The sequence below is a fragment of the Cervus canadensis genome, chromosome 8 (genome assembly GCF_019320065.1).
Source record: "Cervus canadensis isolate Bull #8, Minnesota chromosome 8, ASM1932006v1, whole genome shotgun sequence".
In the NCBI taxonomy this organism is placed as follows: Eukaryota; Metazoa; Chordata; class Mammalia; order Artiodactyla; family Cervidae; genus Cervus; species Cervus canadensis.
Genome location: NC_057393.1, coordinates 37,517,809 through 37,588,755, shown reverse-complemented (window position 1 = coordinate 37,588,755; position 70,947 = coordinate 37,517,809). Strand labels below are relative to the sequence as shown.

The 70,947-nt window shown below is 42.2% G+C and overlaps 1 long non-coding RNA gene and 1 pseudogene across 2 annotated transcripts; one reads left to right on the top strand and one right to left on the bottom strand.

The window, feature by feature from the left end:
* The first annotated feature begins 29,092 nt into the window (after positions 1–29,092).
* On the top strand, positions 29,093–61,876 carry LOC122446283. 2 transcript variants are annotated; one of them, XR_006270837.1, is made up of 5 exons: positions 29,093–29,277; positions 35,580–35,705; positions 38,458–38,518; positions 56,127–56,326; positions 61,401–61,876. It is a non-coding gene; the product is annotated as an uncharacterized LOC122446283 (long non-coding RNA). The 2 variants fall into 2 exon arrangements; XR_006270838.1 differs by lacking the exon at positions 56,127–56,326.
* A 7,647-nt stretch (positions 61,877–69,523) lies between these two features.
* Positions 69,524–70,554, bottom strand: LOC122446781 (annotated as a pseudogene).
* Positions 70,555–70,947: the final 393 nt, after the last annotated feature.

The window sequence follows — 70,947 nt, the reverse complement described above, 5'->3', positions numbered from 1 at the left end:
TTATCTTCTACCTCACTTATCCTATCTTCTGCCTCCGTTATTCTACTCTTGGTTCCCTCCAAAGTGTTTTTGATCTCATTCATTGCATTGTTCATTTTTAATTGACTCTTTTTTTATTTCTTCTAGGTCTTTATTAAACATTTCTTGTATCTTTTCAATCTTTGTCTCCAGGCTATTTATCTGTAACTCCATTTTGTTTTCAAGATTTTGGATCATTTTTATTATCATTATTCTAAATTCTTTTTCAGGTAGATTCCCTATCTCCTCCTCTTTTGTTTGACTTGGTGGGCATTTTTCATGTTCCTTTACCTGTTGGGTGTTTCTCTGCCTTTTCATCTTGTTTAGATTGCTGTGTCTGGAGTGGGCTTTCTGTATTCTGGAGGTCTGTGGTTCCTTTTTATTGTGGAGGATTTACCCAGTGGGTGGGGTTAGACGATTGGCTTGTCAAGGTTTTCTGGTTAGGGAAGCTTGCGTCAGTGTTTTCTGGTGCGTGGAACGTTGAATTTTCCTTTCCTCTATGGAGGGCAAATGGAGTGCCCAGTAATGAGTTTTGGGATGGGTCTATGTGTTAGGTGTCACCTTGGGCAGCCTGTATGTTGACGTTTAGGGCTATGTTCCTGCGTTGCTGGAGAATTTGCTTGGTATGTCTTGCTCTAAAACTTATTGGCTCTTGGGTGGTGGTTGGTTTCAGTGTAGGTATGGAGGCTTTTGGACGGTCACTTATTACTTAAAGTTCCATGTAGTCAGGAGTTTTCTGGTGTTCTCAGGTTTTGGGCTTAAGTCTCCCGCCTCTGGATTTCAGTTTTATTCTTCCTGTAGTCTCAGGACTTCTCCAACTATACAGCACTGATAATAAAACTTCTAGGTTAATGGCGAAAAGATTCTCCCCCGTTAGGGACACCCAGAGAGGTTCACAGAGTTACATGAAGAAGAGGAGAGGGAGGAGGGAGATAGAGATGAGCAGGAGGAGAAAAAGGGGGACTCAAGAAGAGAGAGACAGATCTATGCAGCTGTCTGTTCCCAGAGTGTTCTCCGTAGCCAAGTCACCTACAAAGATTCACAGAATTGGATTGGGAAGAGAAGGGGAAAGGAGGAAATAGAGGTGTTCTGAGGTAGAAAACAGAGAGTCAAGATTGGGAGAGAATAATCTTCGGTTTAAAAATAGGGCTTCTCTTCTTTTTTTTTTGTAAGGTTATAGTGTATTGAAAATGAAAAGTAAGGAGTAGTAGAGGAGTACTAGAGGTCTTTAAAAGAAATAAGAGAAAAAGAAAAATAGAAAATAGAAGAGAAAAAGGAAAGGAAAAAAAAGAAGAAAAGAAAGAAAAAAAGAAAAAGAAAAAAAGAAAGAAAAAAAAATTTTTTTTTTCCCTAATTAAAAAAAATCGTAAAAATCTATGGAAATGAAAGTTAAGGAGTAATGGGGTAGTAATAGGGGATTTTAAAGGAAAATAAAAGAGAAAAAATAAAAAAAAATAATAAAAAAGAAAAAAAAAAAGAAAAAAGTAAAATTATATCTAGGAGTTTCTCTGGAGCTGTTGCGGTCAGTGTGGGTTCGGCTCAGTTTCAGATAGCTCCTCGTTCCAGCTTACACTTCTCGATATCTACAGGCCCCTCCGGTGTAGTCGGTGTTTTCTACAGGGATTTTAATCTGTTGCACCAGTCCCTTCTGAAGCGGTTCCCCTTGTTTATTTGGCTTCTGTTTGCCGGTCTCTTCAGAGCCTCATTTCCGCCCTGACACAGGCGGGCAGAGGTGGACTCTTATTCAGGTAGCTAGTTCCGTCGCTCTGCGGGGAGGGGCTGGCGCTGCAGGGAGGGGCTGGCGCTGCGGGGAGGGGCTGGTGCTGCGGGGAGGGGCTGGCGTTGTGGGGAGGGGCTGGCGCGGCAGGGAGGGGCTGACGCCGCTTTCTCCGTCTGCCGCTGCTCAGGCTCCCGGCTGTTCTATATGGAGCGCGCCCCGCGCTGCGCGAGGTTCCAGCCCTCCGGTGTTCCACAAAAGCGCAGAACGAAAAGCTGCGCCTGCTCTCTGTGCCTTCCCCGTCAGAGCGGTCCAGGCAGCCAGGGGCTTGATGGGCGCACTCTCCCCAGGTGTGGCGTGCCCACTCCCTTCCACGGACCCAGTCTCAGTTTCCACTGGCACCAGTTGGGTGCGTGCGCCTTCTGCCCTCTGCGTCCCCAGCCCCAGTCCCCACCCGCGCCGGTCGGGTGCCTGCGCCCTGTGTCTCGCCGCGACCTTCCCCTCCCCGCTGCCTCCTGCCTCCCGTGGGGCTGGGCCGGTCCGCAGCCTGTGAGCTCTTCTCTGGACTTTCTCGGTCTCTTTGTTCTGCGAACGGCCGGCAGTTACTCTCTCTCTTTTGGTCTCCCACAGTTCAAGTTGGCAACTCACAGAAGCTCCCTCCGTTTGTCCTCAGGGCACTCAGGCCTGGACCCTACCCCAAGCAACGCCGCCTAAGACTCCCTTCCCGGGAGGGATCTCCGTCCTTAGCTCTTTTGTCTCACTTTTTATCTTTTATATTTTGTCCTACCTCCTTTCGAAGACAATGGGCTGCTTTTCTGGGCGCCTGATGACCTCAGCTAGCGATCAGAAGTTGTTTTGCGAAGTTTGCTCTGCGTTCAGTTATTCTTTTGATGAATTTGTAGGAGAGAAAGTGGTCTCCGCGTCCTACTCCACCATCTTGGCTCCTCCCCGTGATTTACTTTTCAACTGTGAATTTCTCTTCCCCATTGATTTTTGCTACTCTTTTATGAAATCTTTTTTCATTCTTTCCTCTTGCAAGCAGGTGCTAAGAGATCAGGCCCATTCCCATCCTGACTCTGAAGCATAAGTCATAACCACACAGAGCTGGCTCAGTCCAAGTCCTGGCTCTCTGCACTTACCATGTGAGGTCATAAGTCCACTCAGAACCTCGGGGTAGCGGCTACCTCTTAGGGTTGTTGTGAGATGTAAATGAGATTATACCACCAAAGTGCACTGCCTGTGTCTGAAATATAGCGCAGCATGTGCTGTTATCATTTGAATTACCTTGATAAGTACTTTTCAGAAGTTACTTATTTATTTACTTTGTCTGTGCTGGGTCTTGTGGTGCCTTCTGGTTTCTTCAGTTAAGGTGCAAGGGTTTCTCTTCTTGTGGAGCATGGGGCTCTAGAGCATGAAGACTCAGTAGTTGCAGTGTGCAGGCTTAGTGGCCCTGTGGCATAGGGGATCTTAATTCCCCAACCAGTGATCGAACCCGTGTCCTCCATGTTGGAGGGTGGATTCTTAATTCCTGGACCACTAGGGAAGTCCCTACTTTGATAAGTGTTAATGTAATTACTCATCTAGACTTTCCAGTTCCCATGGGAATGAATAGCTGAGATGCTAATGTTCACTGAGATTCATGCTCAGCTGAACTGAAGCTAGTTGAAGGATCTTTTCATATTGCTCAGTCCTTCCACTTATAATTACGTACCAAGCATTGTTTAGAAGCAATCCTAATCCATATTTTCTCTGTATTGCTTTATATAAACAAAGTCTAGTTACCTAATTCCTTCTTATTACTTAACTGTTCAGGTAGGGTGCTTTGTTTTCTCAACTATTTTGTGAAAACACAGGAACCATGTCTTATTCATCAGTGAGTGCCTCCACAACACTTAGCGGAGTGTGTGGTATGAGGTGAGTGTTCAGTAAATATTTGATTGAACACGTTGTTTATATAAAATGTTGGCACTGCACATTTGTTGGCTTGCTTTGGTGCTGTAATTCTGTAATATTCTTTATTCTTGATTCCCAGAGACTAAGGGTTTTGGATAAAACAAAGTTCCTCCTTCCCTTCCCCCAACACACATGTATGTTATTAATGCAAAGGCCAGATAGATACATGGATATGTTCAGTTAATGAAAATGATATAAAGAATATAGTTTTATCACCAAAATGATAATAACGCACTAAGGATCCTCAGACCTTTTGAGTTTCTCTGTGCTGTCCATAGGGTTGCACAGTCGGACACGACTGAAGTGACTTAGCATGTACGCATGCATGTGCCTCTGTTAGAAACTCAGTACCCTCAAAGGGCACTTTGAAAGCTGACCCAGGATGTGTGCATGACTTGTGTGCCCAGGTGATCAGCACCTGCCCACCTTGAGACTGATCTGGTCGTAAAGTTCATATAGTGGAACTGGGGAGTAGGAAGCCTGAAGAAATTCTCGAGCCTTTGTACCAGCTGCATGGCTCTGGCTAGATGTAGAGAGTGTGCTTCCTGAACTTCGATTGTGGAGGGTGATGGATAGGGGGAGTCACAGATGGAGCCAGGTGTCTGGCGTGAACCATGGGGAGGACACAATCTACTGGGTTAGAAAACTCTGGCAGAGAAATAGGTTTTAGAGGGAAGAATATAGTCTAGCTTTGGAAACCTCAAAGCTCAAGATGCTTATAATTCATCTCAATGTAGATGTCAAGGAGGAAATTAAGGGGGAAAGGAGGAGTGAGGTGAATTGGGAGATTGGGATTGGCAAATATACACTATTGATACTATATTATATAAAATAGGTAACTAATGAGAACCAGTGTACAGCAAAGGGAATGCTGTCTGATAACCTCATGGGAAGGAAATGCAAACAATAGGGGACATATGAATATGTATGGCTGATTCACTTTGCTGTACAGTAAAAAACTAACACTGTAAAGAAACTATACTCCAATAAAAGTCACTTGAAAAGCAAAGAAAAGGAGGCAATTGGACATCAGAGACTAGAGACTTAAAGAGGAGGCTGAGCTTGATACATAAATCGGGGGGTCATAAACATATAGATGGAATATGAAAACAGAAAAGGAAAATTCACCCTGGAAACAAACTGAGAAACTCCTATTTAGAAAAAGCAGCACAAAGAGTGGAAGACTGAGAAGAAGCAGATAGGGACTGATGGAGAAGTGGGAGGAAGACCAAGAAGAAGCAGAATCACAGAAGCCAGAGGAGCAGCATTGGAAGAGGAAGATGTCTCAGACCAGTTTCCTCGGGAAACCGATTGTGAGATCCAGCTGCCCAGGACATGGGGGCCAACAAGGACACACTGGAATCCCTGAGGATGAATGGAACCTCTGAGGACAGATTGAAAACTGTAAGGACTAACTCAACCTTGATGACACGAGGGACCTGTGGGGAAAGTTGGCTCCTCCACTGTGGAGTTGCGCACACACCCAGGCCCAGGCTGCAGAAAAGCTGAAGGAGGAAGTGCGGTGGAGATGCAGGGACTAGGAGCCTGGGTGCGGCCCCAGGCTGACAAAGCGGCCAGCACACCAGTGTCAACATGAGGGAGATGCCGCCGTGCCTGGCGGAGGAACGTTAGCTGCTTCACTCATCTTCTGAATATCATGCACATTTCTCTTGTGGCCAGCCCTAATCCCAGATCATACAGAGAAGTCATTTCACTTCTCTCAGTGTACACAGTGAAAAGCCACCACAGAGCTCTGGAAAGCACAAGAGCTATCATTTCCTTGAGGAATTACTGTAAAGGCTGAGACATAATACAGGTAAATCATACAGAGTGGCAGGCACACAATGGGTCCCTATGAGACAGGAATAATGCTATTGATAATAATAATTTGTTAAAGTGTTAATTTATGGTTTCTCTTCTTTATACTTTCCTTTACATTTCAAGCAGATAGCTCTAATTTTATCCGATATATATTCTCTTCTTGCCATTAAAATTCCCTGCACTACTGTGTTTGGGCTTTCCAGGTGTCGAAGAACCTGGGTAAAGAACCTGCCTGCCAATGCAGGAGATGTAAGAGACACAGATTCAATCCCTGGGTTGGGAAGATCCCCTGGAGGAGGGCATGGCAACCCATTCTAGGATTCTTGCCTGGAAAATTGCATGAGCAGAGGAGCCTGGCGGGCTACAGTCCATAGCATAACAAAGAGTTGGAACAACTGAAGCAACCCAGTACCCTGCTCTGTCTTTCTCTTGCAGCCAGGTGCAGTCTTATGAATTAGTTCAGCCAGTGGTTTGGGAATGGAAGTGACAGGAGAACTTCTAGATCATCTCCTTAAAGTTACAGGTTCTGGGCTTCTACTCTTTCCTTTTTCTGCAGGCTGAGTCACTGACATAGAGGTGACCCAGCTTTGAGCATGTGGATGAGGACAACACCCTGGGGACCAGTGGAAGGCACCTCCATTCCAACCAGACTATGTGGAGGAGAAAAGCCCCAGCCCACCCTGCTACTCATCTCCAGGCTGCTGTCCGAGTCATCATACATTTGAGTCTCTTGTCACAGTAACTAAACCCACACCTTAACTAAAACACATGCTATTTCCTAGCATCCAGGTTTTTTTTTTTTCCTGAAGGCCTAAAAGCAGAAATAGGATTTTTAAAAATAAATACACATACACTTTTATTGAAGTACAGTTGATGTACATTATTATAGAAGTTACAGGTGTATAATGCAGTGATTCACAGTTTTTTTTAAAATTATTCTCCATTTATATTTACTATAGAATATTGGCTCTATTCCCTGTGTTACATATCCTTGTAGCTTATTTTACACATAATAATTTGTACATCTTAATCTCTTTCCCCAATCTTCCCCCCCCCCCGACTTCCCTCTCCCCGCTAGTAATGACTAGTTTGTCCTCTATATCTGTGAGTCGGTTTCTTTTTTGTTATATTTACTAGGTTGTTGCATCTAAAGCAGAAATAGTTTAAAGTGACTCCTAGTTTTAAGTACCTAATTCATTAAATAGATGTTCCTGGGATGGAGAGAAAGAATGAGGAATGATTTGAGGACAAGAGGAAAGAGAGCTTTCTTCCAGACAGAGCTTTCTTCAGGACCCATGAACAGTGGTGGACCCTTATTCTGCTCTCTGGCAGAGTCTCAAGAGGTGGCAAATATTAGGGGGAATGATTGCATGGTGCCCTAGGGATGCTGACCCCTATTACTCTGACTCCAATTCTCATCATAGATTATCATAGATGGCCACAAAGATGCCAGACATGGTGGATCATTTGAACTGGGACAAAGAAGCTCTTAGAAGTAACCAGTCAGTTAGCAGAGAGGCCATGCTGATGCTTTGCCATTGGAAGGCCCAACAACATTTTGTTGTTGCTGTTGTCACTAAGTCATGTCTGATTCTTTGCAGCCCCATGATGGACTGCAGCATGCCAGGCTCCCCTGTTCTTCATTATCTCCTGGAGTTTGCTCAAACTCATGTCCATTGAGTCAGTGATGCTATCTAACCATCTCATCCTCTCCTGCCCCCTTCTTCTCTTGCCTTCAATCTTTCCCAGCATCAAGGTCTTTTCCAATGAGTTGGCTCTTCCCATCAGGTAGCCAAAGTATTGGAGCTTCAGCTCCAGCATCAGTCCTTCCAATGAATATTCAGGTTTGATTTCTTCAGGATTGACTGAGTTGATCTCCTTGCTGTCCAAGGGACTCTCAAGAGTCTTCTCCAGCACCATAATTTGAAAGCATCAATTCTTTGGCACTCAGCCTTCTTTATGGTCCAAATTTCATATCTATACATGACTACTGGAAAAACCATAGCTTTGAATATATGGACCTTTGTCAGCAAAGTGATATCTCTGCTTTTTAATACACTGTCTAGGTTTGTCCAAAGGCAATTAGGATGGAAGTTCAGTAATAACTAAGATAGATTTCCCATTAGTTTGGTGAGATGAGGACTTTGAGTTAGATTTAATATCATTTTAAAGAAAATACAGAAATGTGATATTCTGGCACTCCTGAGTTTGTAGATGTGAATTCAAATGGATGCACCATCATTTTGAATTATTATGCAAGAGTCACACCAGATTGTGTATCTACACCAAGGTTATCCCCGACTTGACTCAGGGACTGGCTAAGGCTGATGAGCAAAGTAAAGATTATTAGTGTCCACAGTGAGAGGGCCCAGGGTTCACCAGGAAGCAGGCACTCTTGTGGTCTCAGAGGACTGTGGCTCTAGGGCTGAGTACGTTATTCCATAGTTCTTGTGCCTCTGACATCCACCAAGTTATCCTTTTCTCTCCTTAAAGTGCCGAGCTCAACAAAAACAAATAGGCATAGCTTGGGGACTGTGGTTACCCAGGGTCCTCCATCTTAAGCACCTCTTGTATTGGCCTCACCGGGCAGCTGGGCGTGGTGAGGGCCTTCCTTAGAATTATGAAAGAGCCACAGCCAGGAAGGACCCTAGAGACCCCATAACCCAACCTTCCCATCACCCAGATGACCAATGGGGCCAAGAGAGGAAACACTTGCCCACATCTACACAGTGAGCTGGAGGTAGACATGAGAGGGGAACAAAGCTCTTGATTTTCATACTAGTCCCTAGACTATTATAGACAAGAAGGACTTAGATTTTTTTTCTCTCATTTATTTTATTGGGAGCCACTTAAAGGGAGATTCAATGCTCATTTTCCTCTTCCATAATCCTACCAAGGTGCCATATGTAAATTTTTCAGTGTTCATTTCAACCCATGAAGCCTTTGGCCCATAAGCTCTTATGTTGACCTAAGCAGGAACAGAGGTCCATGTGAATGTGGAAGGGGATGTGGAGGCCAAAGATGCTGACAGGTGAGCTGCCAGAGGACACATAGGAAAGCTGTCTTCAAGCATCACTTTCTCTCCCTCTCCCTCCACACCCCTCCCTCCCTCCCTCTCTCCCTTTACCTCTAATATACATATATACCATCCCCATCTAGGGGAGGATACAAGAGCAGCTAGGGGTGACAGAATGAGAAGGTCAGCTCAGAGGGCAGAAATACCTCCCAAGGTAGAATGCCTAGTTTTCCTAGGGGCCAGTACCACCTAGAAACCTTCGAGCTGCTTTTTAAGCTATAAAGGGCTAACAGACTGTAGAGAGGCTCACCATACGGGCCTGAAATTTTATGGCCCCAAAGCAGGTGTAACAAACACCTGCAGAAGACAAACAAAGCTGCTTCTTGGCAGGCGGTGCACTTGTCCTGGGAAGTGGGGTGGCTAGGCCAGCTGTCTGTTCTCAAACCCTTCCTTCCTTCTTCCCTCTGTCCCTCCCTCCCTCCTCCGTCCTTCCCTTCCTCCCTTCATTTTATCATGCATTAGCTAATCCAAATGTATTTGAGTTCCTTCTGTGAGTCAGGAACCCTGCTTAGATACTATGGTTACAAAGAAAACCTTTAGTCTCTGCCCTAGAGGACATTGGCCCATTTTTGTAGATTATTTGCTCATTTATCCATTCATTCAAAACACATTTATGAGTTGCTGGGTTAGGAAAAATACAGACCCCCTTGAAACTGAAGCTTACACTTCTACATGCCCTCCCCAATTAGCAACTACCTTCTACCAAACATGCAGAGGAAATTCACGATTCTTCTACAGACTGGTGATGGAATCACCTATGATTCTCTTTCCCCATCCCCTCCTTAACTCCTAAATGTACTCTTCTATTCCTGTGTCCACTAATTTTTCTTCCCCTAAAGGGAAATAGTTTGTGCCTGAAATTTTAAACTCCCTGATTTCAGACAAGGCCTGGGAGAGTATAAATAAGCACATGAATATTTAGCAAAAATGACTGCTATGCAAAGCTCGAAGCGCTGTTGTCATAATGCAGAGCCCGCTTTAATCGCAGCCACAGGGAAAGCATTTGTCGCTGTCTTATCACAGAGGAATGATTTTCCCACTGGCAATGGCAGCCTGCCAGCTGGCTATGCAGCCAGCACCTTCCTGGTCCTTCGGGTCACAGTATCAGTTGGCATGCTCCACCACCACCGGGCACTGACATTTCTATTTTTGCAGGAGGCACCAGGTCAGGAATTACAGACTGATTCTTATTTATATCAAATGTGAATCTCATTTTGGCACAGAAGCCTGTGAATTTCCAACCCTTACAGTTCAATACATCAGGATGACTGGGAACTTTGCTGATCGAAGTCACCTGATAGTTTGGGATCTCATCATTCCCTTTAAATTCCCAAGGTAGAGAGTGTCTCTGTAAATCTACAGTACTTTGCCATTTCTAAATAAAGCAGCAGCTCAGCTGGGGCGCCCCTGTCGTCCAAGCCCAGCTCAGAATGGGCACAGCAGCGTGATGACTTATATGGGGAAATTGAGCCCTCCGGGAGAAGGAATCTTCATTAGTTTGGAATCTTTATTAGTTGTCTCCCCCAAAGAAGGCTGCCAAGGGCTCCTTCAGACCTTACCTGGGACAGTTCATAGCCATGCAGATGCCCTGATAGTTGAGTCTTGAAAATATTTTAAGATTAGATTGACACTTCTTTTATTTCTTATTTATTTATTTTGGCCATGCAGCATGAGGGATCTTAGTTCCCCAGCCAGAGATCAAACCTGCAACCCCTGCACTGGAAGCACTGAGTCTTAACCATGCTTAACTGGACCACCAGGAAAGTCCCTAAGTTGGCACTTTTGATTCTAGCTAAGATGGAGTAGCAGGGACCAGATTTACTCTCCCACATTAAACAAAAACTGGACAAAACATGTGAAATAACAGTTTTCAAGACATTAAACACCTGGCAGTTAGGGATTTGTGAGAGCTGGGAAGCAAACAAGATGAGCACTAAGATTGCCTTGGCTTCCTGAGCTGAGCAGTTTCACAGACTGCAGTGCAGTGGGGAGGAAACACAGGTAAAGTTCACTGGACTCTTTGAGTTGAGGGATGCAGGCAAGAGTCTGAGAGATCAAGGCAACTAGAGTTTGCAGGGCTGAACACTGGGGAGGAGAAGCAGCATGCAGAGAGCACTCTGAACATCTTCAGAGAGGCCCCTCTGCTAAGTCATGATCAGGGCAGGCAAGAGGGAAAAACTGCATGAGGTTAGCGAAAGAAAGACCCAAAAGGATTAGAGGTAATACTGTCCAACAATCACATATAGCTAGGAACAGTACTTGTTCTCACAAGCCAGACTGGAAAACTTAATTATTCACGGAGCATTTGGTAAAATACCCAAAAAGGATTTATTTCCGTAGGAGGCAAACATTAGCCCTCAATTGGTCACTGCTCCAGTCCTGCCAAATCTTAAGCAAGACTCAAAAGGATCAAAATATTTCTAAATAACCTAACTGGGTCCCAAGAAAAAAAGGTCAAGAATATTTATAGTAAAAATACTGAAACCCAATAAAGTAAAATTCATAGTGTCGGGCATCCAATGATGCCGGGCATCCAATGCCTGAAAAGAAGCAGGGAAATATAACTCTTAGTGAAGAAAAGTAAATCAATTAAAATCAATCTAGAGTTCACACAGATGTTAGAATTAGCAGACAAGGACATTAAAGTCGCTATTATAACTACATTCCATATGTTCAAAGAGTTAAGTAAAGGCATAGAAAATATGTATTTTTAAAACTCCAACTTCTAGAGACAAAAACTACAATATGTGAGATGAAAAATACTTTGGATGGAATTAATGGCAGATTAGACATTGAAGAAGAAAAAAATTAGTGAATTTGAAGACAAAAGAGTAGAAACTATTCAAAATGAAACTCAGAACAAAAAGAGAATTTTTAATTGAGCACAGCATCAATGAGCTGTGGGTAACTTCAAATAACTTAATATAACTGCAGTCCCCAAAGGAGGGGTGAATCAGAAAAATGCTTGAAAATAATGACTTAAAATTTCCAAATTTGATGAGAATTATAAACCCACAAATCCAAGAAGGTCATCAAATCCTAAACACAAGAAATATTTTTTTAAAGTGTGCTAAGTGCCAATGTATATTCTACAAGAGAGAATGGTTTCATAAATTAGCTGATTGAAGAGCAGGTGCTGGTGTTATACAATTTTTATTTTAAAAAGTAAATTTTACATAGTAAAATCTAAAAAAAAGTACACCAAGTATCATTTAATCAAATTGCTCAGTATCAATGATGCAGAAAAAATCAGAGAGACACATATCTCATAAGAATTCATGTGAGTAGGAGTACAATGGAGCAACATCTTTAAATTACCTGAAAAAAACCTTCAACCTAGAATTACATACCCAGAGAAAATATCTTTCAGAAACAAAGATGAAATAAAACCATTTTCAGAAATAAAGAAGCTGAAAGAATTCATCAGCAGCACATCCACACTATAAGAAAAATCAGTGGAAATTATGCTAGATGGAAATATGGATTGTGTAAAGCAGGGCTTTGGAAGTAATGACATGGATAAATAAATATTTTTCCTTATTATTTAAATCTCTTCTAAAGGACACTGTTTAAACAAAAAGTTAATGTTGTAGTGGCACCTTTGTCCATGGAATTCTCCAGGCAAGATTACTGGAGTGGATAGCCAGTCCCTTCTCTAGGGGATCTTCCCGACCCAGAGATCGAACCCTGGTCTCCTGCATTGCAGCTAGAATCCTTACCACCTGAGCCACCAGGGAAGTCCGACTAACACTAAAGGATAATCATTTTAAAAAAACATAACATTGTAGCATGGGATTTATAGGCATGTGTGTGTAATGTATGACAATTATATCATAAAACCTGAGAAGGGAGAAATGAAAGTTTATTGTTGTAAGATTCTAATATCATACATGTGGTGGCATAATATCACTTGAATATAGATTCTGATAAATTAATGATGAATTCTATAAACCCTAAAGCAATCAGTAAAATAAAACAAAGAGTTAAAATTAACAAACCAACAAGGAAAATAAGATGAAATTATGAAAATTCAATTACTCCTCAAGCTATATTGTCTTAATATATTAAAAATAAATCTTGTTGAAGTTTGAGGGACTGATTTGCAAGACATAAGTGACAGAGGGGCAGAGGGCTGTGAGAAAGAGAGGAATTAACTGAGAAAGGGAAGTGGATACTGGAAAGGATGGGAGGGAAAATAAGCCGTGCAGGAAGAAAGCAAGGGAAATTGGGGCAATAGAAAGTCAAGCATGAGGGGGTTATTTAAGATTTTTACACTTTACCATTTTAAAATAATAAAGCCTAGCCTCTTCCCCTACCCTTGAATTATACAAAAAGCAAGTTATTCACCACATCTTTCCTCATTTCTCAATGCTCTGCTGTTCTCCATATCTCAGTCTTGTTTGATTCTTTGTAACCTCATGGACTGTAGCCCATCAGGCTCCTCTGTCTGTGGGGATTCTCCAGGCAAGAATACTGAGTGGGTTGCCATGCCCTCCTCCATTTCTCAATACTCCATCCCTATATTCAACTGATGACTTTGTTTGATTTTACATTGGGAAAACCAGAAGACATTGGGTGGGAACTCTCTTTCCATAAGCAATTTTGCCATCCTAAAACATCTGCCCCTAACTGCTGCTTCCTGCCTCCTGGTTCAAATGAAAAAATATGCACCCTCCTTTCTCTCCTTCTCATCTTACCTATGATTCAGCTTTTTCTTTTGCTTCATTGTCTCTCCCTGACTACCAGGACATTTTTTGTGGTGTACATGCATGTGCTACTCTCCCTGTGCTCCCTGCTTTCCACCACACAATTACTGGGCTAAACCCTGCTCCCAGCTTCTGCTACGCTGACCCAGTTTTGTGGCAACTCTTGAGCCCTGCCATAAACTCCACTCCTGACCCTTAACACTGGCAATTTTGACTGTAGCTCTATGATGTCTTCTCTACATCATAAACATTCTCCCCATAGCCCTGTTCCTCATCCTTGTCCCCTGTCATATGTGATTATGTTAAAGCGATCCTATTATATATACAAAAAACAATAATAACATCCCCATCTATGGATAACAAATCGGTGAGGTTGAATGATTCACCCAATGTCACACAGGAGGTGGAAGAGCTGGATTTTAGCCAGGTGTTCTGACTACAAATAATTTAATTACCCATAAGCAGTTGGGCTAATTGGAATGGCCATTGTCTTGAGAGAGTTTTGAAAATCTGACCCTCTTTAGATTGTAACTGATCTGGAAAATTCCTGAGAGGTTGATTCCCTTTAACAATTATGACAACTCTCCTGTCTCCTCTGCTATTCTTCTATCCCTCCAACTCTCAGATATCTAGCCTTTGGGGAAGAGGAATTCCTGATTTGTCTTTGACTGTAGATTCTTTTGAGCTTCTCTGGTACCTCAGATGGTAAAGAATCTGACTGCAATACAAGAGACCTGAGTTCGATTCCCTGAGTATCCCCTGGAGAAGGAAATCGCTGCACACGCCAGTAATCTTGCCTGGAGAATCCCATGGATAGAGGAGCTGACAGGCTACAGTCCTTGGGTCACAAAGAGTCAGACACTACTGAGCAACTAAGCACATGCATAGGTTATTTTAATCAGGGATAGAAAATGAGGTGTGGAATCAGGTTCCTACAAAATGTCCTAACCTACCTGAACTCACAGAACCATCACAGCAAACTTGTAAGCAGGGGTTCAGAACACCATTTATTTATGTATATGCAAGTATATGCATGTAAATTTGTATCTATTACTTGAACCCAAATGTAATTCACTAGCTATAAAAAATAAAAAGAATACAGCAAATTGGAGGATTTCGATTACCAGACATCAAGACTTACTCATAAGCTAAAAGTAATCAAAATAGTGGCTTCCCTGGTAGCTCAGCTGGTAAAGAGTCCACCTGCAATGCAGGAGATCCCAGTTCAAAATAGTATGCCACTAACACAAAGATAAATAGAGCAAAGAAGACACAAATCATACAGTATAGGGCTTTATTTAAGCTCTAAAAACAGAAAGCATAAAGTCATTATAATTCCTACTGCACATAATATAAAACAACATGAAGGACCTAATTTCTAACATATCGGTCATATTGACAATTGTAAATGGGCTAAAATCATCTGTTAATATAAAACTGTATTCAGTTTTGCAAGATTAAAGGGTAATGAAGATGGATGGTGGTGATGATTTCACAACATTATGAATGTCTTTAATACCACTGAACCATATACTTGAACATCATTAAGATTGTAAATATTGCATTATATGTATTTTACCACAATAAAATTTATTTATAAAAGATAAACCAAACTCTATATTGTTTATAAGAATATGATAGAGGACATATGTTGGAAGACACAAAAGAAGACTTTGGCAAACAGGACATATGCCTTGTTCTTGGATAAGAAGCATTAGGACATAAAAATGCCAATTCTCCCAAAGTTGGCCTATACTTTTGAAAAACTACCCAATAAAATTGCTAATAGAAATTATTTGAAACTAGACACCTAGTTCTAAATTTTCCATGAGAAAAAATTAGTCAAAAGTATTCTAAAAAAAGAAAAGAAACTGAAGTGTGTAGTAATGCATATTATGAAGCTACAATAATTTAGGCAGTATGGTAAGTGAATGAGTAAATAGTGGATCAGAATAGAAAGCCAGATACAGATCCAAATAAATTGAGAAATTTCATAAGTTGTTGAAGGGACACTTCAAGTTAGTAAGAAAAACGTATTATTCAACAAATAATGCTCAGACCTGGAGAAGGAAATGGAAACCCACTCCAGTATTCTTGCCTGGAGAATCTTATGGGCAGAGGAGCCTGGTAGGCTCTGGTCCATGGGGTTGCAAAGAGTTGGATACAACTGAGCAACAGACATTCAATGCTCAGACAAATGGGAAGCCAGCTGGTGAAAAGTAAAACTGAATCCACGGACTGCACCATACACCAAAATAAATTCCAAAGATCCGAATAAGAAAGTAACCCGTACAAGTACCAGAAAAAGAGATATCTCCAAGTTTGTCACAAGCTCAGCCATTAAGTGTAGGTTTATAAATTTAACTCTAAAAATATTCATGTGCAGATATAATACAAATTTACGTGCCAAGTGCAGTGCAGTACAGTTTGAGTGTATGCTCAGTCATGTCCGAGTCTTTGAGACCCCATTGCCAAGTTCTGCTATTCATGGAATTTTCCAGGCAGGAATACTGGAGCGAGTTGCCATTTCCTACTCCAGGGGATCTTCCCAATCCAGAGATGGAACCCGAGTCTCTTGTGTCTCCTGCACTGGCAGATGGATACTTTACCACTGACACCACCTGGGAAGCCAAGTCAAGAGACAGCACTGTAAAGCCAAAATATAAATAGCAAAGTGGAGGGAGTATCTATTTCCACAAAGCTTAACATGATAATGGCAAGTACAAGTCAAAAGAAGGCCAATGATGGAAAAATATGCAAAGTTTTGTTTTTCAGATATATTTTTAAATCTCCTGATGCAAGATGATTTGCTTTCCTTTCCCAGTCTTCTATCCTTCTAACACCCCTAATATGATCATTCTAGCACTTTATTGAAACTTCACTAATTTTCCAGATGTTCCTTCTGGATAGTCTCTGTTTATCCATTTAGCCATTCTGAGATACCAAGTACTCAATACAAATGTTACCATTGCTGGTTTTCCCTGATAACCTATGTCTTAAGCTATTTGGGTTGCTGTAGCAAAATACCACAGACTGGATGGCTTTTAAAGAACAGACATTAATTGCTGGCATTTCTGGAGGCTGGGAAGTCCAAGATCAAGGTACCGCCACCATGGCTAACCTTCTAGTGAGGGGCCTCTTCTTGGTCTATATATGGCCCTTGTCCCTGTGTCTTCAAATGGTAGAACATATGAGTAAGCTCTCAGGGGCCTCTTCTATAAGGGCACTAATCCCACTCATGAGGGCTCTACCCTCAGGACCCTCCACCCTAAGCACCTCTCAAAGGTACCACTTTCTAATACCACCACATTAGGCATTAGCATTTCAACATATGAATTTGAGGGGAGCACAAACTTTCATACCATAACATCCTTTAAAGACAAATCTAGAGTTGAGCAGTAAATTCAAATTGACTCTCTTCTGCCTTCACAGGCTACTCAGGAACACAAATCAATTTAACTCCTCAATCTGGCTTCTTCTCATTTCCAATCAGTAGGTCTGTCAAATACCTGCCATATCTCCTGCTATTACTCCTTGGTAGAAATCACTAATTGATCACATCACTCTTTCCTGCTGAACCCATAAAATTTCACTCTTTTCAAGACAGACTTCACACTTCAAAGAGATGGTAACATTCACAGTCCCTGCCCAGAATGGATCTAGGTCAGCTTCCACCTGGGTGGCATTTACCATGGAGTTCAGGGCCTTCATGCAGTCCTCCCTCAAATGTTTCAGTTGAACTCATGATGCTGGTGCTCCAACTAGTGCCCTTCTAAGTTCATTGATCTTCCTGTGTTGATGGAAAACAGCAAGTAACATATTTTTGTTTTATTTTTGTTCTGTTTCTAACCCAGAGGACTCCCTAAATCCTTCTGCCTACAGGATCCCCAATAGGTTTCCATGTCTATAAGTATCTGTCCTCAACCAAAGTCAGCTGGGATTTATATTTGAAATTTCCTAAAATGTAGAGAAGAGGAAGAGGAAGGAAAGGGATGTTATTGTTATTGAATGCCTATCTGCTGAGAAGAGCAGAAGGACCATTTTTGGTTTTGCCAAAATTAGCATTGCTAGATAAATGAGAGCCTTATATCTTCCCAGTTGCCAGGAGAGCATGCCAGCTAATTTTAGCCCACTGTGTAAATATAACCAACATTGGTATGCACTGGCCTTTAACATCTGATGAGGCTCAATGACATCCGGTAGCAGCCAAAGTGCCTGTACTGCCCCACGATTGACTAGGTTTTCTGGGCCCTTAGGCCCCTGCTCCTTCTAGACATTGATTTTCCACTTGGAAATGACCTCGAAGATCTCTTGGCCTGACCCCATGCACTGAGCATGGCCTCCTACAGCAAAGGCAATGTTAAAGCAACATCCTTAATGAGTTTTTACTTAAGTGAGTTAAGGTGGGTAAAGCATTTAGAAGAGTTCCTGGAAGATGACAAATGCTTAATAAATGTTAATTATTGTTTTATCATTATTATGGGTTGAAATCACAGCTCCTCACTTACTAGCTGGATGACTTAGGCAAGCCTTGATTTGCTCATCTGTAAAATAGGCATAAGGAAAACCCTATCTGATAGGATTGCTGTTAGGATTGAATGAGTTGAAACATACAAAAGTCCTGGCTTTTGCCTGGAACCCGTGTGTGCCCAGGATATGGGAGCTGCTCTGGGTATCTCTTCAGATACTCGAGAGTCTGAGTTTTCAGTCGGCAGTCATACTGACAAACCATTCAACTTAGATTTTTCCAGAAATGGTTTCAGAGTGACTAAAGAAAATCAGAGGAGAAGTATACGTGTTTACTGTCACTATTTTTTCTTCATGGCTACTTAGATTAAGATCATGCTAAAGATAAAATCGTTCTAAAATATGTTGTTATTGTTCAGTTGCTGGTCATATCTGACTCTTTGCAACCTCATGGACTTGCAGCACACCAGACTTCCCTGTGCTTCACTATCTCCCAGAGTTTGCTCAGACTTATGTCCATTGAGTCAGTGATGCCATTCAACCATCTCATCCTCTGTCGCCCCCTTTTCCTTTTGCCCTCCTGTCCTCAATCTTTCCCAGCGTCAGAGTCTTTTCCAATGAGTCGGCTCTCAACATGTAAAATATGTAAAAATAATCATAAAACAAGGTTCAAGAAAGAAAAGAAATGTTTGTGAATTGTTATTTTTTCCCCTTTTATCTTGTTGTTTCTGGGTGGGTTTTGTTTTGTTTTGTTTGTTTTTATCTCAAAGTTAGTTACGAGAATAGTGATAGAGTAATGGCTAGAGTTGTCTAGCTATGGTGCCACTCTACTCCAAAGGTCCTTGAAAGTCATGGGTAATAACTGAGGTAGGTAAAAACAGCATATGACTTCTCTATAGATAGATTCCATGTATCTGAAGAAAGTCCTGAAGGGACTAATATAAACTGATGGACAATCCCCCAAGTTTTCCTCATTGGCTTAAGTGTGTATAATGTTATCTCTTTTTAGCAACCAGTTACTTGTCTTGGCTATGTTTTTGCTTAGGCTAATATTAGCTATTAGTATTCCCTGAGCCAACCAGATACTTGGTACAAGATAGTGATATGAGGAGGGAGTTGGTTCAGAGTTTTAAAACTGGCAACAGAACAACTGCTGGGCAAATAATTCAGTATTTAAATGTGGCATATTGCTAGATCATTTTCTTTTCATAGAGAAGCATTTCTGTTCGGTAAACTATTTCTACTATTACAAAAATGTACTCCCAGGAGTTTTCCCTCATCTGTAGCTTCTTTTAAAGGTGAAGACACCATGGTAAAGGCAGGCTTGCTTAGGTGGTCCTGGGCAAACACCTCTCTCCTCCCTCTCAGGGACTCTCAGGGGAACCGTGGTCCAACTGTGCTCCTGTGTGGTTACAGGCCATGACAAGTAGGGAGACATTTCTCCTCTCTCCTTGAACCGCAGTATGAGGTGACTTCTCTTCACAGCTCTAGCGAAAAGAGGACCAGGCCCAGAAATCAGACAGACCAAGTTTAAAACTCCACTCTATAATCCACAAGCTTTGTGACCTAAGGCAAGTTACTTAATCTCTGAGAACCTCTAAATAAGAACAGCGGTCCCTGCTTTGCATGCTTACTTTCAGCTCAGTAAATATCAGTGCTTCATATGCATAATTCTGTTGAAGCCTCCCAACACCTCTGTGAGGTGGGTACTAGTATTAGTCATGGCTCATGGATGAGAAAACCAAAGCTGGTAAGTAGTTCAAGAGTCATGTGTTGCTGCTGTGAGCTTTCTAGTATGCCACCAATGAATGCTGCATGGGATGTGATGATTTGCCTTTCTGGATGGAAATCTGGTTCAAATACTCCAAACAAAAACAAAGTGTTTGCCCCTAGGGAGAAGATGAATACAACCACCCTGTATCTGGCCTCCTTTCTGCCCCTTCATCTCCCTCCTCTTTCCCTGCTCTATGTTAATGACAGCTTTTCTGAACTTTAGGCTGTTTAGCTGACTAGAGTAGCTAGTCCTTTTACAATAGCAAGATTTTCATTGCATTTCTTCTGTTAAAAGGCCTTGTTGCTCAATCCTCATCCCCATTCCACCTCCCCACCACACATACTTGTAAACAGGCATACATACCCACACACACACATGCACGTGCACATGCATGCCTTATTTCCACTGTTTGATCACTCTACACTCACATCTGCCACGGCCACAGAGGTGGGCACAAGACTTTCTTGCAGTGATGCTAAATTGAGTCTTCTGAAGGCCCGGAGGACAATTGCTTGGAAGAGGCCTGTCTGTAGTAGGGGATTCAAAGGCCAACACAAAAAGAAGCAGAGACCAGCAGAAATAAAAGATGCATGGAAGCCAACTCAGCCTCCTTGGGAAAAGCCCATTGAGTCCCTGAGTCAGAGGTCGCTGGGCCCTGCCTTTCTAAGGTCTGGTTGTCCGTCTCTTTCTTCAATTCTTTGAGCTTCTCAGAGTCTCTCCCTCCCAGCTACTTGAGCCAGTTTGAGAAAGCAAATAGGAGTTGGGTATTTGCAGCCAAAGGAGTTCTATTTTAGTATACTTAAGTCTTCTATCAGAAAGTTGAGGAGAAAGAAAATTCTAAATGTAAATATACTTTTCACATTTCTGAGGATGACTCTACACTCAACATACTTGAACTGACTGCCAACTCCTTGCCAGACACTGCGCTGAGGCTGGCAATCCAAGGATGACTAAGACAAGGTCCCTGCCTGAAAGGAGCTTACAGTCTAGAAAAGGAAGATGGACACTGAGTTAAAATGTGATCAAATGTCACCTGTGTTTTAATAAAGGTCATGGGAAGCTATAGGTGTGGAAAGGAAAAAAGGAATCAATTCTTCTTGGAAGTTTCAGGAAAGGCTTCAGAGAGAAAATAATCCTTTGCTGACATTTGAAAGCCAAGTGTGGTCTATATGTGTGTGTGCTAGGTCACTTCAGTCATGTCCAATTCTGTGTGACCCTATGGAATACAGCCCACCAGGCTCTTCTGTCCATGGGATTCTCCAAGCAAAAATACTGGCCTGGTTTGCTGTGCCCTCCTGCAGGGAGCTTCCCAACCCAGGTATTGAACCCATGTCTCTTAAGTCTACCTGCATTGATGGGCAGGTTCTTTACCGCTAGTGCCATCTGGGAAGCCCCAGTGTGGTTTAGGCCTTTGCTATTCAAAGTGCAGTCCACGGACTGGTAGCATCAGTGTCTGGAAATACAGAATCCATAGCCTCTCTTGAGGCCTAATGAATCAGAATTTGAATTGTAACATGATCCCAAGGTGATGCCATGGGAACCTTTAGGGAGTACTGATCTAGGCAACAAGAGGAACAGAGGAAAAAGAATTTCAGGCAGAGGGAACAGTTTGAACAAAGACTGGCAGTTATTATGGCACGTGATCTGTTTGTGACACTATAAGCCATAGCAGAGGGTGTAAGGGAGGACGTGGCAGGAATGAAGCCAGGTCCAACCCCCAGAAGGCCTTGTGATCCATGCAGAGATCCATCCACCCATGGGATTTATCCTATGGGCACTGAGAGTCAATAAAGTATGTAAAGTAAGAGTGTGACAACATCAGATTGCACGTTTGAAAGCAGAGTAAGAAATCTTTCTGACAAGCCAAACAATAGATGAAGTTTGGACATGATTCTAATAGGAGAGGAATCCCAGAGAAATTTAAAGAAAGAGGAATGTGACTTGAGCTAAAGAGCCCCTTGATGAAGGTAAGAGACGAGAGTGAAAAAACTGGCTTAAAACTCAACATTCAAAAACTACGATCATGGCATCTGGTCCCATCACTGCATGGCAAATCAAAGGGGGAAAAGTGGAAACAGTGACAGATTTCATTTTCTTGGGCTCCAAAATCACTGTGAATGGTGACTGCAGCCATGAAATTAAAAGATGCTTGCTCCTTGGAAGGAAAGCTATGACAAACCTGGATAGCATATTAAGCAGAGACATCACTTTGCTGACAAAAGTCCATACAGTCAGAGCTATGGTCTTTCCAGTAGTCATGTATGGATGTGAGAGCCAGACCATAAATAAGGACGAGTGCCAAAGAATTGATGCTTTTGAACTGTAGTGTTGGAAAAGACTCTTAGAGTCCCTTGGACAGCAAGGAGATCAAAGTAGTCAATCCTAAAGGAAATCAACCCTGAATATTCATTGGAAGGATTGATGCTGAAGCTGAAACTCCAACACTTTGACCACCCAATGCGAAGAGCCAGTTCACTGGAAAAGACTCTGATGCTGTGAAAGATTGAGGACAGAAAGAGAAGAGGGTAACAGAGGATGAGATGGTTGGATGGCATCATTGACTCAATGGACATGAGTTTGAGCAAACTCTGGGAGATAGTGAAGGACAGGGAAGCCTGGCGTGCTATTGTCCATGGGGTCACAAAAGAGTCGGACACGACTGAATGACTGAACAACAACGTGATGTGATTTATTTTCAATTCTTAAAGCTCAATGCCTAACAACGTGTGGAAGATGGATTGGAGAGAGGCTCATTCCAAAGGCAGAGAGACAAATTCTTATTCTGATCAGTGGTGATGGAGATCTAAATGACAAAAGGCATAGAGTGGGTGGAGAGGAAGATGCTGGCTTTCAGAGAGGAAATGAGGTGAAATCTGCAGTGCTTCCTCCATGGTGGGAAACTGCACACTAGAGTGGGGTGGGGCAAGGATTTTTGGCCTATAGAAGAGATAGGGTGGAAGAGTCAATACTGGAAGGAAAGATCCTAAGTTCTGTTCAGGGTCTGTTGAGCTTGAGCCTCTATGGGACACAGGCATGGAGTTAAACAGTACGTTAGCACGAAGCACCAACCTTAATGTACAAGGCCTCTCTTGAAATTCCTCAATTAGAGCTTTCTTTACTTACTTAGAAAGCATTTAATTCCATGAATAATTAGCTATGAGGTGGAATTCAGTGACCGTGAACTCAGACTCTACACTGGAAGCCAACCTTCCACATGTTCCTTCTGCCTCCTGCACACGCGGCGTGGAGAGCCATCAAAGGGGAAGCTGAATGGAGAGTGTGATTCTGGGGACAAGACAGAGGCCTTCCTTCTGTCCCCCTGGGTCCCTGAGGCCTTAAGTACAATGCAATTGAACAAGTAAGAGTTGAGCGGCTGGCATGGTTCAAGTCCTGTGTTAGGCACTATGCGCGCGCGTGTGCTGAGTTGCTTCAGTCTTTGTGATCCTGTGGACCGTAGCCAGCCAGGCTCTTCTGTCCATGGGATTCTCCAGGCGAGAACACTGGAGTGAGTCTCCATGCCCTCTTCCAGGGGATCTTCTTGGCCCAGGGATCGAACCCGAGTCTCTTATGTCTCCTGCATTGACAGGCGGATTCTTTGACTAGGGCCACCTTGGCAGCCGTGTTAGGCACTGGGAGTATGATAAACTAGAGGAACAATGTTCTCATCCTCTCAGGTCTTTCATCTAGCTAGGAAAACAACAGGTAAATGGAAAAGAAATGTAGCGGATGCAAAGGTCTTCAGTTCAGTTCTCCCTTCAGGAAAGGACTTGCTTCCCAGCTATCAAGAACCTGCTTAGCTAACAGCCTCCAGCACTTAGCGCCTTCAGGTCTACCTCAGCTTGCAAGCCAAGGTCAGACTTTTCCCACAGCAGCTCTCAGATGATGGCTGAGCACAGCAGTGGTGGCTGAGTGCGTGAACTTCTTAGGGTGATTCCGAGCTATTGTTGCCAGATTTAGCAAAAGAAAACATAGAACATTCAGTTACATTTGCCTTGCAGATAAACAGTGAATCTTTTTAGTATGTGTATGTCCCAAATATTGCATGGGACAAGTATATATTTAACAAATTATTTATCTACAAGGCAAATTTAACTGAGCACCCTCTGTTTTATCTGGCAGCCTTACTCCCCAGGCTATGACTGAGCAAGGCAGTAGTACATTCAATCTCAGACAATATTAATACACAGTCTTTGCTCCAGAGCTCTTACTGGGTTGGCCAAGACTTTGTCATGCCTTTATCCAAGAATCTCATGACAGATGAGCCTGAGGGCTACAATCTATTAGGTCGCAAAGAGTCGGACACAACTGAGCTTGACTAACACTTTCTTTTTCACTTTCATGTCTCTTTACACAGTCCTGATTTGTCCTCTTTTCCTTTCATAGGTATTACTCTCCAATAAATTTTCTAACTCCACTTCAGCATCTGCTTCTCAAAGAACTCAAGTTCAACAGTTAGTATCAAGAATGACCTGAGAAAGGTCTGGGGACTAAATCACTCACCACCCACCAGCCACCACCCACCATCACTTCATATGAAGACCTGCATCCCTGGTGTAAGTGGTGTGCAGACAGCCCTTGGCATTAGATGGTGGTACAGTTGTCTCAAGTTTCATAACTGGTGAGATGGGAAGGCATGTAGGTGGGGGGAGATGCACTGTTTCAAGAGTTTGATATGAACATTGGGATTTGTCAAGTGTATAAATATAACCAGAAATTGGACGATTATCATTAAATTTCCTGAGGCCCTCCCGGAAGATACTGAACATCTGAGAACAGTTAACAACTAAAACCAAGTGTGAACGGACTCTGCAAAGAAGCCCTTGCACTGTGGGTGAAGAGAAAAGCTAAAGATGGAGCACAAGCTTCAATAGTGTTACTGAACATCAGAGAACATTGACTGTTCAACCAAAGTGGGGCTGTTATGCCAAAGGCAGGGCCTAGTTGGCAAAACCTGGGACCATGACACATAATGTGTGCTCAGTCGTGTCTGACTCTTTGTGACCCTGTAGACTGTAGCCTGCCAGGCTCCTCTGTCCATGAGATTTTCCAGGCAAGAATACTGGAGTGGGTTGCCATTTCCTTCCCCAATGACACACGGGACTGAGCATTTGGGTGGATGCTCCCCAGTCTCGTTTGAACCTTCTGAGCCTGACTGGTGGCTCACCCATCTCAGATAAGAACTAGCATGTTCCTGTGCAGGGAGACCATACAAAGGACTTGCCATGAAAAGGTAGCACATTCCCCCTTCCTCTCCTCAGCATTAGTCCTATCATCAGGATTAAATCACAGCATAACCCAGACAGAGATATATTGGGTCTGAAAAGGGAAGAAAGTGGTCACAGCCCCAAAGAACTACAAGATGGGATCAAGTGGTTAATCAAGGGGACTAAAACATACGTCTAGATAAAGGAGAGTGTTTTTAGTCACTCTTAAGATACAACACAAACTTGCTGCTAGGGTGGCTCCTAGAAGCCAGGAGAAAGTGTGGCCCTTGCTGAATGGTGGACATGCAGACACAGGGGAAGAATGAAAGGCGGAAGGAATGAGCTTGCAGGGATGGATGTATTAGTGAGGCCAGAAGACACATCAGAGGACACACCATCTATCAAGGTCATTGAGAATGTGCTGGAGAGAAGGGCATGCCAGCATCACTAAGGAGATCAGTGATGGCCCTTCCCTGAGGCCAGGGCTGACAACAGAATCTACCATAGAACTTGGCTCACTGATGGCAACGGGGATGTCTCTTCCCTCTTCTGGGCTGAATAGTAGCTGTGTGTATATATATATGTATATATATATATATACAGACATATGTATATATATATATATATATATATATACATACACACACACACACACACACTTCCTAATTCCTGGAATCTGTGAATATTACTTTATTTGGACAAAAGAGTCCTTGCCCATATGAATAAGTCAAGGGTCTTTAGATGAGGAGATTGTCATGGGTTACCAGGATGGGCCCTAAATGTAATCGCATGCATCCTGAGAAGAGGCAACAGAAGAGAGAGACGCAGAGGAGGCAGTGTGAACACAGAGGCTGAGGCTGGACTTAGGCAGCCACAAGCCAAGGATATCAAGAGTCCCCAGAAGCTGGAAGAGTAACAGAGCAAATTCTCCCCCGGAGCCGGTCACAGAAAGTGCAGCCCAGCTGACTCCTTGATTTTGGACTTCTGGCCTCAAGAACTGTGAGAGAAAAATATTCCTATTGTTTCAGGCCATCACATTTGTGTCCTGACAGTCACAGAAGACTAATACACTCCCCTTTTCTTTTCACAAGAGACACTCCCTGTCTTCTCTGCTCCTAACTACAATTCTGCATCTACTTCCTGGAGACCTCAAATTGCAACATCAGGATAGAATACAGCTCAATTGTGCAGGTTCAATCCCTGGTTCGGAAAGATTCCCTGGAGGAGGGCATGGCAACCCACTCCAGTATTCTTGCCTGGGAATCCCATGGATACAGGAGCCTGGCAGGCTACAGTCCATAGGGTCATAAAGGGTCGGACAGACTGAAGAGACTTAGCATGCACACACTTCTGACTGGGCAGAGTCCATGGGAAGGATACGTAGGCCAGTCTTGGAGGAGTGGGAGGGCAGGGGAGCAGGGAGGGCTTTTCAGAGGCAGTGACATCTCAAGTGGCCTGAAGGGAGGGTGTTACTGCTAAGTCGCTTCAGCCGTGTCGGATTCTGTGCGACCCCATAGACGGCAACCCACCAGGCTCCCCTGTCCCTGGGATTCTCCAGGCAAGAACACTGGAGTGGGTTACCATTTCCTTCTCCAATGCATGCAAGTGAAAAGTGAAAGTGAAGTTGCTCAATCGTTTCCGACTCTTCGCGACCCCATGGATTGCAGCCTACAAGGCTCCTCTGTCCATGGGATTTTCCAGGCAAGAGTACTGGAGTGGGGTGCCATTGCCTTCTCCGGAAGGGAGGGTAGAATCAGCCAGATGAAGACATGCCAGAGAGACTGACACATACTCAAGGAAGCAAAAAATATCCAGTATGGGGAGGAGTTGTGGGAGATAAGGGCAGTGAGGCAAGCAGAAGCCAGATCACACTGGGCTTTGTAAGTGATCCTGGGTCTTTGTACTTAATCCTGAAAGGATTTTAAACAGAGGGTGTCATGATCGGCATTTCGCTAATAAAGATTAATTCCTTTGGCTTAATTCCTGCCAGAATACAGCTATCCCTGGGAAAGATACCACAGTAAAACCTCCTCGTGTATCAATGTCTTTATGTAGCCAGCTGTATCCAATCTGTATCCTGGCTGTATCCTGACTGTTTCCACCAGGGAGATGGTGACATTATGATGGCCTCAGGCAGCCCTCGCTTCAAAATTCAATCAGAACAATTCACAGCTTTTTCTCCATCTTAATATGAAGTGCTACGCAAAAGCAGTTTCAAGTACCCCGCCCCCGCTTTCTTCCAATCAGGTGAAGTAAAGTGAAGTGAAAGTCATTCAGTTGAGTCCGACTCTTTGTGACCTCACAGATAGTCCATGGAATTCTCCAGGCGAGAATACTGGAGTAGGTAGCTTTTCCCTTCTCCAGGGGATCTTCCTAACCCAGGAATTGAACCTAGGTCCCCTGCATTGCAGGTGGATTCTTTACCAGCTGAGCCACAAGGGAAGCCCAAGAATACTGGAGTGGGCAGCCAACCCTTCTCCAGAGGATCTTCCCAACCCAGGAATCAAACCGGGGTCTCCTGCATTGCAGGCGAATTCTTTACCAACTGAGCTGTCAGGGAGTGAGTAATACTAAATCCCTTCTAAATAGACCTTCTGGAGCTGTGGCCTTCCTGACAAGAAGGGTTTTCAACCCAAGGAGGAGTAAAGGCAAGCGGAAAAGGGCACCACCATTTGCTACCCTGGAATCCTCCCCGGAGGACTGCAAGGGGTCATTATCTGACTGCAAGATCTGACCAGTCTCAGGGAGGAAGAGGCAGCAGCAACCACTCCAGGAAGGCCTGGCCTCCACAGGAAATTGTTATCTTACCTCCCTTGGGGAACAAAACACAAGCTTTGATGCGGACATCAAAAACAAGTGGCCTGAGAGCCACATCGGGTGTGCTTTCTCTGGTACTCCAGGGCCTTCGCTGTTGTTTGCAATGAAATCAACGTTCAAATATTAGCAGAGTTCATGGAATGGTCCAGGCTTCCAGGTTCTCTTGTCAAATCAGGAGCCCTGGTTTCAATTCACCCTCATTGCTGCGATGCCTAGAGTGCAGCAGACACCCCCTTCACAAGGGACAAGCCAGCCTCTGTCTACATTATCCTTGCCTTCCGGGTTGTCTCCTTATCACAGAGCCAAGTGTTTTGTCTTTCTAATGCAGGTCAAAGAAATATTTATTTTTAGTCATGTGCCCACCCAATGTGGGAAAATGAATAGTACAGTGAGAAAGTCTGAACTTCTAGAAAGCAGGAAGGCTATACAGTGTTTTTCCTCTGACACCAGTCAGCTTCATTCATTGAATTCATGTGACTGAGTTTGTGGCCCCTGATTTAGCCTGCCTCTGCTGCACCCCCACCGCACCTCCTGGTCCAATTCCTCTATTCTGCCTGCAGCATCCACTCCCGCCTTCTAGGATGAGCCCGCCTGCATCCCAGTGGCCCAGCATCACTGCAGAGCAGAACCACTGCTGGAGAGACCTCCAGGGAGATGGCCCCTGGGGAGCTGCAAACTTCTGGGAAGAAGACACAGACAGAAATACCAGGGGAACTGTAGGGAGAACTTTGGCTGAGAGGCTCTGATCAAAAAGGAGATTATTTCAAGTACCCTTTTCTTCTCTGCCTTCCTTAACTGATTAACACTACCCACCCACGCACCCAGTCTAGACCTGCCTCACTGTTAAATGTACCAAGAAATGGAACGAGTCTGCTCCTGAATTACCCTTCCTTGTTCAAAAATCACTGGGGCTGGGGGTGGGCATGCGGAGTAGGTAAGGGATGGAGGGAGGGTTGGGGGAGATGATAATTGACCCTGGATCTTGCAGGGTGGCCTTGTGGTGGGAGAGGTGCAGTTTTATTTGCTAATTCTCAAGGCCAGAGTGTCATGTAGGAAAGGGTGGGGGCAGGACAGAGGAGCCTGGTGGGCTGCAGTCCATAGGGTCGCAGAGTCAGACAGCTGAAGCAACTGAGCACGCACTTACAATGAGACCAACCCTCCTAGGTTGCTGGAAGGATTCCATCAGATAAGATGTGAGTTAGCGGGGTCTGATTTAATAGGCTCATTCTGTGTGGCTCTGGGAGGGCCTTGGAGTTTCAGTGGGGTGGAACGGGGAGAAGCAAGCGCACTTGAAGTGGTGTGGGTGGGCTGCCCTGAGTGTAGGCAATAAAAGATAGAGATACTGGGTGAAAACTAGGAGTAACAGACCTGCCTGGCTGCCCCTGCACACTTTGTAAACATCTCTTCTACACAGATTTCCTGCCTGTGAGACCATTCCTAGGGTTGGCCTCGCCTCTTCCTGCCTGATGCTATTCAGGAACAAGTCCTTTGTTTTGCTTCCTGAAGGCATTCTCAGTCCAGCAGTGCCATTCCCCAGCAGCAGGATAACAAAGAGGCTTTCCTCCTTGGCCCTTCACTAGGTCCTCTCTCTCTTGTCTCGAGACTCAGGATCTTAGGGGTCAGGCCTGGGCACCTGCCATCCCCACGCTGCTGTGCAAGGAGAACAGCCTCTAGGCCACCAGGAGCCCCAAAGTCCTAACGGAAAAGAAGGAACAAGGATAAAGGTATATTTTAAATAAACAATGCCTTTTAAGTACTACAAAATGGTTTTAGGAGTAGATTTTAATTTCATAAGTAATGCATATTCATTGAAGAAAAATTAGAAAATCTATTTATGCAAAAAGATAAAATCTCACCACATACAGGAACCATTGATAATCTCTGATTGCACATTCTCCAAGACTTTTCCCCTTAATACGGTTATGTACGTTTGGTATGTGCTTTTATAACAATCATGAGAAGTACAGGCAGTTTTATAAGCTGCTTTTCTAAGGCATTGATTATTATGCTTTTGATATAGTTCAATCATTTTGCAGAGATACAGGTTTCCCTATACTACACTCTAACTTTTTGTAATTTAATGTGTCATTTACCAAACAAGTGACTATCTGTGGGACAAAAACAAAAAGAATTAATTTTTAAAAATTATGTTTCTGACCTAAGGTTGGCCTATTATCCTCTGTGGGCTGTGTGCATCATCTCATTTAATCCTTCCATTAAATTAATTTATAATCTTCATTGTGTAGGTAGAAAAAAATATGAGCTTAAAGAGGTCCATTAACCCTCCCAAGGTCACACAGCTGGAAATCAGCAGATCTACTCCTGTCTCTCTGACGTCAAAAATCAAGCTGTTTCCAAATTAGTGATGTCAATGACCTTGGTTTGGCATGGTCAGGAGGCATGGGTAGCAGTATGGATCATATTATATAGACCGTAAATGAAAGCACCTACTGTTACCCTGGGGCCCATTACCAGTACTTGGTGTGAATGTCTCTGATGAAGGCCCACCCAGAAGGTCAAATTCAGTCTCTAATGATGAGCCTTCTCTGTCTTTTTTTTTTTTTTTTTTAGTTTAAAGCTCTTTAATACGTAATCCATTCACAGTGATGGTAAGTACTTTGCTAGAACCACGTGTCAATAAGTACAGTTGGAACTAACACAAATTGTAAAGCAACTATGCTCTAATAAAAATTAATTTTTCCCTGACAGTTCAGTTGGTAAAGAATCCTGCAACACAGGAGATCCCGGTTTGATTCCTGGGTCAGGAAGATACTCTGGAAAAGGGATAGGCTACCCACTTGAGTATTCTTGGGCTTCCCTTGTGGCTCAGCTAGTAAAGAATCTGCCTGCAATGTGGGAGACCTGGGCTCAATCCCTGGGTTGGGAAGAGCCCCTGGAGAAGGGGAAGGCTACCCACTCCAGTATTCTGGCCTAGAGAATTCCATGGACTGTATAGTCCATGGGGGTCTCAAAGAGTTGGACATAACTGAGCAACTTTGACATACAGACATACCAAAAAAACCTAAAGTGTCACGTATATGGCACTGGATCCACAAGCCTAGCGATAAACATCTTACTACTTAAGTTTTCTAATATATTTTACTGGAGAATTTATATATTAAAGTAAGTACATTTATTATTACAAAAAAATAAGAATGAAATATAACAAAATTTTCCTTTAAAAAAAAGAACCAATGAGTTGAGTTGTGAGCATGGTGTCACTGTATTTTCGATATGCTCCAACTGGCTCAGGAATCCTCTGTTCTTTGAACTAAAAGACCTGTCCTTCCATCTGGGATGTGAAAGTGAAAGTGTTAAGACACTCAGTCATGTCTGACTCTTTGTGATCCCATGGACTATAGCCCACCAGGCTCCTCTGTCCGTGGATTTTCCAAGCGATACTGTAGAGGGTTGCCATTCCCTTCTCCAGGTGTTCTTCCCAACCCAGGGATCGAATCCTGGTCCCCTGCATTTCAGGCAGATTCTTTACCATCTGAGTTACCGGGGAAACTCTCTTAGGCACAGCAGGCAAACTGAGGCAGCTGAGCAGGCTTATGAAAAGGCAGAAGCAGCTTTGCCCTCTTGGTATGGAGAAAAGGAGGCAGATGTTTAAATCAACTGGGACTTGACTGACTGGACCGACTGGCAACTGTACCAGCCCTAAGACAGGCTCCAGGGAATCCTGGGTGAGCTCACTCAGGCTCCACGAAGTTCAACTTCTCCTTGGGAAAAAGGTCCTTTCTGTTTCTTGTGAAAACTCAGGATAAAACAGGCGAATTTCCCAGTGGTCACCCCTGGACATTGGCTGACCACATTCTGAACAAGCGGGACAAACTCCATATTAGGACACATTTTTACTTCAGGGGATGAAACCCAAGAATGCATGTGCCCACTTGCAGATTTTGGTATTTCTGCTATAAAGTTGGAAGGATTAGCACTCTATAACTTTACTCTCTGCTTGTATGAGGAGTAATTATTTGTTAGAACAACAGCCATTCGTTTCCTTCAATGTTACGGTTATAACTCTAAACTGTTTTAATGTCTTTGAAGAGAATTAATTAGCTCTTCTGTTGATACTTCTAAAGCATTTTAATGCAGGTCTGGTTTTTTTACTCAACCTTTAAAAGAACTTCCATGGCAGTCATTTAACAGATAACAGACTTTTCAGGAAATGACCAATGCTTTGTAGCGTCTGAAAGGAATCATGTATGATAGACATTTGTGCAATTAAGAAATATAATTACTCATTGATAAAAGGGTACTGTTAATGAAAATTCCTTTAAAAATTAAAGATATGTCTTATAATTGATTTTTTTTTCTTAGTCAAAATATAATGGCTTGGCCAATTTATTTAATTATAAAGAAACTTTAAAGGATAAGGCAGTACTCAGTGCCAGGAAAATCATAAAGTATTTAAAATCTCCAGAGTAAAATTTATTACTTCTCCTGGTGGTGCATTCCTATGTCTGACAGACATTTTTATTTCCATTCTTCTTCTTAGTTTATCCTTCAGTCATATTTATTGAAAGCCAGCAAGCACCTGCTGTATGCCCGGTTAATTTGGCAATTATTATTTTAAATAATCTTCAAAGCTTATTCCATGAAACAGGTAGTAGAAAGGTCACAAAGTACCCCCATTTTCTAGATGATAAAACTAAAATTTGAGAAAATCAATTGACATGGTCCAAGTCACACAATCCTAAGGGCCAGAATCAGAGTTTGGACCCAGGTCTTGAGCCCGCAGTGCCTAGGAAACCACAGCTGCTTTGGTGTGTGCCTTGGAGCTGCCATGGAGGGTAACTCACACTTGTTACAGGTACATCTGTACCTAGTCAGGGCCCAGGGGCCACTTCCCAGACTTACTGATGGGGACCCTTGGCTTAGACGCTGGGCATCTTCATTTTTAAAGCTTTCCAAGTCATCTTCACAGAGGAAGAGTTGTGAAACCTGCTTCAATTACACGAATCCAATTCCTCTGGCCTCTGCTCACAAATCTCATTTTCTGCAAACTATCTTCATTTTGTCGTGGCCCCCTTTGGGACTCATCCATCATAATTAACGTGGAGTCGCCCTGTAAGAGCCCGCCAGCTCCAGGAGACAGAATGACAGAACTTGTGGCCTTTTTCCTTCCTGTCAAACCTTCTCAATGTCTTCTCACCCATGCAACATTTAGGTGAAAAAAACCCAAAAAGTTCAATGACTTTTTTCAAAAGCTAAGAGAGGTTTGTAGATATAGGTGTGGAGGCAAACCACATCCGCATAACTGAAAGAACATGAAAAGTCAACAGACTTTTCTTCAAATCCTCGTGATGTGACTTTGGCTAAGTCATTCACTCCCTCAGAATCTATAAAATAGGGATCATCACAGGTACCTCTCAGAGCTCTTGGGAGTCATATATTGGCTTCAATAAAACTGAAAAAAATCTTTCTTCTTCCCACCCTGCCTAGGCGGAGCAGAACCTCAGACTCAAAAAAAAAAAAAAAAATCAGTTTCAAAATATCTTGAAAAGCAATGTCTATCCGTATAGAGGTCTGTTTATAGATGACAGCAGGACTTCCACATAGCAGGACATGCATGACTAAGCCATGGACTTGAGGGCCAGACTGCTTCAGTTCAAATGGTGACTCCCTCACTTCTTGGTTGTGTGTCCTTGGGAAAGTTGTCAGGTTATTTCTCTGCCTAAGTCTCTTCATCTGTGAAATGAAGGTGATAATAGTATTTTCCTCACAGGACTAGAAACTCCAAGAAGTTTTCGGAGTTCTTAGCAGAAGAAATCTTTTCCAGGCCTGCTGTCTTGTTTATTGGAAACCTATTTTGACTGGCAGTTTGCTAGTCAAAGCTCGCAGCATTTAGATGCAGGCCGAGTCTGTCCCCTTTCTCCTCCTATCGTCCTGACCACCACCTCTATCTGTGCTCTGACATCCACTACCAATAGTCTTGAACCTCTAGGGGCTCAGCCTCTTCTCCAGCCAAGGCCTAGAGTCTAGAATTAAATGTATTTAAACAGGGAGGCCTGGCATGCTGCAGTCCATTGGGTTGCAAAGAGTTGGACACGACTGAGCAACTGAACTGATACTGAAATATAAAGAACAGCACCTGGGAATAGGCTAAAAGGTATATAGCATAAAAAGCCATAGTAGCTATTACTGCAGCCTGTGACACGGAGCCAAACAGCCTTAAAACCTTTGATCCAAGTCAGTCAGTCCCTAAGGCCCCACACTGGGTAGCAGCTTCCCCAGCCTCTCATCTCTTCTTCTCCTTAACACTCGTGTCTGCCTGGCTAATGCCTCTATTTGCCTCTCAGTCACCTTTGATCCATTCCCTGTCTGCTCTTTCATAGGCAATGTTATGTGCTCCTTCCTCTGCTTCTCTTGTTTCTTTAACCTAGCATCCCCTTTGTCTTATTTTGGGGGGGGTGGGGAGGGCAGGTGGACTGGTGGTTTCTTTCTGGTCATGCCATGCAGATTTTAGGATCTTAGTTCTCTGACCATGGATCAAACCTGGGCCTTTACAGTGGAAGCGTGGAGTCCTAAACACTGGACCACCAGATGATTCCCTAGTATCCCTTATCTTTACTCAGATGAGCCTACCAGGTATTTTCAGGGCCTAGGGAGGCAGGAGGTGGCAGGATCTTTTTGTCACACACACGTAATGTACTTAAGATGCTTGGCACTCAATAAATATGAGTTTGCTTCTCACTTTGAAATTTCCTGTCACTGTAATATCCATCACAGAACAATAGGGCAAAGCAACCCATTTCAGATGTTCTTGGAAAGTCTGGTATCACCAATTTCTTGTCATTCACAGTATGTTAACATACCTACCTCATCACATTTGATTCTGAAAACTAGGAACCAAATGAATCCACAGGCTTGGGGCATAGGCAGTCTGAGGGTCTCGGGTTGTGTTATCCAATGTGATCACTACTAACCACAGAAGCTTGCATGCATGTATGCTAAGTCGCTTCAGTTGTGTCCGACTCTTTGCAACCCTATGGACTGCAGGCCGCCAGGCTCTTCTATCCATGGAATTTTCCAGGCAAGAAGACTGGAGTAGGTTGCCATGCCCTCCTCCAGGGATCTTCCCAACCCAGGGATCAAACCGGAGTCTCCTGTGTCTCCTGAACTGGCAGGCTGATTCTTTACCACTAGCGCCACCTGGGTGGCCCAGCCACTTAAGCCTATTTCAATTTAAATTAATTAAAATTAAATAAAATTTTAAAATTCAGTTGCTCAGCCACATTATCTGCATTTCAAATACCCAAATGTCAGATAGGAATAGTGGCCATTACACTGGACAGCATAGCCATGGAACATTTCTGACATAGCAGGAAATTCTGCTGGGCAGTTCTGGTGTTTACCATGACTCTGGTACCCTCCTTCCAGCCCTTTCTGAGCCTTGAGGCCTCGGCTGTAGAAGAAGTTGAGCCCCCAGAGATTTAAGACCATCGAAAGTGGATGTCAGGGTAGAGACAGAGGCAGTGGTCAGGAGGGTAGGAAGGAGATAGGGGACAGACTCGGACCTTGCATCTAGATTTTGCAGGCTCCTGTCTGCTTTAAGATCAAGATAGGTTTCCAAGAAACAAGGCAACATGCTCTGAAAAGGCCTCAGCCCACAGGTATTTCTGCAACAAGTCCCCAGCTGAACTGCTTGGGAAAGGAACTCTTAGGGCATTTCTTGCCTTTTATAGTGAAGTGGAAATTGGGAGCAATTATCAGAACACTTCAAAGAGAAAAATACTAAGCTATCAGCAAGGGTGATGCAAAAGGAAGTTTTCTACCCTGAATTTTCCAGATTATGGCTTTGATTCTTATGTGGACCCAGTCTGAAAATATGTTGCCCATCCTTGCTTGTGACGTCCCCTTAATGTGACATGAGACCCAGAAGAGATAGCAATGGTAAAGACAGCCACTTTGCAGGTGGCAAAGTGTGTGGAAAAGGGTCTTGGTTATCAGCTGCTTCTTCGGAGATTAGATCCAAAAGGCTGCGGAAACTCTGCTTATCACGACACTCTTTCCTTTCCAGGACCTCCTTCCCAAGAGATCCCCTTTGCCGCTGTCTCCAGGGGATTTCCACAAGGCGTTTTTTATCAAGGACATCCATTCACAGAGGATCTGCACTCAGGCTCCGTGGGCATGGGTGACATCCCAGGTACTTCTAAGTTGGGACAGCAGCTGTCCCATGTTGTCCTGTGTCTGCTGGGGGAGGGGGGGTGCGTGGTGCCTGCCACCTCCAGGCGGGACTGTAAGTGTACAAAGTGAGCCTCGTTGGCACCTGGAGGCTTGGGGAGACTTCTGAAGCATCTGCCTTAGTTTCCCTGCTTCTGTCCCTTCCTACACAGAATCACACGGAGGCATATCCTGACACTTATACAATTTGTGAACCTTCCTTAGGAAAAGAGGTGAAAAATGTGAACACAAATTAGGCAGGAAAGCAAATCTTTATTTAGGCTTCAAGTTTCTGGAATCAGAAAAATCCAGGGCTGTCCTCTGAAACCTCTTCAATTTCCCAGAGATGCTTATGAAAACATGCTTCCAGGCAACCTGGCTTTTCCTCTCTACCTAGAATATTCTATAGCGTGTCCCCCGCCCTGTGCTGCCCCATAACCACCGGCACTCACAGAAGCCATATAAGGGAGGGGCTGTGAAGCTCCAGGTGTGTTAGTTTCACAGTAAGGCCACCTCTGACCATAAGTCACAGGCCTGTGAAAGGAACTGTAGGATGATCCCAAGTATTTGATTGCTTTATTTTTCTTTTCCAAATAAGAAAATGACCTCAAAGGAGTAGTTTCCCCACTGTCCCATCACTTTTTTTACTCTTGTCAAAGAATATTTATTTATCTGAAGTTAATTTTTATTGGAGTATAGTTGCTTTACAATGTTGTGTTAGTTTCCACCACACAGCAAAATGAATTAGCCATACATTTATATAATATATATAAAGGTCTGTCTAGTCAAGGCTATGGTTTTTCCAATGGTCATGTATGGATGTGAGAGTTGGACGGTGAAGAAAGCTGAGCACCAAAGAACTGATGCTTTTGAACTGTGGTGTTGGAGAAGACTCTTGAGAGTCTCTTGGACTGCAAGGCGATCCAACCAGTCCATCCTAAAGGAGATCAGTCCTGGGTGTTCATTGGAAGGACTGATGTTGAAGCTGAAACTCCAATACTTTGGCCACCTCATGCGAAGAGGTGACTCATTGGAAAAGACCCTGATGCTAGGAAGGATTGGGGGCAGGAGGAGAAGGGGACGACAGAGGATGAGATGGTTGGATGGCATCACCGACTCAATGGACATGGGTTTGGGTAGACTCCGGGAGTTGGTGATGGACAGGGAGGCCTGGCGTGCCGCAGTTCATGGGGTCACAAAGAGTCGGACACGACTGAGCGACTGAACTGAACTGAACTGAACATGTATACATATATATGCCCTCCCCTCCCTTTTGGATTTCCTTCCCGTTCCCATCACCACAGTGCATTAAGTAGAATTCCCTGGGCCACACAGTAGGTACAGTAGGTTCTCATTATCTATTTTATACATAGTATCAATAATATATATGTGTCCATCCCAATCTCCCAATTTCTCCTACCCCCTTTCCTCTTTGGTATTATACGTTTGTTCCCTTCGACTGTATCTCTATTTCTGCTTTGCAAATAAGATCAGCTATACCATTTTCTAGATCGCATTGCTTTTAACATTAGGAATGAGAACTGGGTCTCATTCCCAGCTTGTACTCCAGCCTCTAAACCACTTTGTTTGATAGGAGGTAACATCATGCAGTGGTCAGAGTCCAAGCTTACAGTCTGAAGATTTGAGTAACAAATCCTTGATGTACATCCACGAGCAGTAAGATCATGGACAAATCACACAGCTTCTCCGAACCTAGTTTCTTTACCTAATATGAGTCTTTTGAGTGTGTTGTGTGTAGTAAGTGAAATAATGTAATAAAAATATATAAAAGGTAGTAGGTGCTTAATAGACCTTAATTGCCTTATTGTCTCTAATGCCATCCCTTGGATTCTGCCTTTCTACATGACGGTGTGTGTCTGGAACAAGAGAATGTGAAATTAAGTGCCATAACAAAAATTTCTTAAATTGCTATTGCAAGTCTGAAGAAAAAAGAATCACACATCCTTATATCATTTTTGCAATTCAAACAACCCAGGTGTCAAGTTCCCAGAGTAAAATATGGCTATAAAATTAGCTCTAACCATCTAGGAAAATAAAGTACAGAAGTAATTTACAATTAATATATTCACCATTCTGCTTATGAAGTCTTCATAGCTAGTTTAATGTATTTAAAAATATGAATTTAAATTAACCAATATTTAAAATATGGAGTATTGATTCTATTCCCTATTTTACCTCATGACAAAAGAGATTTCATGCTGTCATATACACATTCAAGCAGAAAGCCATTTTGCTTTTTCCATTTGTTTTCATTACTTTTTTTCTATATTTGTTCTTTGACACTGTTTGTATTGAAACCAGGGTTTGCCTTCTTTTCACTTTATCTCTCCATGGCAACAGATAGATTGCAATACCACACACAAAAATGCAGAATTACAGCCTCCTGGTCAGATCAAGCAGAAAAAACTGTACACAGTGTAACCAGTAATGGAGACTTGGGATAGTTAATGAATAAGCCAAATCTTTCTCTTTCAGACAGAATATAAATCACAATTCCTTTTTGTGTCTTCTCTTTTCTCCCTGGAAAAGATCTGTAAATATGTGTAGAATGAGCAATAGATTGGCTATTTCCTTTTCCTTTTCCAAGCTCTCACCAGTCATCTGATTAATAATGTATTGGAGAAATTGTGATTCTAATTATTATAGTTTAGTGAATGCTTTCCACCTACCGTGGAATGCTTTACATAGATGAGTTTATTATCTCATCGACACAGCTCTACAAAGGGATCACTGTCATCTCCTGTCTGCAGATGAAGAACCTGAGGCTCTGAGAGGGTAAGTGGTGTGTTCATAGCTACAAAGTGGAGGAACTGAGATTTGCTCCTTCAAAGTCTATCTGATGGTATAGCTTGGGTTCTTAACCTCTCTGCTGGCATACTTGCCCAGAATTTTGCTGGGAGAGCAATGTCAATTCTATAGATCTATTACTCCAAGCACTGCTTCTGCCACTGCAGTTTTTTAAAAGGGGTTCATTTATTCATCTCTAATGTCTTCCCCATACTTCCTCAGAGGTTTCTGACAGCAGCTCCACTTTACAACCCCAATCCCCTTCAGTATTTAGGATTTGTTCAATGCAAACACCTGAACTCATCTGAAAATAGCTGCATGCCCTTTCTTTATAATGTTTGCTATCATCCTTCCAATGTCAATTTCAAGTTCTTTGCAGAAGATTATTCTCTTTGATGATTCATTCTCCTTAGGAATATTTACAAAGTATTGATCGACATGAGCACATGCTTTAAGCTCATGGGGTTGAATCCTGTGTGACTTTTGTCAGGTTCCTTAGCCTCATGAGCCTCAGTTTTCCACTTCTGTAAAATGGGAATCAGTAATGTGATATAAACCTTCTGGTATTCTTCAGTGCCCAACAAATGTTACCCCCTTCTTTGTTCCTCTTAGGACAAAAAAAAAAATCTGGAATTCGGTTCATCCTTCAATCTCATGTTATATATTACCTAAATATTACGTGTCACCTCACCAATCACTCTAAGTAGAAACTCTGCCTCTTGTCATTCTCTGTTACTTCCCACAATCTTTTTTCCTGATAGTGCTCAGCTACAACTTTTCTATTTGTGTAACTTATGATTCAAACTCCATGAGGATGGGAAACAAAATCTGCTTTATTCACCACCTACTACAGCGACTAGCACATTCTGTTTGCCCAACGAATACTTGTTGAATGGAAAAGTGAATGAATGGATGCATATTCTTGCCACTGTACCAGTTCCTTATCAAAGTCAGCACAGCCCCACCGTGCTCTTAAATCACCAGCCTCAGAGCTCAGGTGCCATGTTTGCTTCTCCTTTAGGACTCATTCCAAAGTCCTGTTGTGATGTGCTATGCTAAGTCGCTTCAGTCATATCCAACTCTGTGCGACTCCATGGACTGTAGCCCACCAGGCTCCTCTGTCCATGGGATTTTCCAGGCAAGAATATTGGCATGGGTTGCTATTTCCTCCTCCAGAGGATCTTCCTGACCCAGGGATCGAACCCACATCTCTTACGTCTCTTGCACTGCCAGGCATGTTCTTTACCACTAGTGCCACCTGGGAAACCCAAAGTCCTGTTGAATTTTCCTATACCCTCATTCAGACTTGCTCTTTCTTGCCCTGTTCTTTAGCCTCTATCAAGTCAAGACACCCCTAAATTATTGGGACAGCCTCTTACACATCGTCCTTTAAGATCTCTATCCCACCCAGTTCTCCAGCTAAAATATTTGGGGTTCTTCTGTTTGGGAACTTAAACTGCAGCTTTATGTCTCTTCAAGGATAGGTTCCAAATCCCTTCACCATCTTCAAACTAACCCATTTTCTCCTTCTTCCCTAGGTCAGACCTAGACTAGCAAATCTATAGATCTCTAATATAGGGCTTGCTCATTACAACCTCTAAACTCCCCCTTCACCAATCTTTTGACCGAAATGTCCACTCTACTCCTTTCTGTCAAAACCTATCCTTTCCCTGTAAATCCTTAGTTTGAAATTTACATCCATGGCTAGAGACCTAACTTTTCTCTCAGCTCTGTCGTTAACTAGTTTAGGATCACGGATAAACTTTGTGGATGTTTATCTTTTTTGGCAATTAGCCGGAAATGCTTACATAGAAAACGTTCCCCCAAAGATTGACTGTCCTGGGCTTCACAGTGCCCTGGTTGATGAAGGTTTCCCTTTGGCCTGGTGCGTGGGAGGGTTTACACCTTGGAGCAAGACATCAAAGGGAGACTTTAGGTAAACAAGGACTGTGTCTTTTGTAAAGTAGAAAAATGTCACTTCTCAGGAAGATCATATTTAATAAAAAGATAAAATTTAATAATAATGATATAGAAGCTAAGGATGTGAAAATAGATTCTCTTCAAATAGCCAATGAAAAGTCTTCTCATTGCCCTAGAAATACAAATGCTCCAGATTAAAGATCACTGGGACTAAAGGATACCAGAAGCCCTTTCTCATGATAAGGTTCCATATACGTAATCCTCATTTAAGCGTCTATCTAGGCATCTTGTAAACCACACATCCTAAAGCCAGCTGACTGACATTCAGATTGCAGTGTGTCTTATCACTGACCACCTAGTGACCTTGCACATGTTACTCATCTGTCCCTTGACTAAACAGAAATAATAATACTACCTCTTTCATAGAGATGCTGTAAAAAATAAATAAATGAGTTAGTGCCAGTAAATCACTTAAAATAGTGTCTAGCACATAAGTTAATTTAATAAATATTAACTACTCTTACTACTACAATGAGAGAGATGGCCTAGCAAGAGTTTGAGAAGTGAGTCATATTTATATGGTTGAGGAGGTATCTGCACTCAGGTAGTAATGAAAATTAAGTGCAATGATGCTTCTAAGAAAATTATTTCATTCAACAAATGTCTGTTGATCATCTACTAAGTTCTGTGCTAGCTGCTGAAGAACAGGTAAGTTAAAGCCCTTGCCCTTCAGGAGCTAAAACTTGGAAGGGAAAGTTAAGTCAATGCATGTATCATGCGATTAATGGGCAAAATGGTTGGTAGACCATACTTGCTACAGGAAATCAGAGAAGGGAAGAACAGTAAGAGTTGAGGTTAAGAAATTGACAATGACCTCAGGAGGATTTGACTTGGATAAATGTGAAAAGAGCTGAGCATTTCACCCACAGCCAGAACATCAAAGGAAGAAGAGTTAGTATAGAAGACTAGGTTGGTGAGAGAGAGGACAGGAGCTCAGCCAGCCAACAGTGAATCTTACTGAGAAACAGGGCCCCAGCCAACAAGATGGCAGCTGTTAGTGGTGAGAAGTCCTGTGTGTATGTCCACTGCACAAATTCAAGGGTAGGTAACCCTAAACTAATGTTAGTCCAAGTGAAAAATCCAGGAAGAGGAAAATTAGGGGCCAATTGATTGGATTGTAAATTCAGTATGAGTAAGAATTTTTCAGCCTCTGCTAAAATTCCTAACCCAGCCTAGAAGGCTATCATGAGATCAGGAAGATCATTGTTCAATGAGAGGATTTTTTTTGTTGCTGTTGTTGACCTTGAAGTGATTTTTTGAAAAGACTATTTTGGGGTTAATTTTGGTTTTAAATTTTGATGTAAAATGTTTTACAATACCTATTTAAAAAATCTAGCTCTTAAGCTTTTAAATTAAACTTATAAAATCTATCATTCAATTCTAGTAAATTTAACAATCATTTTTAAAGGGGCTTTGAATAATATTTGGCCCTAATTATTAACTTAAAGAACTTCAATATTTAAACTATGCTTATAAATGTAATGCAGTCTGTTATATTTTTAAATATGTATATTTAAAAGATAATAAATTATATTTATAAATGTTATGACCCAAATTCTCTCAAATATTTCAATACTGTATATAAACTTGGTAAGATTTTCACTTAAAATTGTTGAGTGAAGTTACATGTTTTAAATTAGAGTAGTAAAGTTGCCCCTCAAAAACTTTTTCTAATTACTGCAAATATACCAAATACTAAATATGTGCCCGTTCCTTGATGTAAAAATATTAATATCCTTGGTTTGATTTTCTTAAAACATGTTACACAATTCTAAACCTTTCCAAGGATAGAATGAGTTTAACCCTTAAGTTAACTATGTTATACAGTTTGGAGAGCTACCTTCTCCTGTACTGTGGTGAAGGCTTCTGCATGAGATTACAAAATGATCCGAGATTTCAGCTGGGGGAGCGGTCTGCATTTTCTTCTTTGGAAAACTTGATGGAATGCTTTGAACCCAATTAGTTTTAGTGGAAATGACTGCATAACGTCAAAGTGTTTATAAGGTAGAAGAAGGAGAAGGGAGGATAAGTAACCCATTTTCCTGAACTCGTTTTATATATTACCTAGTGTTCATTATTCTCACAGATGTCTGCAATTCCTACCTAAAGTGACCATTTGGCCCAATTTTGCCTTGTTTATTTCTTAAGAGAAGTGCGTTTTTCTTCTACCTGAAAAAGCTCTTATATTTAATGGAATATTCCAGTGTTTTTCATGTATTTATGATTGCCATAGGATCACACAACTCTTGCAATTAATTAGTAATAATATATATATAACTGGGGACTTCCCCAGTGGCTGAGCGGTAAAGAATCTGTCTGCAATGCAGGAGACTCAGGTTTGATCCCTGGATTAGGAAGATCCCCTGAAGAAGGAAATGGCAACCCACTCCAGTATCCTTGCCTCAGAAATTCCATGAACAGAGAAGCCTGGCAGGCTATAATCCATGGGGTTGCAAAGAGTCAGACGTGACTGAGCATACACACACACAAATATATATAGTTAGATTCTAGATATCTCTCTAGGTTTTTCCTTACCTTTCATCCCAACCTACAAGGACACACTAGATGGTCCAAAACCACATTTGGCGCTGGGCAGACCATTTCCGTTGTCTTCTGTCCAGCGCTGCTCTAGGTGATTTCAAAGATAGTGACAACGCAGTGAATGCGTTCCAAGGACAGCCATCTGGACTGCGATGGGGACATTCATGCTGAAGGGTGAGACTGAGGGTTTAGGGAGACATAATGACTTTCTACAAAGGTGTGATTGGCCATCCCATGAAAGTAGGCTAGACTTCTTTTATTTGATTCCTGACACCACTGGATAGAGGTGACAGAGTAGCAGATTCGATTCAGCAAAGGAAAGATGTTTCTCAAGATGGAGTTTCTCACAGAGGAAGAGATTACCCTAGGAGATAGTTAGCCCTTAGTCACCAAAAGTACCCAGGTGAGCCTGGGTACCCATCTTTTAAGGATGTACTAGAAGAGAGTCTAACAACAGTCACGAGGTTGACATCAATGCTTTATAAACTCTCTTCCACCTTTAAGAATCTCTGATTACAGAAAACAGAGTCCACAAAGCTAGATGGCTCATAAAAGGCATCTAAATGTCAGAAACGTAATGGTGTCATTATATTGCCCCACTTACTGCAGCACCGGCATGTCAAATCTCCTGATGCAGAAAGCCTTTCTCTTTCCTGGGACAGACAGCATTCTGAGTTTTACGGAGAGATTAGAAATGAGATGGATCGGGGAAGCGGTGGAGGAAGGAGGGAGGGGAGGTGTGGCAGCAACAGCTGGAAGAAATTAGAGCCATGATAGAAATCAAAAGGAACAGATACCCTGAAAGGAGAGGGAAAAAAAAAAAAATAGTACCACTGTGCAGTTTGGGAGTGGCTGGGGGAATGTTGGAAAAGGCTTTATCACAAGATAAAAGCCTTGAAGGTATGTGTGCTAAGTCACTTCAGTCATGTCTGACTCTTTGCGACCCCATGGACTGCAGTCCACCAGGCCCCTCTGTCCATGGGATTCTCCAGGCAAGAATACTGAAGTGGGTTGCCATCCCCTCCTCCAGCAAATCTTCCCGACCCAGGGATCGAACCCAGGTCTTTATGTCTACCTGCACTGGCAGCCAGTTTCTTTATCACTAGCGCCACCTCTCTACCTTATGACCCACAAAAACAGACTTAGATGATGAGAATGGGGGATGTCCACCAACATGTGCCACCTCCTTAAACTTCCAAGGATGCTGCCGTTTCCCAGATGGAGAAGATGGCACAGAGATGAGCTGTGCACCCAAGGTCACACCCTTGAAGGTATAGGCATACATATATGTGTACACTCTGGTTTGAGAGTGTGTGTGTTTGTGTGTGTGTGGGTGTGACAGGCAATGAGAATTTGTCCTAAGGATAAATTAACGAATTATAGTTTGTCAGGTATGGGACATAATTAAGTCATTTGGACACTTCATTATTAATGATCAGATTTTCATCCTCATATTAGCTAGCATTTACTGAATACTTGCTTCGGGATGGGTTACACCAGGCATTTTCCATGTTCTCTCCTGTGCCACACCAGTGGGAGGTTCCGCATGATACAGTGACCAGAGAAGACAGGAAAGCCTAAAGCACATTGTAGAGAAATGTCCATTGACCACTCCTCAGAGTCCACAATCAAACTTTCAGATTCTCTGGTCAGATACCTGGCTTTCACCCTTTTATGAGGAATGGAAATTTTAACTTCTTAAAACCTCAGTTTTCCTTTTCCTCACTAGGGCATCTTCACAGGTCATTTCTTTCTTCCTTCCCCACCCTAGATACCATGGCAACTACTTGAAACTAACCTTTCAAGCAACTTGGGCTCCATTAATATATTTTTTTTTAATGTACACAGATCAATAATAGGGAAACACATAGCCTGACTAAGCTCCTTTTGTGGGCTTCCACCTTTTTATCGGAACCCTGTCAATGGAAGACCTTTCAAATAAATTATCATTTCTATCCTAATGCAGATTGAAAGGAACTGGCAGCAGGCATTTTACAATGCATATAGGTGTACACACAACTTCCCTAGAGAGGGACTTGGTCATATCTATTGAGATGCTTAATGTTGCAGATCTTTCTATCTAGGTAATTGACCTTCTAGGAATGTGCCCTAAGGAAGTTTTCATTCACACACACACACACACACACACGTTTATGAACAAGATGTTCATTGCGGCCTGTGTCCCTCAGACTAAATTCTTAAGTGAGATTAACTAATTTCTGTAGCTGGATGTATGATTTTTCGGCTTGTGTCAAAAGCCTACCTCTGGTCCAATCGGCAATGAATAAAAAGGTTGAAAGGTGAGCAGGGTTGTGTGGTAATCAGAGCTGTCCCTTCCAGGGGTTGTGGAGAGGGAAACAATACTTTTCATACACTGTTTCATGAAACAGGAAGACAGTCAGGATCTCATGGCAAGTGTAAAGAGCAGGATATAAACTGTACAGATGACAGACCTTAAACTTCCCAGGTGCCTCAGTGGTAAGTGCCTGCCAAGCAGGAGACACGGTTTCAATCCCTGGGTTGGGAAGATCCCCTGGAGAAGGAAATGGCAACCTGCTCCAGTATTCTTGCCTGGGAAATCCCATGGACAGAAGAACCCAGTGGGTTACAGTCCATGGAATCACAGAAGAGTCGGACATGACTGAGTGACTAAACAGCAGTTTTAAAAATATGAAATTATTTGAAAAGAGATGAATACTTACAAAAGGGAATTATGTAATAATTAGGTCATACATCAACATATAATCAAAATCCATTTCTCTACCCTTACAAATAATTAGTATGTGTCCCTCTCACCACACTGCACCCATCAGTTCTACAGTGTAACTCATCCCAGCATCACCAACCGCAGTTAAAGTGACCACTGAGATTTATTACTTCATTTCCTTAAGTCTATGAATTAAAGTAGTACAAGCATAAAACTTTTTGATATATGTCTACAGGTGGAAGTTACACGGTGTATTGAATGTTATAATTCATTCAATTGTTTTTTAATCAACCTGAAAGATATATAACACACACCCACACACTTTGTGCATGCACACACATACACACACACAGAAAAAAAAACAAACTAGAAAGATATACACCAAAATGCAAATGGTTATTATCTCTAGGTGATAGACTTACCAGCATGGTTTGTTTCCTTCTTTATATCTTCAGTATTGTATAGATTTTCTGCAATACATATATATTTGTCTTTTAATAATAAACAGTAAACATTTTTCTCTAAGATTAAAAAAAAAAAACACTGGTGGGGATCATAATCTTCAACCCCACAATATGACTGTTGGAGTTTGGGATACACAACTCCAAAATAAACTGCTTTGGTATGTTGATTATTTTGAGTTTAGGTACTTGAAAAACAGCAAACTCAGGGAAAGGCTTTCTCTAAACTCCCCTTTTCTGCCTAAAGACAGATCCTGCAAAAAGCACTCAGTTACTAAGTCCTTTCCCTGAGAGATCCATCGACCAGGGAAGGTTGACTCATCACAGGAGTTGTTGTTTAGTCACTAAGTCTTATTCAACTCTTTTATAACTCCATGGACTGTAGCCTGCCAGACTCCTCTATCCATGGGATTTCCCAGGCAAGAATACTGGAGTGGGTTGCCATTTCCTTCTCCAGAGGATCTTCCCGACCCAGGGATTGAACGCTCATCTCCTGCATTGCAGGTGGATTCTTCACCACTGAGCCACAAAGGAAGCTATCACAGGAGAGGGGCCTAGAAGCAAACTGTCACAAACTGTCACACCTCCCAATTATCCCTCTAAAGACCCATTCATCTTTCCTAGAAATCATTTATTCCCCACCTATACTCCTCTTTCCCTTTGAAGATGGGTATTTAAGCCTGAATTCTAAGCCACCTCAGGGAGTTACTCAGTTTTCTTTGAATATCACCTGTGTATAAATGAGGTGTACATGTTAATAAATTTCTGTTTGTCTTTCTCTGGTTAATCTGTCTTATGACAAGGATCTTGGCTAAGAACTCAAAAGGTTAGAAGGAAAATTATTTTTTCTCCCCAGTGGCATTCTTTTACAAAAAAAATAATGACCACACCAGGCACTATCTCTGAGCCCCAGCCCCTCATGCTGTCTTTTAGCCTCATTGTGGGAGGAAGATGCAAAGCCAGCCATATGGAGCAGCTTAGGAATATGCTCTGTGCTGAGATCTCCCAATCATTTCTCTAGATCCACTCTCTTTCTACAATGCTCTGTAGACTAATCTGTACAGATTTGCATTTAGCAGGCTCCTTTGCCCTCTGGCATCAGCTGGATTTGGCCAACCCCAAGTCAGGGAAATTGAGTGCAGCAGGGTCTGCCAAAAACAACAGCTCCGCAGCTTCCACCAAGCGGTTCTGTGAACTTCTCTCCTTTTGTCCTGCGAGTGCATGCTCAGTGGCTCCGTCGTGTCTGACTCTTTGCGACCCTATGGACTGTAGCCTGCCAGGCTCCTCTGTCCTTGGGATTCTCCAGGCAAGAATACTGGAGTGAGTTGCCGTTTCCTACTCCAGGGGATCTTCTTGACCCAGGGATTGATCACACGTCTCTTACCTCTCCTGCATTTACCACTAGCGTCCTGGTAATAGGTTTCTTCCCTTGTCCTTGTCGGCCTGGGAGTGAAAAAGTCTCCCCACTATGACTGCTCCTGAGTTCTGCACCATTCCTTGTCAAATTTGTTGAAAGGTTGAAATCAACCTTTTCTTAGACTCTTCTCTTTTTTAAATTCTTTTCTGTTATAGTTTATTACAGAATATTGGATATAGTTGCTTTAACTATACAGCAGGACCTTGTTGTTTATCCATTCTGTATGTAAAAAGTTGGCTGGCTTCAAACTCAACATTCAAAAAATTAAGATCATGGCATCCGGTCCCATCACTTCATGGCAAATAGATGGGGAAACAGTGGAAACAGTGACAGACTTTATTTTCTTGGGCTCCAAAATCACTGCAGATGGTGATTGCAGCCATGAAATTAAAAGACACTTGCTCCTTGGAAGAAAAGCTATGACAAACCTAGAGAGCATATTAAAAAGCAGAGATATTACTTTGCCAACAAAGGTCCATCTAGTCGAAGCTGTGGTTTTTCCAGTAGTCATGTGTGGATGTGAGACTTAGACTGTAAAGAAAGCTGAGCACCAAAGAACTGATGCTTTTGAACTATGGTGTTGGAGAAGACTCTTGAGAGTCCCTTGGACTGCAAGGAGATCCAACCAGTCCATCCTAAAGGAAATTATTCCTGAATATTTATTGGAAGGACTGATGCTGAAGCTGAAACTCCAATCCTTTGGCCACCTGATGTGAAGAACTGACTTCTTGGAAAAGACCCTGATGCTTGGAAAGATTGAAGGCAGGAAGAGAAGGGGACCACAGAGGATGAGGTGGTTGGATGGCATAATTGACTCGATGGACATTAGTTTGAGCAAGCTCTGGGAGTTGGTCATGGATATGGAAGCCTGGAGTGCTGTAGTCCATGGGGTTGCAAAGAGTCGGACACAACTGAGAAACTGAACTGAACTGATGTAATAGTTTGCATGTACTAAACCCAAACTCTCAGTCAATCCCTCCCCCACTGCCCCTCTCCCTTGGCAACCACAAGTCTGTTCTCTGTGAGTTTGTTTCTGTTTCAAAGATAAGTTCCTTTGTATTCTTCAGTTCAGTTCAGTCGCTCAGTCGTGTCTGACTCTTTGCAACCCCATGAATCACAGCTCACCAGGCCTCCATGTCTATCACCAACTCCTGGAGTTTACTCAAACCCATGTCCATCGAGTCGGTGATGCCATCCAACCATCTCATCCTCTGTCGTCCCCTTCTCTTCCTGCCCACAATCCCTCCCAGTATCAGGGTCTTTTCCAATGAGTCAACTCTTCGCATGAGGTGGCCAAAGTACTGCAGTTTCAACTCCAACATCAGTCCTTCCAATGAACACCCAGGACTGATCTCCTCTGGGATGGACTGGTTGGATCTCCTTGCAGTCCAAGGGACTCTCAGGAGTCTTCTCCAACACCATAGTTTAAAAGCATCAATTTTCTGGTGCTCAGCTTTCTTCACAGTCCAACTCTCACATCCATACACGACCACTGGAAAAACCATAGCCTTGACTAGATGGACCTTTGTTGGCAAAGTAATGTCTCTGCTTTTTAATATGCTATCTAGGTTGGTCATAACTTTGCTTCCAAGGAGTAAGCATCTTTTAATTTCATGGCTGCAGTCACCACCATCTGCAGTGATTCTTAGACTCTTATTAATGACCCAGCTTGGGTGTGCCCTCTGTCTCCTGCTGGGTTGCTGACTGATACATACTCGCATTGCTCTATGCATCTGCTCATCTCTTGTTTACATCCATCTTCTTGCCTCTCCAGGGTTCTCTCATTCTGAGGTCCTCACCACATTCACAGCTGGGTCCTGGCAGTCATCCTCAGGCCTCATCTGTTCACTTCCCTCTCAGCTCTGTTCCGCTGAGGTCAGCAAGTCAGAGGATGAGACCCCTCACAGGTTCATGGAAGAAATCCCCCTGGACAATCTCTGTACCTTAGTGCTGCCCCAAAGGAGGCTCATTGCCCCGATGACTGGGACACCCAGGTGTCCACCACTGCCCTTTTCTCCTTTTCATTTCATGGTATATTATCCACTTTTATTTTTAATCCTTGGATACAGCCTTTACCTTACCCCCTTGCTGGGCACACACAGGCTTTGTATATGGTATTCGGCTATTTGTGAAACTAAAAAGAAAAAGAGAGCGAAGTATTTATTCACTCGGAATACTGTCACTTATTACTTGAATGTATTGCAAATGTCCTGGCAGTCCAGTGGTTAAAACTCTGCATTTCCAATGGAGAGGATGTGGGTTCAATTCCTAGTCAGGGAACTAAGACCCCACATGCCGTGCAGTGCAGTCAAAGGGGAAAAAATGTCTTCTCCTTGTTAGTGAATCATTTTTTTACACTTGCCACCTTAAGTTTCCCTAAAGTCACCCTGGTATACCCTTCATTATATTCAAAATGAATATAAATTTGGCCTCTACCCCTCATCCTTGAACCAAGTTTGCATACCTCACCTCTTTTCTTGGGAAAAATTCCTTTCTATCTGGCTAGAGACACTCACATAAATAGACCCCCAGTAGGCTCAACCATTTCCAAACATGCCCAGAAAGATACGAATCCTAGTTTCTTAGGCAAGGCCCTTAGTTCTTCAAATTGCATCACCATGAAGAGGCCAAAGGAGCCAGGAACAGAGTTAGTGAATGGAGTTAGCCGATAGAGTGAGCTTCCAGCTCCTCAGCAGGGCTGATTAGCAGACACAAGACCTGCAGGGTGCTGGGGGGGATGGAGTAAAAAGTAGGGTTCAGTTTCACTTCCACATACACACTGGAAAACCACCTCTCCCCTAGACCTTTCAGTTTCAGTTCTTTTCTTTCCTCTTTCCCTCTCCTCCTCTCTCCTTCGTTCTCATCGGGGTGGCACTATTTACAGACCACAGCAAACCCAGGGCAACCTGGCCTAAGACATTTTCTGATCACATTGATAAACAAAGCAGGCGTTCAACTGAAACCGTGATGGGAATTTTTAATCGAGCTTTCACGCGCTTGCTGTTCCACAGCCTCTAGACCTGCTGTGACTTGGACCTTATCAGAGCATCCCACTTGGGAAAGTACCTGTGTGCAAATACGTTCTGTTTCCTCTCTCCTTCGTGTTCAACACTAGGACCATTAGACTGTATCTCCTGCAAACCTTCCCGGTTGACCTCAGGATCACCTCAGAGGAATCTTAGGTTCTTTTCTTGTAACTCTAAATGCATTTAGAGTATGAATTTAAGTTAACTTTATTTTATTTTTTAAAAATATTTATTTTATTTATTCATTTAGCTGCACCTGGTCTTAGTTGCAGCACGAGGGATTTTCAGTCTTTGTTGCAGCACACAGGAACTTTAGTTGCTGTATGTGAACTCTTAGTTGTAGAATGTGGGCTCTAGTTCCATGACCAGAGACCAGTGTGGGCCCACTGCATTGAGAATTCAGTCTTAGCCACTGGACCTTAGGGAAGTCCCAAAACAAAGCTATTTTGGAAAGCAACATGGGGATTGCCATCTAGGTGAAGAATGTGGTATAAGCATTGTGGAGGAGGTGGATTGCTAACAAAGTGCTGTCTAGCAGGTTGTAGGTTTTAAGAAAAGACATGTGTAGTGAGGTGAGGAAGTTAAACAACAGAACTCAGACCCAGTTCATGAAGTGAACTGTTCTTCACTGGAGTTACGTCCTTGTTGTTAACGTCCTCTCTACACAGTACCTGGCATGCTGTGGTAGCTATATAAATGTTAGCTAAAAGCCCAAAGACACCTCCTGAGGTGGCCCAGAACCACCCCCGCCTTGGGGTCCCACCATGTATTAATATGTCCCCAGCTCTTCCTCACCAACTTCAACCCCATCTTCAGAAATCACTTCTTTTCACCTGCTTTGGCTTCTCGCTTCCTGCACATATTAGTCCATTTGTGCTGCTGTAATGAATATCATAAGCTAGGTGACTTAAAAAAACACATATTTCTGATAGTTCTGGGGGCTAAGATGTCCATATAAAGGCACCAACAGATTCAGTGTCTGGCAAGAGTCTGTTCTGGTTTATAGATGGTCATCTTTTCTCTGTGTCCTCACGCTGTAGAACAGAGCTCTGCCAAGGGAGCTCTTCAGGGATAGCTTTTATAAGAGCACTAATCCCCTTCATGCAGGCCCCAGCCTCATAACCTAATCACCCAAAGCCTCACCTCCAAGTGCCATCACATTGCAGGTTAGGGCTCCACTTACAAAATTTAGGGAAACACAAGCATTTGATCTAGAACACTACCCAGGCCACTCGGCATTATCCTCTGTTTAAATGTTCAGGTTTTCACAAAAGAAAGGAAGAGTGTCTCCTCAAGCAGCTTCTGAGGTACAGTCCTACAAACGCCCTAGATGCCAGAAACACCAAGGATCAGACACTGGTTAAGAGCTCCAGAAGTCTCCCTGTCATAGCATAAATCCACTCTTTTATAGAGTCTTTTTCCATATAGGTCATTACAGAGTATTGAGTAGAGTTCCCTGTACTCTACGGCAGGTTCTTATTAATTAACCATCTTGTATACAGTAGTGCATGTATATCAATTCCAATCCTCCAATTTGTCCCTCCTCCCCCACTCTCCCCCTTGGGAACCAAAAGTATGTTTTCTACATCTGTGACTCTATTTATGTTTTGTAAATAGGTTCATTGGCACCATTTTTTTAGATTCCACATGTAAGTGATATAATATGATATTTGTCTTTCTCCATTTGACTTACTCCATTCAGTATTACAGTCTCTAGGTTCATCCACGTCACCACAAATGTCACTATTTCATTCCTTTGTGGCTGAGTAATATTCCATTGTATATATGTACCACATCTTCTTTATCCATTCCTGTCAATAGATATTTAGGTTGCTTCCATATGGGACACAGGTATTTTTTTTTTAATGAAATACGTTGTATTTAATTTCCAAATTTAGGCTGGTCAGACACAGCATCTTCTTGGCCTTCTAAGGTGAGACAATGTATTCAGGAATTGGCCTGAGAATACGGTTTTCAAAGTGTGGTATACAAGCCCTAGGTGTCCCTGAGACCCTCTCAGAGGGTCAGCAAGGCAAAAATTATTTTCATAATAATACCGGGAAATTATTTGCATGTGTCACTGTGCTGGATTAGTACTGATTATGCAAAAACAATGGTGCGTAAAACTGCCATCTCCTCAGCTCTGTGGTCATTGTCTTCCTCATCACCATGCACTCGTGTTTTTAAAAAAAGAAAGCCAATTTCACTTAAGAATGTCCTTGGTAATGCAGTAAAAACTATTAGCTGTATTCAGTTTTAACCTTTGAGAACATGTCTTTTTACTAACTTGTATGACAAAATGGAAACTATGTAACTTCTGCTGCATTATAAAAATGAAAGTTGTCTTGAGGAAGAGCACTCATGTGATCAAACTATGAGCTACTCTTGGTACTTTTTCATGGGACACCTCTTTTACTTGAAGGATGCTTGACCAAATACAGCTACAGTCTCTGGCAGATACTTTCTCCAAAATGGATGAAGTAAGCCTGTCCCTTCAGAGAAATAAAACAGATAATATTTGTTCAGTTCAGTTCAGTTCAGGCTCTCAGTCATGTCTGACTCTTTGCAACCCCATGAATCACAGCTCACCAGGCCTTCCTGTCCATCACCAACTCCCAGAGATTACTCAAACTCATGTCCATTGAGTCGGTGATGCCCTCCAGCCATCTCATCCTCTGTCTTCCCCTTCTCCTCCTGCCCCCAATCCCTCCCAGCATCAGGGTCTTTTCCAATGAGTCAACTCTTCGCATGAGGTGGCCAAAGTATTGGAGTTTCAGCTTCAGCATGAGTCCTTCCAGTGAACACCCAGGACTGATCTCCTTCAGGATGGACTGGCTGGATTTCCTTGCAATCCAAGGGACTCTTAAGAGTCTTCTCCCACACCAGAGTTCAAAAGCATCAATTCTTTGGCACTCAGCTTTCTTCACAGTCCAACTCTCACATCCATACCTGACCACTGGAAAAACCATAGCCTTGACTAGATGGACCTTTGTTGGCAAAGTAATGTCTCTGCTTTTTAATATGCTATCTAGGTTGGTCATAACTTTCCTTCCAAAGAGTAAGCGTCTTTTAATTTCATGGCTGCAATCACCATCTTCAGTGATTTTGGAGACCAGAAAAATAAAGTCTGTCACTGTTTCCACTGTTTCCCCATCTATTTGCCATGAAGTGATGGGACCAGATGCCATGATCTTAGTTTTCTGAATGTTGAGCTTTAAGCCAACTTTTTCACTCTCCTCTTTCACTTTCATCAAGAGGCTTTTTAGTTCCTCTTCACTTTCTGCCATAAGGGTGTCATCTGCATATCTGAGGTTATTGATATTTCTCCCGGCAATCTTGAGTCCAGCTTGTGATTCTTCCAGCCCAGCATTTCTCATGATGTACTCTGCATAGAAGTTAAATAGCAGGGTGACAATATACAGCCTTGACATACTCCTTTTCCTATTTGGAACCAGTCTGTTGTTCCATGTCCAGTTCTAACTGTTGCTTCCTGACCTGCATACAGGTTTCTCAAGAGGCAGGTCAGGTGGTCTGATATTCCCATCTCTTTTAGAATTTTCTACCGTTTATTGTGGTTCACATAGTCGAAGGCTTTGGCATAGTCAATAAAGCATAAATAGATGTTTTTCTGGAACTCTCATGCTTTTTCGATGATGCAGCAGATGTTGGCAATTTGATCTCTGGTTCCTCTGCCTTTTCTAAAACCGGCTTAAACAATATTTGTTACCAGTGATAAAATTGGTGTTTTCAAGCAAAAATTAGAGTTTTAGAAAACATGTATCCTTCAACAAGAATTGGACAGCTTCTCAATGCCTAAGAAGGACTTTTCTGATGATATTCATGCTGATATTGATTAATGTAGGTGTTTATATTGTAGAATAAACCATCAACATTTGGAGGATCTACAGAACTCAGTCTATCAATAATTTCCACATAAATAATTCACTATTTATACAAATTATTTTTTTAAATCAACGTGTAAAGTAAGTCAATGGATTTTAACCTAACATCATAAGATAGTTAATATGGTTTCAGATTCCACATTGCAACTAACCTGTAAAATGTCATCACTTAGTGAGTTTTAGTGTAGTATCAGAGAATATCCACAATTACCTTAAAAAGGCTATGCAAATATACTCCCCTTCTAAATATATATCTCTCTGAGGTCATATTTGCTTCATCTACTTCAATCAAAACTGCATTGCAATAGTTGAATACAGAAGCAAATATAATCATCCACTCTGTTCTCTTAAATCATATATTAAAAAGATTTCTAAAAATATAAAATACCATTCTTCTCACTAATTTTTTAATTTGGAAAAAAATAGTTAAAGATTTTTATTTATGTTAACTTGTGATGGGTTTATTGTAATTTAAAAATAAACTAACAAATAGCTCTTTGGAGTCCTCAATAAATTTTAATTTTTTGGTTCTGGGAGCCAAAGGTTTGAGTCTAGGATAACTCAATTTGCAGGTCTTCTTTGACCATAACTTACCAGAAGGGCATAACATCTTTAACATATAAACCCAACATCTTTAAAGTATAAACCAGATTATTTTTAATCCATGTGGCTGATCTGACCCTTACCTACATCTGACCCTTACCTACTAGGGTAAGGCTCCTAGTGGTGTTTATGGTGGCATTTATGATGGCTCAGAGGCATAACTGAAGAGTATCTTCAATCCACTTCTCAGAGGAGCTTAGTGTTTCTTGAAAATTTGAAGGTTTTGCCCTTCCAGATCATTCATAAAAATATTGAGAAGAATATCCCTCTGTACTTATTACCTTTGAAAGGTAATGTCTCAAAGACATATGCCCTTGACTAAACATTTCATGAAATCTTAGCATCAGGATTGTCTATGGTATGCAATCTAGAGAAAAGCTAATCATTGTCAATATTGACCACGTCCACGGAGACCCCATTCTCAAATAGATACATGTGACCCCATGGGGGATTCCTAGGGTATGAAAAATACCTAGGGCATACTTTCTCCTTACAGAACAATTTCCCCAAATAGTTTATGCTTGATTCAGGAGTCCTTGATCTTGCAGCTTGAGTGATTTCAGAGGCCTAGTCACTCAGAGATGGTTCATGTGAAAACAGTGTTCCTTGTTCTATGTGATCCTTGAATTTCTGACTAATTTTTGATGTGAATTTCATCTGACAGAAGTAAAATGCTTTCCTGTTTCTGTCATCTGTGGAATGTTTCCCTTCTCCCATGAAACCCTTTACCCCTAGAGTAAGCTTTCGTTTACTGCTCTAGTGAACAACATAGGATTTTTCCTGCAGCATCTAACTTGTAAAATTGGTGATAGTCATTTCTTAAGAAGGTATTTTTAAATTCTTTGTAATATTTAAAAAATGAACTACAGGTATTTATTTCAATCTAGCAATTTGGTCTTATTTCCTTTTTAAAATTAAACATCTTAATGGATTTTTTTCCTTCCTTTTCCTCTCTCTAGATCCTGAATTCAATCATGTTGTCACTGTTATATAACAGTTCACCCACAGCTACTTTCTGTAGCTATTCCTGATCACCACTCAGGACAAAACACAATATATTTCTTTCCTGTGGATTTCAAGACTAACTTAAAGAAAGAATTTGTATTATTCCACACTTTATTTCTATATCTGGTTCTGATTCAGGAAGAATTGCTACAATGTGAGTAAAAGCCTTTTTGATGGTTGATCCCTGGTTGTTATCATCTGGTTGAATTTTGTAGCTTCCCTTCTTACTCCAAATAATAGCTCACAATCATCATTCAGTCCAATAAATATGTGTTTAACACACACTGGAATAAGTATTAACACTCTGGGGACACAAATATGAAAGATGATATAAAAGCCTAGGTGCACATTGGAATCTGATCTTCCAGGAGTCCATTCTGATGGGGGAGACCAAGGCTGACATGAGCAACTCCTGTGGGGACTAGCACACTGCTTTGGGAACACAAAGGAGACTGGCAGGAACCATGGGACCATTGCTGGCTTACAGAAGCTAACTGTGCCTTCAAGGTCTTTTAAAAAAACATTTATTTGGCTGTGCCGGGTCTTGGTTGTGTCACATGAGACTTTTTTATCTTTGTTGCAGCATGCAGGATCTTTAGTTGCAGCATGCAAACTCTTAGTTGCAGTATTTAAATTAATAGTTGTGATAGGTGGAATCTAGTTCCCTGACCAGGAATGGAACTCAGGCCCCCTGCATTAGGAGCACAGAGTCTTAGCCATTGGACCACAACGGAAGTCCTGAGGGTCTCTATTAAACTCTTTGTATAGATTTTGCTTCCCTGAGTTATATCCGTCCTGGCATTTAGAAGGCTCTGATGATAAGTGCAAGGGCATTTGTGTCCGTCCACTTCAAAAGGCCATATTTGACACCCTATACTTCCCCAAGTACACCCTTCTGATGGGTTCTTCAGCTATTGTCATTCTGTACTGCTTCTTCTAACACACCCAGAGCCCCACTGCACCCTAATAGTGTGGCCATGCTTTCCAGTACATTTGGTGCTGGGCTTTAGTGCCCTAATTGTGATCATTGATGAAGTTCTAGAATCTGGGATAATATTTTTATCTAGTCTTTGAGGTCTGAAAAAGTAGTCAATTACATTTCTTTTCAAGCACTTACAGTGGCCTATCTCTTGCTTAAAACCCCCAGGAGAGGGACTTGGATCAAGTTCTGCAGAGTGGGGATGGAGGTGGGAAAGATGACTTGAGAGTCATCATCATATGCATTGAGCACTCATAAGTGTATTTTTTTCCACATGTAGTAAATGTTCTGCCTTTCTGGAGGCAGAGTGACCCCAGAGGTTGGGAAACTCTATCTCCTCTCTGTTGAGCTATATGATCCAAGGAATCCTAGAATCTCACTATTAGCTTCAATATCCCTTCAACATTTATCCCAGGAATCAAGTCTCCCATGCAAATAGGAATCCTGACCATGTGATGTGGGTGAACTAGTTGTATGTTTTTATGATCCGTGAGGGCAGGGACTGTTGCATGTCTTGCTCACCATTGTAACACTAATGCCTGGCACAAAGTAGGTACTCAATAAATATTTTTGCCTAGCAAACCTGATAGAGTGACCAACCATCCTGGTTTGCCTGGGGCTGAGAGGCTTCTGAGGACATGGAACCTTCAATGCGAAAACCAGGACAGTCCCGAGCAAACTGGGATAGTTGGTCACCCTAGTTATCAATAAACCCAAGTGGAAGAGAGAATTTGAGTGTTTCCATATATTGAAAAATTCAGTTTAGTCTATTTCCTTTGTACTGTGTACTTACTCCCTGTGATTTTTGTTTGTTTTTGACACAAAACACTTCACTTGTGGTCACCAAATATGTGGAGGTTTCCCCCCCCGACACAGAACAATTCTCTTCAACACCAGGTGGATGTCCTACAATTTAACTCAATTCTGGCAATATCTACTGGGATCCCATAGGATATCTGGCAATATCTACAGATCCCATAGGTTAAGGGCTCAGTCCCACAAGTCTGTCCCTGCCGCTTCCCCCACCCCTAACCCCCTCACACTTCAGAGGCCAGTTGAAAGCCAGGCTATCACCTGCGCTTTTGACCAACCAGCTATAGGTTGGATGTTCCAATAACTCTCTCTGGGTTTGACTAAGCTGCTAGAGTGGCTCAGAGAACTCATGTGATATGATTATCATATGATATCATATCATATGATAGGATGTGATAGAGGATACAGATGAAGAGATACATAGGGTGAGGTCTGAGAGGGTCCTGATCACAGGAGCTTTTGTCTTCATGGAGGTGGGGTACATCTCTCTCCCAATGTGGATATATTCACCCACCCGGAAGCTGCCCAAACCCCATGCTATTGGAATTTTATGGAGGCTCCCTCGAGCAGGTATGATTGATTATTAATTCCATTTGCAGCTCATCTTTCTTCTCTATAGAATGAGGAATGGATCTGAAAATCTCAAATTACAGCTTGGTCTTTCTGGTGACCAGTCTCCATCCAAGAGCCATCCAGGAGCCCACTTAGAGTGATCCCATTAGAAAAAAAGGTGCTTCTAGTCCTCTAATTACTAAGGGAATTATGAAGGTTTTAGGAACTCTGTGCCAGGAACTGAGGGCAGAAATCGATACATATTTTCTATTATCTCCCATCATGGTTAACAAAGGAATAAGCTGCTACATTCAGGATTTAAAAACAAAGTGAAATTTTTCATTGAGTTTGCTTTGGTAGGTTATTAACCAAATCAAGCTAACTTAATGAAACTGTGCCTCTCCATGACACAAATTATACAGTGATATTGTAGAATCTATAATAACATTAAAACCACCAAGAGTTTGCAGAACTTATAAATGTAAGATTCTCCCTACACCATGCCAACACAATCTAACAGCATCCCAAAGTGAGAAGCCATAAAAGAATTTTCTTCATTAAATTGCAAGTCGCCGCAATGTCTTTTCTCCCAAAAGTAATCTGAAAAAATCAAGGGTCCTGTTGCTCTGGAAATGAAATAATAGTGAAAGAATGTTCATCTAACAAAACAACTACTTCTGGTGAGAAATATAAGTAATGAATTTACATTTGAGTCAACAGTTTTTCTAAAATACAGCCACACAGGTTTTCCGTTTCATACTAATATTCATTATATTCAAAATGTGTGGGGGTGGGGGGAATAGCAGCATAACTTATTCGGTAAGTAAATAATATCATTAACCAAAAAGTGTCCTGAAGATGTCCATGATTTGCCCAGCCAAAAACAAACACAAACTCCCTCAGCATTCCTATGTAACTTATCATTTCAGCTGAAATCTTAGTCTCACATGTGGCTTCTGCCTCATTCTCCCTTTATGTCAGACAAGTCTTGAAGAGTCTGTCCTTATGATACTTTCCTAATTCTTCTGCCCAAGTTGATCCTAGGTCTAACATAATGGGAATAGAAATAGAAAGTGGATCCATTTACAGTACTTTTGGGTTTGTTAGCCAAGCAGTGATGGAAAAAGAAAGAAAAAAAAAATGTCATGTACTGAGTGAGTAAAGAATCTGCCTGCAATGCAGGAGACACAGGTTCAATCGCTGGGTCAAGAAGATCCCCTGGAGTAGGAAACGGCAACTCACTGCAGTATTCTTGCCTGGGAAATCCCATGGACAGAGGAGCCTGGTAGACTACAATCCATGGGGTCACAAGAGTCGGACACAACTTAGTGAAATCACCACCATAATCCTTAAAATAACTCTGAGAGGTGGGCATTGTTATCCCTGTTTACTTATGAGGAAACTGAGGCTCAGGAAGGTTTGAATATACTGAATGAGGTCATTTAGCTACTGAGCTACAGGATTCAATTCCATCCAGTCTGTCTCTAAAGGCTGCTCTCCTACTGTATCTTATCTGAGTGAACATACCCACGTGGCTTTGCAGTCTATGATAAATGAATAATTTGGGCCCAGATAATTAGAAAGTGAATTTTCCTGGTTTTAACTGATAAGAAATATAAGAAAATTGCCTTGTATAAATGTGTAATCCTACTTTTAGATTTTATTATAGACATGATTTTGTAACTTCATATTTTGATCAAGCTCAAATAATAAGCTGCCTATATAATAAATTTTTGCTTGCCCCTCTCCCCCAAAAATAAAACTCATCACTTTGTGGATAAACCTGCTCTCTTATTTTAGTCTCAGTGTATATCAGTAGTTTAAGTTTGAATTTCATGTTGCTTCAGAAGTTCATCTATTTTAGGATATCTCACTTTGAATCAAATTATCTGATACATGAGGCAGTGGATTACCCACAAATGGATGATACATTGGGATCACTCATAAAAAGCCACCATTGCTAAATAATTTTTTCATCTTTCAAAAAAAAAAGTTAGCTTGAAATGATTAGCTTTATTAAAACTTACTTTACCTGTTCAAGTGATATTATATTCTTTGTTAAATTATTTAAAAGTACTAATTTTATTTACTACAACTTATTTTTAGGTTATGAAATAAAAAGTTTGTTATTATCACAAATTAAGTATGCAGATATGCACAAAAAGAAATATTATAGAAATGATGGAGTTAAAGAAACAGGTAGAGGTCAGTTTATGTCGGTCTTATGAATCAGATAAAGGAGTTTGGACTTGACACATTCAGTAGGAAGTCAATGGAAGATTTTAAGCAGGAGAGTAACACAATCTGATTTATGTTTTAAGAAAAACACTCTGGTTAACATTTGAAGAGTGGATCACAAAGGAGAGCAAGAGTGGGATCCAGGCCAGTTGAGAGGTGCAGTCAATGTTAGGGAAAAGACAGTGGTAACCAGGAATATTGGCGAAGTAGTGGAAATGAAGGGTCATGTTTGGTATCTTATGATGGGTTGAATTGAGGGTTGGGCTGGCAAGAGAGAGCAAAGTGTCAAAGACAGCTCCTAGGTTTGAGGACTGAGCTATGGCTGGCAGCATTTTCTGAAATGGAGAATAAGAGAGAAGCAGGATGCATGTTTTGGCGAGGGAGTCACTCCTAGAATTTAATCCTACTCTACTGCTTACTCACATTTTGTAATTTTCCAGTTGTGGCCAGCAGACTTTAGGGTGGTCCCCACGATCCCAGCTTCCTGGTGCTCATGCTTTGCGTCATCCTTTCCCCCTGTGTATTGATACCTGTGATCTGTGGTGTACTTCTAACCAGTGGAAAGTAGCAAATGCAATAGCATGTACGTGAACACACATTCATGATTCTATTACATAATGTTGCAATCTATTTTTTTCTTTCCTAGGAAACTCTCCTCTCTCATTGGCTTTGGAGAAGTAAGCTATTTATTATGAGCTAGCCCATGAAGACGGCCGAGTGGCAGCAACTAAGGGCAGTCTTTGATGTAGGACTCAGGGAACTCAAACCAGGGCTCTGTGACACCCTGAAGGGGTGGGATGGGGTGGGCGGTAGGAAGAGGTTAAAGAGGGAGGAAACATACATATACTTATAGCTGATTCATATTGATGTATGGCAGAAACTCATAAAATATTGTAAAGCAATTATCCTCTAATCAAAAACAATAAAAATGGGAATTTAAAAAAAAGAGCTAGCAGGAAAGAGGCCCTCAGTGCAACAACCTGAAATGAATTAAATGGTGCCAATGACTACATGAGTTTGGAAGCAGATGCTTCCCCAGTCAAGCCTCCAATAAGACAGCAGCCCCAGTCAACACCTGACTGTGGCCATTTGATATTCTAAGGCAGCTAAGTCGAGCTCAGACTCCTGACCCAAAGAAACTGTGATATGTCGTTTTAAGTATACTTGAGATAATATTGCTAAGTAGAAATAGATAACTAATACACCAATTTTCTTAAACTATTTTCTTAAAAGAAAATACAGTCATAACAGGATTCAGATTTCTCCTGTATATAAATTCCCATTCCTGTTCTGATAATTTTACTTTTTTACAAATATATAATATTTATAAATGTGTAAGTCTACATACTCTTTCCAATAGTGTACATGTAAAAGTATTGCAAGTATCTGTCAATTTAACACTTAAAGAATTATAAGCTACAAGGAAACTTGGATAGGTGATGTGATTTGTCCAAGTTCTTACAGCTAGCTTGTGACAAATTCAAGAACAAAACTTCCCACACCGAAATGTGATTTTCACACTCACATAACATATAGGAAAGTCTTGACGATCTTCCACTTTTAAAGCGTATACTATCAAAACCTTTCAAGAACTCCCAAAAGGGAAAAATATTCTTACCTAGAAAGTGACCTGCCATATGTGAACTTTAGCATTATGAAACTTATCAGAGCTGAATCAAATGGCTTTATTGTATTTGACTCCTTCACTCTAAATTTTTTAAATAAGAAAGGAGAAAATGGTGTTTAGCTCTTATACTCAGGAGCTTATTAAATACACATGCAGCCATAGGAGATGATGAAAAAAGAAGGAAAGCTCTCAAAAAGCTGCTAGTTTGAAGTGGCACAGATAAATTTGTCTTGGCTCAATAGAAGGCTGTCTGGAAATGTTTCATTTGGCTCTGATAAGAAAGCATCAATGATAATACAGGCAAAGTGCCTGGCACAGAGTAAATGTACCTGTTACCTGCTATTACCATACAGAAAGGACAAGGGAGGCTCCCAGAGACAGTATGTACCAAACTTTAAGCAAAGGATGAAGCAAACCTCACCGCCCAATGACTTCGTAATTACTTATAATTCTACTTTCACCGTTTGTCATCCTGTTTGATAAAAACCCTGATAAAAAGAAAAAAAGAGCATTCGGCAGCATTCTGAGAGTAACTGGAAATGATTCATCAAAGGGAACAATTGCCCAACCCTTGCCAGGGGGAGGAAGTGGCAGAAAGTTGCACCGAAACAAACACTTCAGGATTGACACTAGAATCCTGAGAAATGTTAGTAGGTAAACTTCGGGGTTGAGCAGGCAAAACCTGCTAGTTCTTCGATTCTTTTTTGGCAGACATTTATTGAGCACCTACTGTGGAACATCCTGGAGAAGGGCATGGCAACCCACTCCAGTGTTCTTGCCTGGAGAATCCCATGGACAGAGGAGCCTGGCAGGCTATAGTCCATAGGGTCACAAAGAGCTGGACAGGACTGAATTGACTTAGCACTACCACTGTGGAAGAAACCCTGTACTAGACACTGGGGATGTAAAAATGATTAAGACACAGTCTTTGGCTTCAGAAAAAAAAAAAAGAAGAAGAAATTGTGATAGAGTTCTGTGACCATGCAGCTTCTTGATGGGATGGTGAAAATGTTCTAAAGGTGACTGTGGTGGTTGCACAATCTTGTGAATATAGTTAAAACCAGAATGGTGCGTTTTAAATGAGTGAGCTGTATGGTGTGTGAGTTTTATTTCAATGAAACTGCTAAAAGACACAGTAGATGTTGGACTCCTGAGTGCTCACGTGGCCTCAATACTTCACACCTGTGTCCATGCCCTTTGCCACGTGGCCTTTCACTTCCTCTCACTGAAGAGATAGAGTCATTTTCCTACCCATCAAATCTGGGTTCACCTTATGACCTGCTGTTTCTAATAGAATGCAGGGAAATGATTTGGTGCCAGTCCTGAGTCTGGGACTCAAGAACCCTTGCATGTTTCCATTTGAATTCTGCTCCATGGTCATTGCCATGAGAACATGCTTAGACTAGCCTAATAAGAGATGAAAGACCTATGGTGCAGAGCAGAGTCTCTTTCATCATTCCAAGTTCATCCTAGATTAGGCAAAAGACAGCCAACTCTCAGACATGAGTCTGGTCATGACCAGAAAAACCACGCAGTCAAGTCCTGCCCTTGTGGTCCACCTTCAAACTTACAAACTTGATATTTTTGTTTTAAACCACTGTGTTTTGGAATGGTTTGCAGGGCTCCTTTTTTGTTTTGTTTTGTTTTTGTAGAAATAGGTAACAGTGGGATACACAGTATTTGATTGTTACCCCTGGAACTTGAAGGAAGATGATAGAGAAGATAATGAATGAAATTCAGAGCTTCCTAGTTACTTCTCCTCAGAGGAGGGGTGGGTTAGCATACATGTATTTGATTGTGCATGCATGTGCACAAAAACACATAAAAATATAAAAATACAGGCCAAAAGTAATACAAGGTGGTTGGAAATTCCACAGTGACATTTTAAAATAGAGCATATACTGATTACTATCTGGTAGTGATTACACTGAGAATTTTACCCCAATTTTTTAATATAAAATTTTAGCTAAACAACATCACAGATATGGTATTCATACAAAAATGCATTACCTTGATCAATGCATAATAAAATGTCAGAGTAATCCAAATTGTGGAATTGTGGAACATTCTAGTTAAAAAACAAAACAGAACAAAAAAACCAGCCAGTACCTAGAAAAGTGTCAAGGTCATGAAAGACAAAAAAAATTGAGCTACTTTACAAGACTGGCTTAGATGGTAAAGCATCTGCCTGAATGCAGGAGACCAGGGCTTGATCCCTGGGTCAGGAAGATCCCCTGGAGAAGGAAATGGCAACCCACTCTGGTACTCTTGCCTGGAAAATCCCATGGACGGAGGAGGCTGGTAGGCTACAGTCCAAGTGGTAGCAAAGAGTTGGACATGACTGAGCGACTTCACTTCACTTTACAAGATTGGAAGAAATAAAAGAGACATGACAATTAAATGGAATTTGGGTTCTAGAACAAAAAAGGTACGTTAGTGGAACAATTAGCAAAGTTTGAATAAGATCTGTAGTTAGTAGTAAAAATATTAAATCAATGCTAATTTTAGGTTTCAATAATTGTACTCTATAAATAAGTTCTTAATATTTGTAGAAGCTGGGTGAAGGGTTATATGGGAACTCTATGTATACTTCTGCAGTGTTTTTCTAAGTCTAAAATTATTTCATGATAAAAATCTTTTTAAATAAAAAAGATAGGCCAAGGGTACAGTGATCACATTTATAATTTTTATTTAAAGAGAGAAGAGTATATAAAACACTCTTGGGACTTCCCCAGTGGTGCAGTGGATAAGAATCTGCCTGCCAACACACAGGACATGAGTTTGATCCCTGGTCCTGGAGGATTCCATGTGCTGAGCCGGTGCTCTGGAACTCGAGAGCCACAGCTCCTGAGCCTGTATGCTGCAACTGCTGAGGCCCAGGCACCTGGAGCCTATGCTCTGCAACAAGAGAGGCCATGGCAATGAGAAGCCTGCACACTGCAACAAATAGTCCCCACTCCCTGCAACTAGAGAAAGCCTGTCTGCAGCAACAAAGACCAGTGCAGCCAATATATGTATACACACACACACACACACACACACACACACACACACACACCCATACATACATAGACACACACATACACGTTTTTTAAAAAAACAGCAAATAATGTGTTGACATGCCAGGCACTATTCTAGACATTGGTGGTATGCTAGTCAACAAGACAGAAAAATCTCTAGACTCTCATGTAAATTGACAGAAATATACGGGATAATTTCAGCTGGTGCTAAATACTATGTGGAAAATAAAACAGGGTGAAGGAGTAAAATGGATTGGACAAGCTACTTCAGATTATGTGACTGGAAAAACTCTTCTGGGAAGTGTTGTTTGAATGAGATCTGACTGACCCAAGGAACCAGCTTTGTGAAGATATGGAAGGGATATTCTAGGCAGGGACGAACCAGGGCAAATATGAAGAATGCCAGGAAGAGACAGGCTTGACGAGGCAGGGTGGAATGTGACTCAGTCAGACTAGAGTGTAGGCATCACCTGTAAGAGGTAGGCCTGGGTAAACAGTTTGGGTTTTATGTAAAAAAGGAACCAACTGGATCCTTTCAAGATGGGTGGGACATACGACTTGACATTCTTAAAAAGGTCATTTCATTTTTTCTGAAGAAAGAACTGTAGGAGGTCAAGCATGGGAGGAGGAGAGCCTGTTAGGCGGCAAATAGAATAGTCTAGAGAAGGAGGGTGATGGCTTGATTAGGATGGTTGGTGAAGGTGGAAAGCAGTGAATGATCCCAGATACACTGTGTTGAAGGTCGAGCTAAATTTTGCAGATGGATTGAATATGGGAGGTGAAAGAAAGCAAGAAATCTAATTCCTTGTTTTCTTGTGCAACTTGGGTGGATTTTAGTGCCAATTACCTCAGAAGAGTAATGCAAGAATAGTTTTCCTGGGGAAAAAAAATAAAAAATTCTGTCCTGGATACATTAAGTTTAAGACATTGGACCTTCATCATTTCAGGTCTTTGCAATGATTACAGTGTGTGGGTGTGTGTGTAAGTATATTTATTTTTTTATAAGCTTATTACATTTTGAAAAAAAAATAAAGATGTAGACTTAGGAACATTCAAAATAATGTTAGACCAACCAGGTGCCCCAATTATTCAGATAAAGACTGGGAGCATATCTCACCTGGAAAAGTTACTGAGTTGAGACTAATATATAGGACAGATGATTCCATCCTTAAAACAAGCAGTTATAGAATCCACAAAGAAAAGCAATGTATTAAATTTTTTCCTGAGCGTGAACAATGGTGGGCATCCAGGGGTGAATGTTTTTACAGTTGTCACATTCCGTGTAAATGCAACATCCTTCAAGAGGAAAATAAATAAAACCATGCACATGACCTTCAGGTTTAGAAAAAGGATTTCTGACCAAATGTGCTTGTAGAAAGAGATGTCGTGGTGATTTCTTTTTCTTTTCTGTTTTAAAGGAACACAGGGCACCGGGGGACTTCAAGTGTTAGTCACACAGTCATGTCCAACTCTGCGACCCCATGGACTGTAGCCCACCAGGTTCCTCTGTCCATGGGATTCTCTGAGCAAGAATACTGGAGTGGGTTGCCATATCCTTCTCCAAGGGATCTTACCACCCCAGGGACCAAACCGGGGTCTCCTGCATTGCAGGCGGATTCTTTACCCTCCAGATTGGAGGGGCTGTGGTATTGTGGTCAAGGGGATGGGCGGCTGAGCCCCCAAATCTGTGTTTTAATCCCACGTCCAGCACTCACTGGTGGTATAACTTGTGAGTTCCGTGACTTCTCTGTGCCTCAGGCATATCATCTGTAAACCAGGGGGACAATATGTAGTGGACCCTGTGGGGCCTAACCCTTGCCTTCCACAGATTCCCCTTCTCAGTTGCTGGGGAGTTACCAGGAGATGTCATTCATCTGGGAGCCCTCTCTGGGTATGGCCTTGGCTGAGGAAATGGTCTCTCCTTAGGGCACATCCCCTTCCCTGGGCAGCCCACATCCAGTGACTGATCAACAAAGAGTATCAAGGCCTGAACCTTCGCCCTAATTCAGGGCAGCTGGTAGAGCCTTCCCAGCTCCAGAGCTCCCTATGGGGTGGACTGAGGGCTTCACCAGGCTTCCGCCTCAACTTCTCACCCCACCCAACCCTGCTTCTTTCTCCTCCCTTCCCCAAGAGTGGATCCCAAGACCTCTCCCTGAGAAACATTCTTACAATGTCAATCACCATCTCAGAGTCTGCTCCCTAGAGAGCCCAGCCTGTGAAGTAAGAGTACCTTCCTCCAACCAGAATTGAAAGAGACACGTGCACCCCAATGTTCATCACAGCACTGTTTACAATAGCCAGGACATGGGAGCAACCTAGATGTCCATCAGCAGACGAATGGATAAAAAAAACTGTGGTGCATATACACAATGGAATATTACTCAGCCATTAAAAACAATGCCTTTGAATCAGTTCTAATGAGGTGGATGAAACTGGAGCCTATCATACAGAGTGAAGTAAGTAAAAAAGAAAAACACCAATACAGTATATTAACACATATATATGGAATTTAGAAAGATGGTAACAATGACCCTATATGCGAGACAGCAAAAGAGACACAGACGTAAAGAACAGACTTTTGGACTCTGTGGGCGAAGGCGAGGGGGGATGATTTGAGAGAATAGCATTGAAACATGTACATTACCATATGTGAAACAGATCGCCAGTCCAGGTTTGATGCATGAGACAGGAAGCTCAGGACTGGTGCACTGGGATGACCTTGAGGGATGGGATGGGGAGGGAAGTGGGTGGGGGTTCTGGATGGGGAACACATGTATACCCATGGCTGATTCATGTCAATATATGGCAAAAATCACTACACTACAATATTGTAAAGTAATTAGCCTCCAATTAAAATAAATAAATTTTTAAAAATAATAAAAGATATTATAGAAGAAAAAGAGTACCCTCCTCCTCTTAGGGGAATCCTTAGGAATAAGTAAATCACTATAACAAGGCACTTACAAGAGTATGTGCACATGGTAAGTGGAATATAAGTGTTAGCTATGATTATGGAAGTATTTTCTTATGAGATTATCAATGCCTACAATAGTGTTTTCTTATGAGATTATCAATGCCTAAAAAACTACAAATAGTTTTCTCCTTTAGCTATAAAAGTCTCATCACAGTAGTTTGAGTTAATTTTCCATATATTGTATTGCATACAAATAAAGTTAAAACTGGCTTGTTTTAGGTGACAAGAGAGGGAAGAAATGTATTTCTGGCCTATTTGTTGCTACTGAGATCCCTTCACTGGTGATTATCAGGGGGTATCTCCGTTTGCAAACTAACTATAGACACTTTCTCTATTTATATATTGGGGTTTTTTTTAATGGAGAAAGGTAGATGTGAATTGTAATTTTTATTAGGCTGCGATTACGTACATCTCCTGATAGACTCTTTCCTGACAGGAATTGGCATTTGTAAGGTCTTCTGAGATGAAACAAATGTCTTTAGCTTAGTCCACTCTGTTCAGAATAAACAGCTGTGATAACCAGAGAGAAGGCTGGATATTAAACTCATTTTGTCACTGCATTTTTGCTTCTGGTTCATCATAAGTACTTGATCCTTATGGACTAAAATAGGGATGGAATTTTCCCATAAAACTGAAGGTTCTAAAAACAAGAATAACCAGAGCACTTCTGTACTTGAAAGCAGTGAATGTAAGCTCACATAAAGCTAAATTTGATAAATAAATGTTATTCTAAAACTCAGATTATACATTAAAGTTAAACCACAGTCTAATACATCAAGAGAAAGAACTGACAAATGCAAGCTGGATGAAAAGTAGAGGATATGGTGGATAAAAATTTATCTTTGTTTTACCTGTAATTCTCAAAGAGCATTAGTTGTATAATTTGGTTAAAGTCATATATGTAACATATACAACAGGTGACTACATTCTTCTTCTTCCAATTGGAAAGCCAACACTTGTGATTCCACTTTTCCATATGTGTCTAGTATTGTTATCTGATACAAAGCCTCCAGCCTGTGAACAGTTTGGGAAATCATCGCCAAAAGGAATGATCCTCCCTGTCCTGTTGAAGGTGAGTTCTGGGCTGTTTGCTTCTTATCTACCTGTATTCATCCGAAGGCTTCTGGCTTACAGGAGACTCCATGCCATTACTCATGGTAGTGTTCACTCCAGTGGGCACCTCGTTTCTCAGCCACAAGTTGAATAAATTGGGAGTGGCTGGCATAAAGCTTGAGTTTATCATTGATATCCACCCATCCCACTTTCTCGGCATCATTGCCAGCTTCCAGGGGAAGAAGATCCATGACCTCCCCTGTTTCATCATGATAGTTCACAGCCTCTGTCTCCATCCATGCGTTATCTGTGTTCCGGGGATCATCCACGTAGCCTTTGTAGACCACAAAGCGTTCCTGGCTGAATAGTTTGTGCAATTGTTTCTCCAGCTCCTGTGTGTCTGCTCTGGACTTCTGTAAGGAGTTCATGGCTTCCTCACCAAATTCTCTCTTCAGTGCAGCACTAAACTTCTCTCCTGGATCCACCATTCCCCCTGGGATGGCCCATTCCCCACAGTCCTTCCTTTTGATGGCTACAAACTGCAGGATATTTCTCCCAGAAACAGGATGGGTTACTTTCTTTCCCTTGCTATCCTTTTTTTCACCTGGTTAAGGTGGGATCTGCAGCATGACTGGGGCCCCAGCGCCCCCAAAGCCCTCGGCCAACCAGCCCTGTCTGACCTGCAGGATTTCTAGGTCTACCGTGTTCAACCTCATACCAACTGTTCTGGCTCCTTCTCTCAACAGGCCCATCCTTTTCGTTAAATTTGGGAGAGAAGTTTCTTTCACCCAAAAGAGGGTCTGCCCACTTTGGTCGGCCAAGACTGAGCCAGAAGTGTACTGGACAGGCTTGTCCTCTGGCCACTCAACCAGCCAGCTCACCTTCTCGTTGGGAACCTGGCTTCGCTCCACTTGAGAGCCCGGGTATGGTGACATCCCGGCCTTCTTGTGGCGCTTTTAAGCCACATGTTTGAAACTGACATGATGAAATTCGGAGGAAACCCGTGTGAGGAAAATGTGCTCCAGGCAGCTGAGATGGGGCAGCTGCTGGGCCTGAGTGCCGCAGAGGCCAAGGCCACAAAGAGAAACGCTGGGGCTAAAGCCTTTGCCAGGCAGTGTCCAGCCATCCACCTCCTGGCAGGCGGCTGGGATTTCTGCTGCTCTCAGGTGGGGCATCAGAATCCTTGCTGGTGGGGGTACGGTGGGGGGCACCGCTCCCGCAGAACAGACATTGGGAATGGAAGGCATGGGGATGGGAGATGGGATTCCTGGGGGACGGGAGCCCTGGAGGAGGCTCACCGCAAACCAGCCCAGCGCTCCCTGGGGAGCACTGCGTTTGCATTTCACATTGAAAGAGTTCAGTGTCTGGAAAGGATTCCAAACGGTTGAGAAAGAAAGTGAAAGTGAAAGTCGCTCAGTCGTGTCCGACTCTTTGTGACACCATGGACTACACAGTCCATGGAATTCTCCAGACCAGAATACTAGAGTGGGTAGCCTTTCCCTTCTCCAGGGGAGCTTCC